We start from the raw sequence: 72,089 nt of genomic DNA, 5'->3' as shown, positions 1-72,089 counted from the left end.
AGTTCAATATAAGGCATGATTTTAGCCAAAGGATTGTTTTGATAATATGATGAAATAGCATATAGCTTACAATTATAGATTACCTTGAATATTTAGTAGTAGTAGTAGTAGTTTATTCGGTCAGTTCATTCCTTTAAACGCAAATGGATTTCCAATTCTTTGTGTACAACACGACCGAAAGGGTTTAGGCTGAAGTGAAAACTTATAACGCCTAAACCAGTTTACAGACTTCCACGAGAGAGAAACAAAAACAAAACACAAACATTAATGATGAACGATATCAAGTGTTAAACAGAAGAGAAATAAGCATGTATCTGAAGTTAGCAACATACATTTCAATATTCCAACAAATATGTTTACATACATTAGTGACATTTGTTTTAAGTTAATTTAGTTGTAACTAAATCATGTCATCATTGTTATTTTTTATTTATTTTTCTTACTTTATTCATCCCAGTCCAGTAGCAGTCATATAGTCCATGTCCTTTTTGTCCATGTAGTTTTTAAGTACTCTCCATATTTTCTCGGTTCCAATAGCTGTCTTTAGGTCCATGTCCTTTTTGTCCATATGATTATAGGTCCTCTCCACAGAATTTCCAATCCAGTAGCTGCCATTTGGTCCGTAAGTGTCCATGTATCTTTGTCAAACATTCTGTGTTTAAATGGTGTATTCAAATATTAAAATCACATCCTTATTGATTGGCTAATGCAAATGTTTAAGGTCAAGGTTAAGTTGCTTTATTTGTCATTATAACATCTGTACAACTAAATTTGTCCTCTGCATTTGACCCATCCTTCGACACCGCTAGGACAACCCGTGGGCGATCCCAGTGCAGCGCCCGGGGACCCATCTCCAGATGTGGAGCCAGGCTGAGGGTCAGAATCACCTGGCTGGAGGATTCACCTATTGTACATGTTTTAATAGGAAGGGGAAACTGGAGTGCCCAGAGGAAACCTCCGCAGACACGGGGAGAGCAAACTCCACACAGAACTCCAGGTGGGGATCGACCCGGGACCTTCTAGCTGTGAAGCATGAGCTATTCGCTGTGTTACTGTGCTACCGTTTCTCATGTTGTGCAGAGCAATCAACAAGACAGTGACTCATAATATTATTCTGAAAATGTTCTCTTTGAATTTGAAGTAATATGCACACAGCTCGGCTTAATTGATTTATCTTCAAAGGTAAAGACATTAATGGACTTCTTCTGTTTGATCAGGGTATGATCTATTTGCCAGGACAATTTAAGATAAGGGAACACTTTAGAACAGGGGTAGGCAAGTTTTCTGGGCGGAGGGCCGATTTTCTTTATTGTAAATAGACCGAGGGCCGAAGCCGCTGATTATTAGCCCAAAGTAAAGCACAGCACTGGAAAAATGGCCATCTTAAATGAGATAAATGACTTAAAATTCCTTGAATTAAAGTTATTCCATGTTGAATTTGAGTCGGTTTGAAGTAATCAAAGATACAAATGCTAGCGCTAATGGAACAAGAATAAAACCCACTTGAAATCAGGCAAATAATTGTTTTTCACGTGAAATGACACAAAATTATCTGAGAATAACTACTACTAAAGGTTTTATCTTGTCTAAGACCAGACCAAATCTACTCAAACCTTAGATTTAATCTCTTAATTCAAGAAGATTTATGTCATTTCTTCCTTAAAACGATTATTGTTTTTCCAGTGCACTTCTTTGAAATGTCAGCGTTGTACATAATATATGACCTCATTGGGTGTATTGACAGTATTTCTACCTTTTTTTTCTCCCATTTAACTCTAATAATGTTAAACGTACTCTCTGATTTGTGCAATAATGTTTCTCAAAATCATTTTAAGGGCCAGAGATTCTGTGCTGAAGGGCCGGATTTGGCCCCCGGGCCTGACGTTGCTTTAGGAGAACAAGGTAATATGCAAAAGAAAAAAGTCAAATGAAGGGATAGTTTAAAACGTTTAAAAGGCCCAATCAAATGGAATTATCATGTTAGAATACAAAACTTAAGAATATAAAAAATGTCAAAGTTTACAGTGCAGGCGATTGTAATTGACACTGATCGCAGGTAATTGCAAATATAGAGGTTGTTGCACGTGGTTTTGCATAGAGCTTAACATGAATTATACAGTAGTGTTGTACAGTCTGACAGCAGTGGGAGTGAAGGACCTACAGCGGCGCTCCTTCCTGCACTGAGGGTGCCTCAGTCTGCCCCTGAAGGAGCTGCTCCTCTGCAGCCCCGAGAGTGTTGTTGTCCATGATGGATGTGAGCTTGGTTAACGTCCTCCTGTCAGCCACCTCCTCCACAGAGTCCAGCGGGCCCCAGGGCAGAGCTGGCCCTGTCCTGACCAGCCTGTTCTGTCTCCTCCTGTCCCGCTCTGTGCTGCCCAGGGACGACAGCGCAGTGCATGGGTATAGGCAATGGCCCCAAGATGATTATTGCACGAATCAGAGATGAAACACCTTTTGATGTGCTGAAAAACACCGTCAATATTTTTAGCATTTTTCTGGCAAAACAGCCCATTACACAACACTGGCAATTGAAGAAAACATGTCTTTCCTTTGGGCTCCGCTCTGTGCTTTCGGGGTGAAGAAAATTGGCCCTCAATGACACAAACTTGCCTACCTAAAAAGTCCCGAGTAGAGGCCTGCACACACACTGCTGCTGGAACCACAAACCAAGAATGGAAAAACTCTGAAGATGCTCAGAAAGAGGCAACTTTGGCCCCTTATTTCTACAGGGCGTTCTGGCATCCACCATATAGTCAGTTTATAGAATTATTCATGCTGTGCTCCAAATCAATAATATAAATCATATAAATAAACCAGCTGCAAAAAGTGCCTTTGAAACACCCTGACAGCACTTCCTGGTGTCGCCCCCCAGAGGGCAGTAAAGAACCACGTAGGATGCTGCGTTGTTGGCACGATGAATGATGCAGGATCCTCACTTCACTCTGTGCCGCCTTCAGGGACCCACTCTCCTCCGCTGAGTCACCACTTCCACGGGACATTGGCTTTAACCAAAATACCACTTTATATCGAGTTAGCCTTATACCTGGGTTTAATAAGGAGCGGGGCATAAAGATTGCACGGATTCTCAGCGAATGTGGTTTGAAGAAGAGGAGGCTGTCTGCATATTGAGATGAAACCGTCCAGACGTCAACATCTGTTCCCCCGCTCTCTGCCCGTAACACAGTGCTGCAGCTGACAACAGTTCGGATGAAATATGGAGCCGCGTTGCGAGAGGAAACCGACGGAGATACCACTTTCTTTAAAGGTTATTGCGCTTCTTTGAATTCACTCGTGGCATTTGAGAGAAAGACAATTGTTATGGACTGGCTATTCCGCAGAAATATAAGGCACACTTGAGTCGTAGAGTAGAATAGGAGCTGCATGTATAGAGTACTTGTGCTGGGTTTCCACTTGGACCATACTATATATCAGGAAATGATTGTTTTAGCACTGTCGGGTGAAGCAATGTCATATTGTACAAAGCTGCAAAATATCCTCTCAAATATCGTACGTTTTAGCCTCATTTTGGTCTTGATTTAGTATATTTTCAAGTCTTGTTTGGACAAAATTTGCTGAAAAACAAATCATGTCCGTCCTCACTTATGTTTTGCTTTGTTGGAATGATACTAATTAGCAATAACTCTTTTGGAAAGACGGAGGAGCAGTTTGAACGGGCGGGCCTAACGCACACAGATTGTCCATCCATCCATTTTCTTCCGCTTTATCCGGGGCCGGGTCGCGGGGGCAGCAGTCTCAGCAGAGATGCCCAAACTTCCCGATCCACACACACCTCCTCCAGCTGTTCTGGGGGGACCCCGAGGCGACACCGGGCCAGCTCGGAGACATAGTCCCACCAGCGTGTCCTGGGTCTTCCACGAGGCCTTGTCCCACACAGATTGTCAATGAAATAAACCAATTAGCAATTAGCGAACGTGACGACAGCTGTAGTCCATCCATCCATTTTTCTTCCACCTTTCCGTTTCCGGGTTGTGGGGGCAGATGTTGGAGTTGCCCAAATCACACTGCACCAGCCCTTCATGGCTCCTCCTGCAGGTGGTGGGTCCACAGAAGGACGGCCTCATGGTTCTAACCGGGCCTGTTGGTCTCTTATAAGGGGCTTCTGAACCGCTCTTTGTCTGACCCGTCACCTAGGACCTGGTTGCCATGGGAGACCCTACCAGGGGCACGAAGCCCCTGACCACAGAGCTACCAGGATCATTCAGGTGCTCAAACCCCTCCACCACGTTAAGGTGGTGGTTCCAGGAGGGGCAGCTGTAGTCCAATTCACAAAATATGAACTGAATATAAACTCGGAGAACGATTAAGCAAAATTAGGCTGAGGTTTCCACTTTTGATGTGGGGAGGGCATCATCTTCAATAACATTTTCAAACAATTGAATACTATGGTGAAGGAACAGGCCACAGTTTTTCCATACTGAGATATGTTCTTACCTGAGCTTAGACGAGTTGATGTATACCTGTCTGGTCTTTGTGCGTGCCCTCAGTGGAAGTTACCACCAACTGATGATAGGCTCTTCCACGGGCACAAAGAGCAGACAGGTACGCATCAACTCATCTAAGCTCAGGTAAGAACATATCTCAGTATGGAAAAATGGTGGCCTGTTCCTTTAAGCCAGGGGTGTCCAAACTTTTTTCATGGGGGCCCGCATATTGAAGTGTACACGGGGTGAAGGGCCGTAGATCACTAGTTATTGCAGCAAAACCTTCGACTAGCAGAGGTTTAAATTGTGCCCCACACCTCTATTCAAGCTTAAAACCTTCATGCCAGCTCTGTCTCACAATAAAATGTTAGTTGTTTGGTTAGAATCGTATAGAATTATTACATTTCAAATAAAAAGGTCCATCTCTGGTGATGTGTACCGATACAGCAAGAGGCCTGAGGGCCACCATAAATTGGTCTGAGGGCCGCATTTGGACACCCCTGCTTTAAGCCATGTATTAATGTGCTGTTTGAAGTTCTATATAAAATATGCCAACATTTCAATCCAAAATGTTCTCAATAAAAAGTTGTATATACTTCCCATAAAATGTGGACTCACCTTATATACTTTTATCAGGCTCAAAGCGCTTTACAGTAAGGAATTCACTCATTCATACACCAACGTACGCAGACACTGGAGGCAAGGAGGGTGAAGTGTCTTGCCCAAGGACACAACTACAGTGTGCATTTGTGTGAGCTGGTATTCGAACCCACAACCTTCCGAGCATGAGATGACTCGCTCTGCCAACTGAGCCACCGTTGCCTTCATTGACGGCCACCAGTTTCCTTGATGAAAAAAAGGAAGTTACCGAAGCCCCGCCCCCTTCACATTTGGTATCACTGAAAAGATCTAAATGTCCTCAGATGTCAAAAGAAGTTAATTCAGTATTATGTAGGTAATCAGGTTTAGAAATGTAGTTTCATTGGCTCCTGAGTTATAAATCCGTTGCACTTTTACTTTTATATGCTTACCTCATATCTGGGGAAGTGGATGGGTCATGTTTGTGAAGTATTTACAAAAGAAGTCCGAAATATGCTAGCTTTGTATTCCAAAAATAGGAAATTCTGCCGTATTTGTTCACGGCAACAGCAATTTCACATTGTTACTCTGTCTGCATCATAACCTTTTGTATTTCGGCTCTTCTGAAACACTATTATCTCTCCCATTGTTGTGTTGCCATGTTGATTGTCAAAATGCTCCTTCATCAATGTCAATGTCACACACCCATTTGTCCCCCTCTGACAGACGTAGCAGCCTCTCTGTAAAGTGTGTGAACTCCCCCGGCCTCAGGTGACGGTGCCGAAGATGCCGCCGATGCCAGGTTGACGGCGTGTTCCCATAGCGACGGGAGGCGCCACGCCCCTCGGCAGCCGCAGCGTCGGTGAGGGTATGATAAGGATGCACAGTTATTGTGGTCACGTCTGGACCTCTTCACAGGAGCGTGTTATCTCCAACTAATGATAGGGTTTTGAAAAATGTGCCGCAGAAATGAGCGTGTTTACTCTGCGCGGCAACTTTTTAAAGCGTGATATCCAAGGGGAAAAAAATCGAGGACCAAGAGATTAATCACACTAAATCATCGCAGCGGCTTAATGTTTCTACATAGCATTTGCGGAGCACCTTTTCTCCCTTTTTAAAAACTAATAGAGGAAGCAAATTAAAGGGGGCATATTCACCAAATTTAATTTTTTGAGTTCTTGACTGAGATATTATGTTGCTCCCTTATCAAAAACATACCTGAAGTAGTGTTTTGTGTTCATTTACACAGTTTTGAGTATTCTTTTTGGTCGTCTCTTCTACTGCTGAAGCGCTGATCTGTGTTTTCTGGATTTTGTTGTGTCCTTCTTTTTAACCCTAACACTATCGCTCAAATTCATAACACCATCGCTAACGCCGGGTGATTTTTGCCCAAGATAATACAACTGATAAAAAGTACTTGTCATCAAAATCTATCAAAGTGTTTGGTCCACCCCTTCCTGGGATATATGAGACTTCTCTGGTGAAGGCTCGGTATCCAGTATCCCCCAGTAGCCGCAGGAGAGAGAAACAAAATTTGCCATATTTTGATACTTGCTGTGAGGCCAGAGACACCGAACTCTGCGACTGGAGCAAAGCTGTAGTTGAAGGAGGCAAAATGTGGCACCCCTGAATGTCAGCCTTGAAAGGGGGCAAGATTGCCTGATTACCTACCTTCTATCGCTGGGTGAAAATCACCCGAACATGTGCCTGTAGGTAAAAGTGTGTTTGGATTAGGAAAACACCCAGGCCATCAAAGATGTCAAAGACAAAGCTGAAGCCCCTCAGAGACCCAGGACACTCAGATAAACTCAGCACAATGAAAATCACATAAAACTTAAAGTTCAATGCATCGTACTCCAAAGCTTCAACTATGCACGATATGTCCACCTCAAGTTGTTAGTTGTGGTCCTTAGCCTTTGCTGGGTTAGGTTTCAGGGAGAAGAGCGGCACCACAGAGTTACATAATGCTCACAATAACAAAAGCAACAGCAGCGCATCGGTGCAGCCTTTGGGTTTGCGATAGCTACCAACAGCTGTCTATTATTTTCCAAATATGTTTTCGTGAACTATTTCAAGGGAGCGAGATCTATAAGAAATCTAATTGCAATTTTTCTTATCACATAACCTGAGAACTGCTTTGCCAAAGATTGCGTCACCTCTGACTGTTACCATAGTAACCCTTAAAAGCTCTTGTCCTTTTGACGCTATTAGCCCCGCACTGGGCTTTGCCTGACCCCAGCCTCTTAGCTGTACCTTTAAGTGCCTCATTATGGCCTTATATGAGCTCTATAACACAGTTATGCTTTAATTAGAGCTCACCTGCAGGGCAAATGAACAGCTCTATACCCAAGTCAAGAGATTAAGATTCGTATTACTGTGGGAAATATTAAGATTGTGGTTCATGACTGCACATAGGAGGACACAAGTATGTTTATTATTTTATTATCATCCTTCTAGACTTCAGAATGTATTTTTCAGGGTAGTCCTGGCCTCTATTATGGAGGAAACTGAAGCACCCAGAGTTACTCCACACAGATATGGGGTGGTATACGCAACCCAAGTCATCCTGCTCAAACACTGAACCTGGAACCTTCTTGTTGCCAGGTGAGAGTGCTAACCACTGCACCACACTGCTGCTCAAACAATGTGTTCAAACAGAATTCAGAAACTATATATAGAAAAAAATATTGTGTGAAAAAAGTAACATTTGACTCTTATTCTTCTCTTGGCCCTGTAACCGTATCGCAGACATTTCATCTGAGTGGTATTAAGAGAAAATACTCAGCATGTGTGAACATCTCTGTCTAATTAAAGGGTAATTAAAATCAAAGATGGCTGCTGTAAGTCTCTCCAGGAGCTCGGAGGCCATGGAAGAGTGGGGACCAAGGAGGCATGAAATGTTTTGGGAAAGGAATTTAATAGAGAAATGAAGCCAAGTCTTCGCAGCAGTCACATGTAATTACGCTGAGACTTAAAAGCTAATGTTATGGGGAAATCTGCATTTGACCCATTCTGTAACCCAGTGTTTCCTTACCAGGGGTACAGGGACCCTTGGGGGTACGCAAGGGAGACTTGGAATACATTATAGCCTTTGAATGAAAACAAAAAGTTGGTTTGATTAATATATTTTTGGCACGTTACTTAGAATTTTGGCTTTATTTTGAATACGTAGCTAAAGGTTTAGGCCAATAATAACGGCTTTATCAATAGGAGCAGCTCCTGTTGTAAAATCACATTCATTTTGCCTTTGCCTTTTGTAAAGAATGGTCAGCTTGGAAAGGATGATGCGCTAATCAGATACACGGACTTACTCGTGACTGCTGCGACTCCAACGCCAACCTGACCTGACGTCCCATTTAATAAAGGACTTTTAGTTAATCGGAGTGCCTCGGACCTTCGCTTTTTCTCAAGTTTCTGGATTCACTCCACTCGATCCTGAAGAGCACCCGATTTGGATTTTAACTGTCACTCACTGACGCACTCACCTTATCGCCTCCCGACAATATGTTTTTGGAGGTAGAGGAACCTGGAGGAAACCTAGGCAGACATGGGGAGGACATGCAATCTGGAAGTTTCAGAGGTCTCACAGCTTCATAAGAAATTGACTCCCGATGCAGCAATAAGACTGGAGTCCTTCCCTGAGCTTGTGTGGCATAGCAGTGAGTGTTGCCCGGATAGCACCTCGTTCGCCTCTTTTGTTCCCCTGTTGTGTCTCCTTCGACGCCTCCACTGTGCTGCAAATGTGGTCTTGGTAGCTCTTTAGTGCAGGGGTAGGCAGGGCCAAATTCAGCCCTCCAGCATAAAAACTTTCGCCCCCAAGAGAATTTTGTAGGAACATTTATTCATAAATCAGACATCAAATACGTAAAAAGGACTCTAAAATATGGAAAACACTGTCAATATTTTCACATTTCCCAGCAAAACACCGGATGAGGTCATATATTATGTGCAAAACTTATATTTGTAGAATAAAAGGTGCTTTACTTTGGGCTACAATTGTGAGTTTCGGCCCTTGGCGTTTTGGAAATGAAGAAAATCGTCCCTCCATGACACAAACTTATTTTATTTATTTATTTATCAGGGACGATACAATCAACATAGTTACAATTAATATTTGCAGCTGATGCGATGCATGAAGAGCTTGTAGCTAGTGCTAGTTTGCAGCTCATGTCCCTGGTTGGGCCTTTCTACACAGTTTACAATAATAAAATACATAAATACAACATTTGTATAAAACTTTGTCAGTCACACTCATACACACTGTGTACGCTCACACCTACATTCACACAGACTCAGTGCTATTTACAAATGGGTACAGCTTTGGTTTGTTTTTAGCCAGGACTTAACCCTAGAAGTAAACATTTTAAACTCAGATATTTTATTTTTTATTTTTATTTTTTTAATTGTATTTATTTATTTCATTCAAAAGTGATGTTCACAATCACAATAAAACCGCCAAGCCAACACAGTATGAATGAAACGGAGCAGAGGAGAAGAACAAGTCTTATGGTTTTAAGTTCTGTGGGTAGTGAGTTCCACAGCTTCGGACCAGAGAACAAAATGGCAGACTGACCAAATGCAGTTTTACGGAATGGAATGGTACAGTTGTCATTGATGGAGCCTCTGGTGACTTGCCTACCCCTGCTTTAGTGTTTCAGAAGAAGAAATCCAGATTTGTAGGTCTCAAATGTCGCTCAAAGACCTTAAGTTCATCATCCATGAAATCAGAAGTCACATGTTCTAATATTTGGTTGGACCGCCTTTAGGTTTGACTACGAGACGCATTCTCTGGGGCATTGTTTCAATGAGCTTCTGCAATGTCAAAAGTGTTGCATTCATTTTTCACATCAATCTGTATGGATATGTATGGATGATGGGAGAGGGCAGTCTTCCCCGGAACATCCCAAAGATTCTAAATAGGGTTAAGATCAAAACTCTATGGCCAATCTATGTGAGAAAGTGACAACTCTTTTGCAATGTGAGCCGGATGAATCGTGGCCTTGACATCTTTAAATATGTCTGCGCCATCAGGGAAGAAGAAATCCACTGACCTGACCACCTGTAGCCACCCCATGTCACAACTGTTAGTTCTAGAAACTCAGATTTTGCTGTATTTTCAATATTTCGCATTTTCTTTTCTATATAAAACTGTTGCATTTCTCGCAAAGACACAAACCGACAGCTACATTCATGAGAAGTCTACATTTCCTTATTTCATGTAACACTTCTGTGGCAACTCTCCAGTCGTTCAAAACACAAGAGTTGAAATGCGTTAAATATTTATGAAACATCTCTGCAGCTGTAAGTGCCGTTTCTGTCCGTCTCCCGCGCCTCTCGCTCAGCTCTGTGATAATTACATGAATACAAATGCCCCGTGTGCTCCCGCATGATAGCACCGGCAGCAGCAGTCAATGGCCGCTGCTGCCCACAATGCCTTTCACTCGAGACTGGATATATACATGTAATCATCGCTCCGGCGTCCGTATATTGTGCCTATATGACCGTCCCGCCCTGTTCTCCTCCCTCATCATAAGCACCCTTTCAACAAGCGCTGACAGACTTTCTATTTCCTCCGAGGAGATAAGTAAGTACTGAAGAGCAGAGGGAGAGAGAGAGCGAAAGGGGAGAGCTCCCATTTTGAGGTGGTCATTTGTTCAGACAGAAACAGATTAATAAGGCATTTGTATTCACTGGCGCTGCCGTAAGGCGTTGGTAGAATGGGGTCAAAAAGTGCTCTGCTGCGTGGGGACTGTGGGAGTGTTTATAGATGTTTAACAAAGGGATGGTCAGGTGTGGAGGCGGGGCATGCAGGACCTGTTCATATTATTTATTAGGGGTGTGACAATATATCGATTTTGTGATGTATCGCGATATTTGGGACGATGCGATGCCTTTTTATTCTGATGTTGAAACTTTTGATGACATCATGCATATTAATGAGGTAGCAGTGCTCTACTTCCATCCATCCATCCATTTTCTTCCGCTTTATCCGGGGCCGGGTCGCGGGGGCAGCAGTCTCAGCAGAGATGCCCAGACTTCCTGATCCACGCACACCTCCTCCAGCTGTTCTGGGGGACCCGAGGCGACACCAGGCCCGCTCGGAGACATAGTCTACTTCTGTCAGTAATAGAGGCCAATAATGATCAAGAATTCAGTCAGAACAATAGAGGCCAGCACTACAGTTTTAAGCACTTGGGCCAAACACTGGAACACAAACATATGACTTTTGATGAGAACCATTTTCAGTAAGTCAGGGATTGTTTATTCACTTATTCATTTTAAGAAAAAGGGTCACAAAATGGTTCTCCGCCGGAAAAACGTGGCTTCCCCTCTTCAGGTCGGTTGGGGGTCCTCGCCTCAACAGGTGAGCAGGAAGAGCGAAGGAGTTCAAGTATCTCGGGGTCTTGTTCATTAGTGAGGGACGGATGGAGCGTGAGATCGACAGACGGATCGGTATCGCTGTATCAGACTGTTGTGGTGAAGAGGGAGCTGAGTCGGGGGGCAAAGCTCTCAATTTACCGATCGATCTACGTTCCCACCCTCACCTATGGTCATGAGATTTGGGTAATGACCGAAAGGACAAGATCGTGGATACAGTGTTAATTTCGTCGACTAAAATATTTAGTCTTAATTTTAGTCAAAGTGTTATTTTTGACGACCAAAATTGGACTAAAACTAAATTAAAAGTTTTTCATGAGACTAAAACTATGACTAAAATGTCCAGATATTTTAGTCGACTAAAATGAGACTAAATAAAAATCAAAGGGAGAGACTAAAATCATACAAACTTCTATTGAGCGTCTGAAAGAGCCTCAGATCATTTACAATCACTGCCAAAGGATCAGCTCTGAGCTTTGTTCATGTGGAGCAGCTCCATGAAGCAGAGGAACAAGATTAAATATGATTATAATGAATATTATCAATGCAAAGACTAAATTTACTTGCAATTTTAGTCGACTAAAACTAGACTAAAATTGAAGATATTTTTTGGACTAAAACTAGACTAAAATCGAATTACATTTTCGTCAAAAGTATAAGACTAAAACTAAATTAAAATATGTTGTCAAAATTAACACTGCGCGGATACAAGCGGCCGAAATGAGTTTCCTTCGCAGGGTGGCTGGGCGCGCCCTTCGAGATCGGGTGAGGAGCTCAGTTACCTCGGAGTAGAGTCGCTGCTCCTTCACGTCGAAAGGAGCCAGCTGAGGTGGCTAGGGCATCTGTTCTGGATGCCTCCTGGTCGCCTCCCTCGGGAGGTTTTCCAGGCATGTCCTAGTGGGACAAGACCTTGTGGAAGGCCCAGAACACGCTGGTGGGACTATTTCTCCAAGCTGGCCTGGTGTCGCCTTGGGGTCCCCCCAGAACAGCTGGAGGAGGTGTGCGTGGATCGGGAAGTCTGGGCATCTCTGCTGAGATTGCTGCCTCCGCGACCCGGCCTCGGATAAAGCGGATGAAACTGGATGGATGGATGGATGGGTCACAAAGCACCTGAAAACAAATGTAAATGATGAATAATATGCGGTGTGTTATTCTTGTGCAATATATCGATTATCGCAGTATCGACGTATCGTGAGGTTATCGTTATGAGCTATGTATCGTGTATCGTATAGAGAAAAATAGGTTTTGTGTGTAATTGCAGAGAAAATGTTCATGCTAAGGTATTTGGTGATAATTCCACATGCATCTTCATCTCTATCCTAGATTTTGTTGCTCTGTAAATACTGATCTAAAATGGCATACATAGTTTGACATTCTTGGTCTCTGGTTCCAGCAACAGTTTAGTTTTCACCTTTGGTTGTTTCTGGGCGCAGGGGATCCAGGTATAACACGCTTGAGCAGAAGCGATGTCCGGACTGAGGCGGACAGGTTTGAGGGGCAGTATTCTGAATGGAGATGAATATGACAACACAAGGCCCAGGATGACAGCTTATGGGAGCAAGAGCACTAGATGGCACCAAAACTATTATTGATATGGTGGAGGCTGGCTTTTGCCACCTAAACCGTACAAATTATAGACCAAATGTAAACAAAAGTGGCGCCATTTTGTTTTGGTCCCAGCACTTCATCTCCCATTTTGGGTAGATAAAGCATAAATGCAGTGACAGTAACTACGCTTGGAACCCACGGCTCTATTTACATACGAAATGGGAGCCTTAATAATGGCTCCTTTAAGACCCTGTCCCATGGAATTGGCAACTGTCGGACCCGCACAGCTGCTGCCCAAAGGAGGGATAGTGACACTCCAGCTCTCATTCAGCGCAAGGTAAATTCTGTTGTTAACTGGGATGTTGTTATGATGTTCCCTTGTACCTCAGGTTTCCAATCATCAGTTTATCGACTATATCAAATGAGCCCAACCAAACAATGACGATAAAGCGATTGATTGACTATACGAAGCTTCGCACAGTTGAACAGCAGGGGTCCACTGGTGAGAAAATCCTCCACTGGCCTGTCTTTTATTACTACCTCCTCCGCTCAAGTGTTTTCTGTGGGAGATTCTCTTCAATACTCTACGCAAACCTCCTCCTCCTCCTCCTCGCAGGGAACACGCCTGGGTGACTTTAACCTTTAAATCACGCTGTTTGATTCGTGCCTATAGACAGCAAAGATTTCTATTCCGCTGGTCCATATTGAAGATGGGAATCAATTTGGCTCGCGGCATGGGATAAACAGTGATCAAAGAATCCAAGGGAGGTGTTCAGACGGTGTTGTACAGGCGGCAATGGCTTGTTTAGGAGATATAAAGGGTTTTCTTTATAAAGGAAGCAGCTTTTTCAGACCGACAGGAAAAAAAAGCCATAAAGTCATCCATAACTGATATATTTGTCAACGTCACAAGTCTGTTTGAAGTTCTGTGATTAATTTCCGATTGAAGCCAGAGATGGTTTGAACTCCGCGATAACCGTTTTGAACATAAAGTAAACTGCAGGACTTAAGCGCCATGGTCAGGTCCGTTCCCAACTTCTGCGGCGAGATGTTTTGTACCTGTATTTCAGGTATAGCGGTTTAATATATTCATTGGACACTAAATGCAGCTCTACTGAAAGCATCGGTCGGAGCTTAGTATTCCGTTTGCTTTTCACATGCATTGTCCGCTGCGTCTCCACTTCCCACTGAACGCCCACCTTCAAAACAACAACAAAAGCAGGCTCGGTTTGGGTTTTTCAGCGCAGTCACAGCGGGGTGTCCTCGGGCGACCTCCTTCACACCCGGCTGAAACGCAAGACCCGCGGGTGATGACCCTGCCGTCAAAACTAACTGGTCTCAAGTGACCCGCTGCGCTCCGGTCAAAATCCCACGTCGCACAATCCTGTCGCATTGGGGTTTGGGGCAAAGGTTTCGAAATGGCAGGGCTTCCAATCATTTCAAGCCTTTTGGTTGTACAGTGTTGCTCCCAGAAGGCCGTGTTATAGTCCTCTTGTGGGTTGGTAATTGTTTTTCAACTACTTTGACAATGATTTAGACCTATTTCAATCCCGACTTAGCTGTAGTTTAGACCTGAATCAGTCCAAGATTTACCTGCTAGATCAGGTTTAGATTTTTTAAATTTGATTGGGACAGTGCATGTTAGTGAACAAACATGGTAAACATGGGTGTAAACATGCCGGATTGTCGCCAAGGGCTATATTTTCCATCTGTCGTCCCATGGGCTATAGGGTCAGGGGGCACAGAAAATTACAACATTCAATGTCCTTCTCCAAGCACATGCACACACTAATAGGCACGTTTTTGACGCCCAAAACACGCTTGGTGTGGACGCGGCATTAAAGCTGTGATAATCAATTATTTACTTGAAGAGTGAACTTCAAGCAAATATGGCACCATAGACTTCGGGATGTGCGTGAGGGTCTGTTAGAGAAACGTATTTAAGCTGAGAGATTTGATGAATTCCAACTTTCACGGTTGTAATCCAGGTTGTGCAGCTTTAATGTACACATCACGACAGAATTAACACAATATACACTTTCTTACAATAACTCCAATAAGATTTTCACTATCACGGACAAACAGCTACATAGCTACACTCCATACCCACGTAATATTCATTCAACCAGAGCCGTTTTTCCTATATGCAAACTACGTAAGTTGTGTATGGCCCCCGCAGCCTCAAGGGCCCTGCATCTCCGTCAAACTACGGTGTTGTTTCACTGATTAATCAACACATTGTTACAGGGACAGGCTTTCTGACAGCGCTCACGCACTCTACACCTGCTTTGCCACATTTAACACCAAACGGAGCAGTCTGATGAGCAGGAGAGACCTTCCACCTTCCCCTTGTCACTTCCAAGGCGCGAGAGCTTCTCCGCTCATGTTCCTGTTTTGCTGTCTGTCTCCCAGTGCTCACTTCGCCTCATCCACGTCACCCGTGTTTCCTCTGCGCGGACTCGGGGCATTTAAACTTTCTTCTTATTGTCTCTAGCAGAGAATCAGGACAGTAGTTTGGCGAATAGACGAGAGTAAAGCTGTTGTACGTGGCCACAAGTTTCTCATGGGCACAGTTACTTACAGTAACTCTGGTTCTCTGAATGTGCACCGTCTAAAACAAATTGAGCTACTCGCAGGCTAATTCTCCTTGGTCAGACTGTGGGTCAGGGACCAGAGGTGAGAGAATGGGACCATTTGGCATTTACCATTCTAAAAAGTAGGGGAAACAGACTAGTTGTAGTCCTAAATCCCTGTCTCACAGTGGCTTAGTGGTTAGTGCTTCTCATACAGTGGGGCAGGGCCAGAATTGAGGTCATTATTATTTTTTCCCCTTCTGCCTTGCACTACTTCACAGTGGAACTGTTTTTAACCATAAATGGATTCACTTTGTGTCAAAGAGCCATGGGATACGTACTGTAGGGCCCCCGTGTGGGTTTCTGCTTAGGGCCCCAGAAGTGCCAGCACCGGCTCTGCATTCTACATACACGTTCCAAAAAAAAAAAATCCTCCCCAATCTGGTGGTTCTCAAAGAGCGCAATCATTTCTTACAGTGATACTTGGGATGAAAAGTTTGAGAAACACTCGTCTTTCACATTCCGATGCACTCTCAGGAGGATGGAGAGAAGTGGCCCAAAAATCTCCATGAAACACACGGCTGGGAATAAAACTCTACCAAACTTTAGCAAAAAAGTAACAAGTATAATTAGCATCATTTAGTTGCTTTTCCCCTAAATGATAATATCCCACTACTGATGCTCATATATAGATGTCTAACATACAAATCTACGTATAAAATGTGTTCGATTTAGAGCATATTGCTGCAAAAACACTCGCAGCGCTGATACTCGTGAATACACAGGCTGTAGGTTGTGGGTTTCTGTGTGGGAGGCATTAAAACATCTGACCCATTCTCCAGCGCGTTCAGGGCTCTTCACATGGAGCGCTGACTGGAGGGTGAATTAATACAGTCCAGTTTGACCTGTGTTTCAAATGCACAACAAGCTTTTAACCCTGGACACTTATGCAGCACTACCACACCATAACACTTACATTACATAGCTATAGAGATAAACTGAAGTCTTTACACTGAGGACTGTAGGAAATGGTGTGATAAAGCAGAGATAACTGAATGTGTTGTTTTCTCCATCGTGATCAAAGATGTACGACTATAAAATGTGATGTGAACTGAAGTCTACAATGGCACAGCATCATTTAAACTAATACATTGTGAATGAAATACATGTAGTGATGGCCAAAAAACCCGGTGCTCCAGAGCTTCTTGTATCGCTCTTCCTGAAGCAGATGCTTCGAAACACTGCGTCGGAGCCTCTTTCAGTAACATCTGGTCACGTGACTGCCTCGAAAACGGCTTCATTCTCTTAGTTGCGGGTCGTCGGCTCAGAGCGTCTCACTGAGCTGCCTTTAGCGGCGAGGCGCTAAACAACGGAGGTTTCCTCGTCCATACAGTGATGTAAATCATTAGTCATAGATAAATAAATTCGGACATTATATTTGCCTGGATTCACCTGAACTTTTAGTTGTCATATTTATTGCTCTGTTTTATTGCCTTAAAGGGGCTGGAAGCAAGTTCGCCATTTTATACTCACTACTGCCACCTCAGGCCATATGTGTAACTGCACCTTCTATATTAAGCTCGTGCATGACGGCAATTCGGGCCGAAGTGACACATTTTTGAGTGACCGTACAGGATTTTAGAGGCAGTTGTGGTGAACAGGTCTGAGCTCATTCTACACATTAGGACATGTGGAAAATACTTAATTTTAACATTTTTAAACTCTTTATAGTCCCTTTAATGTTTGGTGCAGCCCTGTGAGGCGACTTCTGTTGTGATATTGGGCTATACAACACCATTAAACTTAAACTTAAACTTAAATGTGCTGTATTTCACCCATTTCCCATTTCACAAATAAAAAAGCAGGCGTGGAGCTGATCAGGCGAGGGAAACGTAAGGAGCGCCATCGACAGCAAAAAATTATCCAATTGCCAAAATTAGCTCTGACTGAATGAAGTAAAAAGATCACGCATTGATGTCCTGCCTTTAGCCGCAGGGGACTGAGGCCCCGCCCACTGGAGCTCCGTGAAGCACAGACCCACGTTATAAAGAAAATGACTCTTATTTATCGGCCTATGATTGATTTGATCATTCAAACCTCAATGTCAGGCTGTAAATAATAAAACTGCCACACGTCTGTTTGAAACTTCTCTTCCACATGATTATGTCGGGACTTCAGCCGTGTTTATAAGAAGTCACGATAATAAAGTTTGTCCACAAGAGGTCAGTGTTCAAAAAGAATAAAACAGCTCAGAGACTTCGAAGCGTACAACCCTTTTTTGCGATAGGAAAGCCTCAAACTGTTACAAGGCTTCACTAATTTTTTTTGTAAATTAGTAAAGTTCTTGCATAATTACATTTATGGCCTGTGGAGTTCCCCAGGGGTCGATTTTGGGGCCCCTTTTGTTCAATCTGTAAATGTTTCCATTAGGTCAGCTATAGAGCAATGTGTCCTGCCACAACAATGCAGATGATGATGAACAAGGGCCTGTGGATTCACTCTGTCAGTGCATCGAACAGATTAGTGTGTGGATGCAAAACTTTTAACACTTAAACACAGACGAGGCAGAAATCATCGTTTTTGGTCCACAGGAAAGTGTTATCAGTCATCTTCAGTGTCTCTTTCTAAAACCTAGAAACTAGGCTAAATGTAGGGGTAATAGTAAACTTAGACATTACATCAATAACACTAACATTGTTTAACCAACTGAAAAAAATTGCCAGAATCAAAATTACTCAGTCAAGACCACACCAAGGTCTAAACCAAGTCTTTGTAAAACACGTTTAAACTATAGTGTAAGCCATTGTTCATAGATACAGACGGCATCTCGTCATAGAAGGGGGCGTGGCCTCGCCGAGGGGAAAATGGAATCTTTTGGGAAACACAATTTTCCACTCATTTTTAGTGATTTTCTGGTGGAATATGAACTTATTTGTCACATACAAATAAAGTCAAGTGTAAATCGGGTCCATGTGAATATTTTCTCACAGCAGATTGTTCAGTGGAAGTGAAAAAAAAACGGCAGTTGTAGCTCGCGCTAGCTAGCCGTTAGCATTAGCCCGATGCTAGCATGTAGCATCATGTTAGCATCCTCTGTTATTTATGTATTTATGACCTGTTGAACCACTTTGCTCCTCTCCATGTCTTTGCATCTTTATTTAGTAGAAAACCATATTCATAATTCAGCGTTTGTCAAAGTAGTTTTTGAATAATAAAAGAAAGTTTAGATTTTTATCCAAATTGTTTTCCCGCCTTAACTGTTTTTAAACATGACCATATATGGGCAATTCCAGAGATGCCGTCTGTATCTATTCCCTCTGTACTCACACTTGGTTTTAAGTTATACCCCTTTACCCAATGCAGCCATGGGGCAGACGGACACAGTGTGGCTGCCATTTCTCCGACCATGGGCCAGCAATCACACAGTGCGTTAAAAAGAAAACCAACCAGGTAGGAGACGTGTCTTTCCCTGAGGAACAATGGCAAAAAGTACTGTCTCTCTACAGCCCATTTTATCCTTCCTTTGGGCACAATGTGGTCAACATCCTTCTCATTAAAACCAGTGGATATTACAGTATATTAACCATTTCTTCCTTCAAGTTGAAACATGCTCACACTTTCACGACCCCACTCACCTCAGAGAGACTCGCACGCAAATTTTAACACTTATTTTCACCTTCATATTCCAGAAGGAGCCCCACCAATTCCTCCAGAGACGATTCCTGGCGCAGAGAATGAGACTGAAGGTTCCTGAGGTAATTTGAAGCCGACAAAATGGAAAATAAAAGCTATACTTCCCCTTTAATACCACAAGTTTCAGCAAAGACAGTAGGACATGTATGCTTAGTCCTCATTGTGCTTCATCGCATCCTTAAAATGCATGAAACATTTACTTAGCCTGTAGGATTTTAAGCGTGGATGAACTGAAATGTAAAGTTATACATCTTATTAGATAACAACATGTCTCTCTATACAGTCAGGTTGTTATTTTAGATGAATTGGAAAAGTAAAACTCAATTCATAAGGAGCTTCCACTTGACATAAAGCAGGAAACTGAAAAAGTAAATATGGCAAAACACCTCTAATCTCTCAAGGAGGTTCTAGGATTTGCCACTACTACAACTACTACTACAACTTATTTTACAACCGGAAGCACAAGTAATACAAAAAGTACATTTTGTAAAGTAACGTCGCTGTCTCTTCCCTGTCCACATCCTTAGACGTCATTTGCATAAAGTAAAGACAGTGACTTGTATTGAGTGAATGCCTCCGCGGAATCCATTACGCAAATACTCCTAATTAAAAGTGACGTGTGGTGGACGTGTTTAAATAAAGACGTATGCGAGAACGTACATGTAAACAGAGCTGTCAGACATCTCAGACGAACTCTAATGACCTGCCACAGAACACTGTAAACAACAAACCGTCTCTGCAGAAGAAGCATTGTCTGTGATGTTCACGCTGCTTTATATATGATCGTTCTCAGACAGTATTTATAGACCGGAGTTACACAGTTCAGAGATAATATCCAGTTCAAATGGGACCTTTCTGTGTGGAGTTTGCATGTTCTCCATATATCTGCGTAGGTTTCTTCCGGTTACTCTGTTTTCCCCCCCACTAAAAACATGTAGGAATGATGAGTGTGAATACTAAATGGAGGTGGCCTGAGGGACTGTTGGCACATCAGTTTACCCCAGGAGAAACTGAAGCTACTTCTTATCGTCGTGTGTGGAGTGAATGAAGAACAAATCTCAGACCAGACCAGTGTTCATTTCGTCGACTAAAATATTTAGCCTTAATTTTAGTCAAAGTGATATTTTTGACGACTAAAATTGGACTAAAACTAAAATGAAAAGTTTTTCATGAGACTAAAACTATGACTAAAATGTCCAGATATTTTAGTCGACTAAAATAAGACTAAATAAAAATGAAAGGGAGAGACTAAAATCATCCAAACGTCTATTGAGCGTCTGAAAGAGCCTCAGATCATGTAAATCCTCTGCCAAAGGATCAGCTCTGAGCTTTATTCATGTGGGAGAAGCTCCATGAAGCAGAGGACCTGATTAAATATGATTATCATGAATATTATAAATGCAAAGTCGAAATTATGTGCATATGTGTGCAAAATGCAAAGTTAAATTAGTCTTAAATTTAGTCGACTAAATTGACATGCAATTTTAGTCGACTAAAACTAGACTAAAATTGAAACGATTTTTTCGACTAAATCTCGACTGAAATTAAATTACATTTTAGTCAAAAGACTAAAACTGAAACTAAATTAAAATATGTTGTCAAAATTAACACTGGACCAGACCTGACAAGTTTTGGACTTGAAAATACGGGACATTTTCTGACCGTTCCCACCAGCCCAGCCAAGCTCCAAGGCAGGTCAAAATACGGCAGTTTCCCGACCAAAAACAGGAGGCTTGACAACCATGCGACGCCTGCCACTCAGGCTTCTGCGGATGGTAGTTCTCGTAAGGCTATAGTGACAGAGTTCAGTTTGGAGAGGCAGAGAAGTGCTTGTGTAACCCACCTAAAATTAGCAGAGTATTGAGTGGTTATATGCCTTTAATTTTAGTGTACACGAGTGTTACTGCATGTGCCCAGTAGGGGGTGCTGCAAGTTTTGCTGTAAGCACATCACCATCTAGTGGAAAAGCCAAGACAGCACATGTAAGCCACTCTGTGAAAAATGTGATTAAATCATTGCTAAATGGTGTTCATAACCATGTACTTTGGGTTTATAGAGTAAAGCTAAAGGCAGAGGTACTGGAGGAGAAGATTTGTCCTGTTTTGGTTTGATCTTCTCTCCAGTGAGTGACATGTTCTGCTAAGCTAGGCTATTTTTCTGCTAGCCATGTGCATTTTGAATTATTTTTCGAGTGTCATGATAAAATTGTTGAATTCATGTATTTTCGAGACAATAGTGAACAACAACATAAAAACAATCGGAGAGAGTATAACTATGTACAAATCAGAAACTGTTTACAGAGATTGGATTATATAAGGGTTATTACACTGTCATGTGCATTTTTAGTGCCACATATAAATATTGTGCATGTGTGAGTTACTATACTGTTAACCTTGAATGTGAATGATTTACACCAGAGTTGAATGTTTTGGCACATACTGAATAGTGATTAATATTACTCTGCCGTGCAGGTTGGTTTTTGATTGAAATGATTCGAGTCAGACCGTTCGATGCGAGCCTGGACTGGACGACTGGACGCTCTAACATCCTTGGTGGACCCGGGCCTCATCGTACACCGTTAAGCTGAGATTTTGTGCACAAAAAGGGTCAGACCCAGGTAGTGGTAAATCAGAGCTCTGATCAATTTCTTTTTTTTTTTTTTTCAAAATTGACATTTGAGCCCTCTTGGGTATTTTTGAGTTTTTTGGATCGAACAGAAGAACCACATAAGGATCGAAGGACTGTAGGGAATCATGGGACTGAACTGGTTAGGGGTAAACAAAAGAAACTTTGTGGAAATGGAAAATAAATGCCAGCTTTGTTCATCTTTATTATAAACAGTGGTCTGTTATTATTTCACCTTCATTCCTCCTTCAGAACCTAGAGTCCTGGGTACGTGTATTGATTGAAGTAGTTCACTTGCCTACACTTGTTTTAATATTTTGTTATAATAGGTGACATTTATGACATAAAACTAATACGGGAGGACAGCGGGAAAGAGGGGCAAAGTAAAAGAACACTTGACAGCTATGTTTCGGACACTATGTGAAGTGCTTTGAGTGACATGTGTGTCATGTGAAAAAAGCTTTACAAATAAGCCTCCATTCCATCCTGGTCTAAAACGCTCCAGGATCAATTGTTTTTTTTACGTTTGTAAGTGGTCATAATCATGGAGATAGTTCCATCAGCTGAGAAAACCAACCAGAAACCCTAAAAAAAACACTTGACCAACAACCATGCCAACCACCCATACAGCTGCTGGATCACTGAAAGGTCAAATACTCTTGAGCTTCACGGTTGCATTTCTGAAGTTTTTCCTGAATGCTTTCCCTTGGCTTTTAGAATCTCAAGGGAGTCCTGGCTCATACATTTTTTCAGTGTGAGCAGAAACTAGAGCAGACATGGGGAAAACATGCAAACCCGGGACATTCTTGCCCCCCTTCCACCGCGCCGTCAATTTAATAAGTGTAAAATTGATCGTATCCCGGTATTTATTCAATCTCGAGACCTTTACATTTTCCCTATTTCGCGAAACCCACACAAACGTCCACCTGCATCTCCATTGCCGTGTATTTTAAAGCACGATCTAAATGAGAAATCCAATGTAAGAATAATGCCGCATCTTCAATGAGGAAAGTATTGACCCGCCTCGTGTTCCCATTCAAAGTGAACAGCGGAGAGGGAAGAGCGCCGAGAGAAAGCAATTTATGGACCGAAATAAGCAGCGTATGGTTTCTTTTCAAACCATTAGCCCGCGGCGGAGGGGTAATTGTGCTTTAGGTAAAATAATGCCGACGAAAAGAGCTGAACAATGGCCGATGATATCTGATCTGCTGAGGTTTTACAACAGGGGGAGTCGGGCGGCACTTAGACTAAATGGTTCAGGCGGCGAACGCAAACAACATGGAGAAAAGTTCGGAGCGAGTTCCAATAATGAGAAGAGTGACAATGGCGCAATTCAATGAGGGTAATTTCATCAAACCATCAAAACACATAAACAAATGTCTGAACGAAATAAAGCATATGGCAGAGGCTCTAAGGGAATAGGAATAGCTCTCTAGCCCTTTCGAATTTAGGAAGCTCGTCAAACACTTTCTACATTTCAACATACGCTTGAAGACCGACATTTTAGATGCTTTTTCCTTTTGTTCTGAACATGCTGAACACAATGCTGAACATTTGGCTAATATAGTGACGTATAAGCATCTAAACTCAAGTGATTTTCTTTGAAATTTCATCTTGGCTTCTAATTCTCCTTATTGAACTCCCCTAGAGTCGCATTTTACACAAGTGTCTTTGAAGCATAAGGCATATATACCACACATTTCTTACGCAAGACAACTCAATGCACCTTAATATAGAAGACATGCAAAAAAAATCAACAATCGGGTTAAATTTAAAGGGGCTAGCCTTCATCCCCACTTCTGTCAGACTGTACAATAAGACTGTGAAGTAACGCCGACTGTAACAAGTGAATTTCTCCTTTGTGAGATCAATAAAGGTTTATCTTATCTTATCTTATCTTAGATGCAAGTTTGTCATTTTATGCTCACTACTGCCACCTCAGATGTGTAACTGCAGCTTCTATATTAAGCTCGTGCATGACGGCACGTCAGACCCGAATGAACACGTTTTTGAGTGACAGTGCAGGATTTTAGAGGCAGTTGTGGTGAACAGGTCTGAGCTCATTCTACACATTAGGACATGGCTGGAACATGTGGGGGGAGGAAAATACTTAATTTTATCATTTTTATACTCTATATCATACTATATCAGTGGCTCTCAACCTGGGGGTCGGGACTCCCAAGGGGGTCGCAAGACAAATTTGGGGGGTCGCCAGATCATGTAGACAAAATATACATACTTTTTTTAGTGTATATTATAATATTGCATTGTGGCATGTGTTACCAGAGTGCTATTTTACCAGAGTACCATTATATTTTCATAATTTGATGAATTTTATTTTAGCCATTTGTTTTTTTCTTTGTTCTTTAAGAATTATGTAGGCTAATGTTTCGATTTCTCACAGTGTGACCCGGACGGGGGGTCATGAACCCCTTTAATTGTTATAATGGGGGTCGCGGCTCCAAAAGGTTGAGAACCACTGCTCTATATAGTCCCTTTAAGGCAAAGCACAAGTACATAAAACGTCAAGACATGGGAAATATACAGTACAACAAGTCACATGTTGGAATTTTTTCTTGGTTAAGGGCGAGGGCGGGGGAGTGGAGAAAAGGTCATGAACGCAGATGCAGAAGGATTAGGGCGCGGTTAGGGAGGTCCGTATCTGGTTAAACTCCGTGACTTGGCCTCGAATGGAGAATGTTGACTGCGTAGGAGAGATAAGAGGTCCAGCGGCTTCAACCTACTCCCAGGAGGAAAATAATTATTCCGGTAGTTCATAAATGTATAACTAATTAGCTTTTACTTGGTCTCAGCATTAGTCTAGTTCTCCGGAGCAGGTAGTTTCCTTCACAGTTCATCCCTTTTCCTGCCAAAACATAGTCCAACTCCAACTCCATAAGTAGCTCTCCACAAAGGCTGATGCTGCTCCGAAGTAAGTTGATGTCCTGTGCGAACCGATTTCACTCACGAACATTCCCAGGTCAGACGGGAAATCTGGCAAAACCTCTCAAGATCAGACGTGACTTCAGAGTAGACAAACATGGCGGACGGAGACGAGGCAGTGGCGATGGTTTGTAGTTTGTTTGTAACTGAAAAAAACACAACACCGGACTTTCTGGATTTTGGGCCGATTTTAAGCTAAAATCGGCCTAATCATCCTGCTGTGTGAACCAGGCTTTACAAGTCATGGAGCTCACTCATATTTTTCACCAATTAACCTCTTACCCCCCGCCTTAACCAAGCTCATTTTCCCAGTTCAGATCGACCCAAATCTAACCTTTATCCCAAATACTTGAATCAAGGAAACAAATCTTTAAACAGTGACATTGTTCCTTCTCTCTCTCAGGCTACAATTCCACATCACTTGTATAGAGCTCGAGATTCTGTCCTTAAAACTAGACTTTTGGGATTCCTGAAGCTTTTCTTAAGATAACAAAAAGTACGAGAAAACGTATTTGTTCGTAGGGCACATGTGGATGTCTGTTCCAGTAGCATCTACAGCCTGTGGAGGCGATTTGAGCCCTGAAATGGTTACTACAATTACTATTTGATTATGTACAAAACACAATCACGTTTCAATGAAGGAATACAATTATAACATCGTTTAAATGAGCTCAAACAGTCGGCTAAGGGTCCTTTAACCCAAATGATTATCTTTTTATGTTGCTTTCTTTCGCTACAAAAATAGTACAGACGTCCACAGTTTTGCTCTCTAAAAATACAGCTCGAGTCCACTGACTTTCTTGTGTTGATCCTCCCTCTGAAGTCAGCCTCAAGTGGATTCTTAAAGCTTATGTCTCGGGTCTTGAGCACTAAATGATGTCTTCACAAACTCCCGGATAAAAAAAAAAAACTATATCCCGTTCTTTCTGCTGAGAGCGGCCCATTGAAAAGGAGCAGACGCTCGTCCACACTGTCTGCTATGGAGAAAAATCCTATCACAAGCAATTTCTGTTTGGCCTTGTCCTCCGCTGTATAAAACCAAGTCCTATAGCAGAAGTATCGAGCCGGCAGGAGTGTGGGGGGGAAACACAAGCTCGAAATTCATTTTTAAGATGTGGGAAAATCAGATTCAGCCCGGAGCGATGCAGAAAAAAAAAAAAAGCAGATCTATAGTTAGGAGCAGGGAAGGTGAGGTGAGGTGTTTGACATTGGCTCTATATGGGCTGAAGCAGGTTAGAGGAGGAGAGATACAAGTTTAAGTCTTATAGTGTATATACAGTACTCAAATAAGGTCAAACATTTGGGAACACGAGGGAGCATCTCGGAAACAAAAAGGGTGAAATAACTTTTTTGTTATGTTTTAAATTTTAAATCCGGCCTTTATTCTTGGCATTTTCTCAGTGAGTTTCATAAGGTCTTTCTTTATACCTGAATAAACCTGAATAAACAGTCCAGTCTGTGAAGAGACCGTCAGAAGTGTGCAAAGCAGTAATCAGAACAAAGGGCGGCTCTTTAGCAGTTCTCAGGCAACTTCTGCCCTTCCAACTTCCTCCACAGTGGATGAAGCTGTTGGGCATGTGTGACGAGTGTGGGGGATTACCCGTGATTGTTGTCGGCTAAACAGATTTGAAGGGGGGGTATTATGCAAAACGGACTTTTTCCAAGCTTTTTACAATGTAACAATGTTGTCCTCTCGTCAAAAACATAACTGGAGCTGTGTTCCCACCCACTGGCACATCTTTGAGCAATCTTTGAATCTTCTTCAATGGATATTCTCGACAGCGCCCAAAAAGCTCCTCCTATTTTGTTTTTATTTTATTAGTTTATTTGGACCGGGACAATGCACATTAATGAACATTTCTCTAAATGTGCCAGTTTTAGCTATAAAGCGAGTTTTCAGTCGTAGTCCCTGGGCAAGATGTAAGTAAGTAAGTAAGTACTTTATTTGTCATTGTATAACCGTACAATGAAACAGTGTCCAGGTGTTAGTCCTGAGCCGCTGCGACAGAGCCGTGCCGCTGCTGTGGGCCAACCTGACCCACATAACATGTTTTTGGAGGTCGGGGAAACCGTAGCACCCGGAGGAAACCTGGCTGCCTTCAGTCTCCTCTGATCTGAAACGGTGCAGCGCTTCCTGGGTTTGTCCCTGTTTCAGAGCGTGGTGTCCTGCACTGGTCAGCTCCACCTCCTCCTTCTTCCTCCTCTCCACAACAGTCTTTCACCATCTTCTGGGAAGAGCTTAGCAGTTAATCTGTTTTATTCTCCAGTGAACATCCATTAGCCAGAACAATAGTAGAGACGTGTGGCTTAGATGTGAGTCTTGCCTGTATACCTCCTCGTTTGTCCCTTCCTTGTTTCCTGTAGCGCATCTTGTGACGCCTTCACTGTGCTGCAGGTGTGTGGGGCTCTTGGTGCCTCATCAGTGCTTCAGAAGAAGAAATTTGATACGTACCTGTCTGGTCTTTGTTTGTGCCCATGGAATAGTGTGCTAGCTTCCAACTTCACCCCCGTTTGGAGCTATAGGAATACACTGGGAGAGGCCAAATGCTAACAACAGCATCAACTCATCTAAGCTAAGGTAAGAGCATATCTCAGTATGTAAAAAACGGTGGCCTGTTCCTTTAAAAAGCTGCTTCTTCAGGACCATTACGGGCTCTCTGCAGTGAAAAAAATCCGCTGAACCTCCACAAAAACAGGGCAAGAAGATGTACAAAAGCATCCAGCAAAACAGTGCGGATCACAGAAACCACAAATGTAGTTCTCAGAAAAAAGGCAAAAGATGCAGCTGTACCAACAGAGAGGAAGGTTGCTGCTTGTTTATGTAGATTGCCATGATCAAACAATACACAAACAGCAGCAACAGCAATCTTTTACTAAAAAAAACACTTTCCTCACATCTCGATCTCTTGCTCAGCTTGTTCCTTTCATCGCGAAGTGAAAACAGTCATCATAGCTTCACTGCAGTGACACGAGCAGCAGCATGAGGCACAGACTTTCTTGCTTCTTCGCATTTTCCTCCTCTCTCTTCAATGAAACAGCCGCACAGCAAAGGAAAGCCAGAGGAGCGAGGGTGGGAGGGGCTTGCCGTGACATCGCGACAAAAATCAGGACGTGAAACTACTAAACAGAAGGATTGTCGAAGCCTCTGCCCTCCGTCTGAAACGACATGAAAACATCATGAAAGCGTCCCGCTGTCTGGCTGAAAGGCCTTGCGTCATTTACCCGCTCCATTCCAGTCTGGGTTGTACTTTTATTGTCTCGTTGCACCAGCCCGTTGCAATCCCGCGTCGTCACAGCTTACACAACACCGCCCGCCCCCCCCCCCCCCCAGACACCGCCATCCCCATTGTCTTTGTACAAAACCGCCATCAAAATCACTTATGCACCAAACTAAAAAGAACACAGGGGATTAAGAGCAGCAATCTCCAAAGGCTAAACATGAATGGACTTTTTTTTTTTCCTTTTTTTTGTACGATCACTGCCCACTCCAAAATCCGCAGACAATGGCATTAGTGGAAACAGAAATTAGGCGCACGTCACCCTGGAAGAGACAGTTCCCCTTTTAAAAGATAACGGCGCACGGAATAAATTAGGGGAGAAAAATGAAAATGTTTTATTATTTCGGCTTGATTTGTTTTAATTCAATTGCCTCGGCGCGGCGTTATCGGTGCAAGCGCGCCTTTGTTTTGCAGACGGCGCCGGGAATAAAAATGCAATGTTGTTTTTTTTTCCCCCCTCGCGTTTGATAAGGCGAGGTGCGCTGTCACTGGCAGCAAAAACAACAGTGGAGAATGTTAATGTTGTGTCCCTGGGCAAGACACTACAAGCACCTCTTATGGAGCGTGGAAGTGTGTCAGATGGAAAGAGACAGAGCGAGGCGCCGTGCTGTCTTTGGAAAGCGTCATTTTCATCATTTATTTTAAGTCTTTTTGCCGTGTGAGGAGTTTCCATGTTCTCCCGTCTTTCCCGTTTTTGTTGCTCATTTGATTGTTTATTTTGGGTTGTTTTCACCCTTATTAACATCTCGTTTTTGTTGCCATTTAGTAGCGTTTTTGTCAGGGATTTTTGTCGCTCAATTTTATCAAATTAATGTTTTTTTGTTTTGTTTTTTGTCGCTTTTGGGATGCTTTTTTGTCGCTCTTTTGATCCTCATTTCTATCTTGTTTTTGTCGTAGTTGTGACGCTTTTTCTGCAGATTTGTTTTTTTTTAAACACATTTTTGTTGATCTTTTGATGCTTGTTTTGCTGTTTTCATCTCGTTTTTGTTGTTCTGATCTGATGCCTTTTCCAAGAAGTTTTAAATTTGGGTAAGGGCAAACTGGAGGAAAAGTGCTCAGTTAATGCACGGTTAAGGTTTAAGTTACACTATTAAAGTTTAGGGATGTATCGGGTATCGGCCCAATACCACATGCTTGTACTCATACTTGTACTCATCCATGAGGTCTGCACACCTTCGAGACGCAGCTCTCAGCTGAGGAGAGAAAATAGCAACAAACTGGAGAATTCTTTAGTGGAAATACAGTATTCCACATAGAGCTGACTTTATTACAGACGACACTCCCTAAATCAGAGTCTGTGCTGGATTTAACCAGAGCTTAATGTTGTCAGTGCTGCAGCGTGGAGTCTGCCGTGTTTACAAGACACAGGCTAATGTTGCTAACTAGCCGCTAACGCGCGGCTAACAGTTTTGGTGATTCTTACACCGTTTTCTGCCCAGGGGCTTATTCATCTGAAAAAACTATCCCAGCGACTAAAAAGTCCTGAGAAAATCCAAATGAAAGAAATACAGCATGTCCATATTGAGCGAAAATGAGCTGCAGCAAAACAATTAAAAAGAATAAAGCACAGACTTTGAGGAGCTTTTCTGTCTATGATGGACAGTGTAATACAAATTTAAAATAATATTGAGTGAAAAATGGCATCTGTACATTTTAAAAATGTAGCCTACTTTACTTGAGGAAATGTAAATGAGTAAATGAACTAATTAGTACAAACTAATCTGCTGAAAAAGTCAATCTATAAACCGTCTATTCACTTGAAAAAGTATGTTGAAGAAAATGCCTTACTGATACGTTTTAGAAAACGTGGCATGGGTGCATCCCTATTAAAGTCACTTTGTAATAATATTGACAAGATCCTCGGAGTATAAATGAACAAACCAAGGGGAGATTAAAAAAAAAAGGTTGGGAACCACTATATTAGGGAACGAGAAGTGGATGTTCCAATTTCCAAGATCCTGGGTCAAGATCTGGAACTGGTCTCTGGAAGTCACAGTTTCATTTGTTCGGTCAGTCCACTGCTCCTGCAGGTTCTCCAGGCGGTGGCTTTGAATGATGGGCCAATGGCAGGGGACAAAACTCTCTCCGACAGTGACAGGACGTCTTGTGACTGGAAAGTTGGCGGTTTGAATCCCGGCTCCCTCTCCACCCACCTTTCCTAAATAATAATAACAGTAAGAAACCGTCAATCCCAATACACTGTGAGTGTATTTCCCTCCACCGCAACACTGCATAAAATCATCCAGGAATAACTCATTTTGCCCTTTGAGTAACTCATTTCAACACTTTAATGAAGAAATAAAAAACATCATTAATAATGTTATTTCAAGCAGATAATGAGTTTATGTAATTTTGAGTGTGGTGGCATCTTCTTTCCTGTAAGTGTAAAAAGACTTGCCTCAAGGACAGAGATCTTACAGTTAATTACGAAAATCAGAGGCAAATTGATTCATTTCCAGAAAATTTTACTTAATTTTAGATTATGTTTTGCAGAGAATAATTTACATTATATCATAACGTGCTTTATGGTGTATTTCCTCTTGGGTTTTCAGAGTAACGAGTAAAGTTAGTTTTGCATTTGCAGGTAATCTTAGCCTGGCATTATCCGTAAACTCCGGTCAAGTATAATTTCCCTACATGTTAGAGAATTACCAATGGTGTTCGAGAGGATTGATGAAGAACAGGCAGCAGTCGGGTTGTCTTATACAGGAGATGTTTATTTACCATCGGTACAGGACCCGGAAACATGAACTGGAGACATTGTGCTAGTCCTAACCAATCAAGTCTGTCTATGCTTCCACAGAAAAGGGATTAATCCCCTCTCAGAGCGTCAGACTGATACACAAGCAAACATTCAGTCGCTGAGTGTGGGCGCCTGAGCACCACAGTCAAGGCTATTTCAACCTGCAAAGACTCACAAAAACAGAATGACAATGTGAGTGTTTTATTAACGAACATGAATCATTATTGGGGCTCAGACCCCGGCGGAAGACTGAACGAACGAATGCATGGCTTTGATGAATGATAGCCATGATCTTCCCCGGAGCCTGGACCCTGATGGTGGTGGAAGAGACCTGGGTTGGCTACTTGACGATGAGCGGAGCCGAGGAGGAGCCAGGCGGAGAAAGGGGTGGAGGAGGGTCGTAGCACGGCTGGCAAGCGGCTGAGTGATTGACCAGGGAGCTTAAAAAGGGGATCCTGAGCGATGGGCGGCTGGTGAGGGGATGAGCAGCTGCGGTGATTGGCTGTTGTGAAGGTGCGGCTTGAGCGGGGTCCGCCATTGGACGATTGGTGTGAGCTGCCGGTGATGAATGAATGCAGCTGGTAGGTCTTCCAGGTTGAATTTGCACAAAAGCTTCATGACAGAGATAGTTCGACTGCACAGCTTGGCCCAGTATGATAAATAGCAATTTAATGTTCTCCTCCAACATTCACATCGTGGAGGTACTCGCATTATTTTGAACTTCCTGGCGAAAAGGACAATACAGCGCTGGTGGTGAAGCTGAAGAGGAAAACCCACGATGAAGCTCGCCCTCGCCTCCCAAACAACAACGCTTGAAGGACAAACTTAATGCACGAAACGCCACTCGTGATGCAGTGAAATAATAAAATAAGCTGTGTGTGTCTTTTGTTTTATTTTCCACTGGTTTGCCTTGAAAAATATCCCAATTCGATTAACTGCTTCACGTATGCTTCAAGTATCCAAACCTACACTAATGAGCAAGACACCGTGGCACAAACATGACTAGATCTGTATTTTTTTCTTCTTCTTGGTGTCATTTGGTGATATTTCATAATGGGAATCGCACTCTCTCATCTACAAACAGGTTGGGCTTCGCTTTAGCACTGGTTTAGTCTTGACTTCTTCCCGGTTTAACCCGGATTCCGTCCTGTCCGTGATCGGCACACGAGCGCTCCGGTCGCGTGGCTTCCCTTTCGTTTACGGCAGAAAAAAATGAGATTTCTTCCGCTAGGTGGGCAGCATAATTTCTATATTTAAGGCTAAAAAGACCAGAGCCATTATGCATGAATTTACCCGCTGCTTTCACATCCTTCTTGCTGTAATTGCCTCCACTTTTCCAGTTATAAAATTGGCTCTGGCTCGGTTCACATGCTGATATAATATAATATGTTTCCCTATAGCGACGGGTATCAGAGGCTGCAGACCTGCCGGAGGTGGACAGTTTCCTTCATTGCGCTCTCTATAAATGGAAGCCTATTCAACGAGCCGCACACGGTTGAATCTAAGGTCAAAGTTTCTCGACGTAATGAGGAACTTTGGCAGTATAATGCGGAATAATGATTTTATAATAATCAATACTGGTTTAGTCTCTGAGCTCTGTTCAATTCATCAAGTCGGATATCGATTGCGTAGTTACACCTGCATGCGGCGAGGTGATAGGAGAATGTATGATAAATATTAAAGGCAGACATCTACAGAAGACAAATTATTTCACGCGGCCAAGGGAACAAATGATGCCAAAGCGCAAGAATCTTTCAACTGATACAATGCAGTATTATCATTATCATTATTATAGTATTGTATTTGTATCTGCGGTAGTGAGGGCAGGGCAGCTCTGACTATGCACTCTGTAGTCATGAGTTTCAAACATTCTTTAAGGGTAAACTTGTCTTGCTATATGACACAGTAACAATGTTCAAAATTCTGTTCACGATTTCATTCACATAGGACTTTTTATGCTTATTGTTTCATGTTTTGAGAGAAGACTGAACTGCCAAAGCGATGCAAGATTCACCGGGATTTCAGAATATGTTTATAGAAGTCCAAAGCATAGGACTATCAAGTTTTGTACCCGAAAAATCTTAAAAGTGCATTATGCAACTTTTTAGAGTAGGGGAAAGCTGCAGACCCGGAGCTGAGACAGATCTACCTTGAAGCAAATCCACCGTGATAGTGCGCCCACTGATGGATAAGGCGGCTTTTAGGAAGGTTGATATTGATGTGAGGAGTTAGTAGGCTAGTTATAAACATTTTTCATGAAAACAAAATACAATTTTTACGAACAAAAAAAGTGTAAAGTGTAATTAGATGCTTCTGTTGCTTGAGACAGATAACATAACTTCGAACAGCATACAAATTGCTTGTTATTTTTGTTCCTAAACGATCCTAATCTTAACCTAACCCTAATCCTAACAACCCTAACCTACCCTAATCTTAACCTAACCCTAATGCTAACGATTTTAAACTAAACCTAGCAATAATTGTAAAACATAAATTATAAACAAATAATACCATCGTGGATCTGCTCCTACCAGCAGAGGGCGCAATGGGCTTGCACCACTTAAACAGTATTTACAGCAGAGTTTGAGTGAAAAAAACAAACATTGTCCATTGTGTAATTGGATGTACAATATCCCTCTCTCGCTTTGTCTTTTCTGTCAGCGTAGTATTTACTCTCACGGACAATTAATGAGTATAAAACCGTAACATGCTACGACACCTGCAGTGGCGCTCATAGCCTCTAGGCGTAAGAGTTATTTAGTACTGCTGTAATCTCTTTGTAGGTCACATACATGTTATAAAATGTGATGTTATAATGTCAGGTGTAGGGCAGGGGCCAATACAACCCTATGGGAGAAATACAGTTTTTGTGATGATTCCCCTCATCCGAATTTGATAGTGATTATTATTTTTATGGCTGAAAGTCCTTTCTATTGGACAACATCACGCTCATCATGTTTTTTAATATTGTCACCACTTTTGGACGCCTTTCAGAGAAAATAATGTGACATTTGTTTATATGCGCTGCCAGAGAAGACAATGAACTTTGATGCAGTTTTTGTTCCATGTGGATTCGCCCAGTGATGACTGAGACATTAGCCAATAGATACAGACGGCATCTCTGGTATCGCCCATATTTGGTCATGTTTGAAAACAGTTAAGGGGGAAACAATTTGAAGAAAAATCTAAACTTTCTCTAATTATTCAAAAACGACTGTAACAAACGCTGAATTATGAATATAGTTTTCAACTAAATAAAAGTACAAAGACATGGAGAGGAGCAAAGTGGTTCAACAGCCCATAAATACATAAATAACGGAGAATGCTAACTTGATGCTTCATGTTAGCATCGGGCTAATGCTAACGGTTAGCTAGCGCTTGCTACGACTGCCGTTTTTTCACTTCTACCGAACAATCTGCTGTGAGAAAACATCCATATGGGCCCGATTTACCCTTGACTTTATATATGTGTAAGAAATTAGTTCATATTCAACCAGAAAATGGTTAAAAAGAGTGGAAAATTGTGTTTCTCTAAAGATTCTATTTTCCCCCTCAGCGAAGCCACGCCCCCCTTCTATGACGAGATGCCGTCTGTATCTATAGAGCAAAAACAGTGCCCATTTCTCAGACAAAGAGAAAGTAGGTTTGGGGAACCATGTGCAAAAAAATAAATCGTGTTCAAGGTTTTGACAAAAGAGTCACGTTTTTGAGAAAGAGATACTGTGAGATTCGCCAGTTTATTCTATATATATATTCACCAAACATCTTACGGTCCTGTTATCCACCACCTCCCTTTACTTTGCTCTCGGGCGCCTCCTCTCCCGCTTGTCTTTGGCGCTGCCCGGGTCACTGCTGTTGCTGCTGGGACATCTCGATCCGCCCCTGGACGCTCTCTGCCGGAGGTTCTGGGAGATGGGCCGGTGCAGGTTCTTGCAGGAGGAAGTGGGTGCCTCTGAGGCCACCCACGGGTGCAGCAGGGCCTGGTCCGCAGTGAGCCGGGCGCAGGGGTCCACGCGGAGCAAGCGACTGATGAAGTCTTTGGCCAAGTTAGAGACGCAGGGCCAGGGCTGTGGGCAGAAGGGGGCGGGTGAGTTTGGTCCACTTTGCCACACGAGAACATGAATAAATGGAGAAATGGTGCATGGTTTACACTCATTTTAGACATTATTTAGTTCTATTCTAATCGATTCCAGACCATTTTAGACCTGGTTTAGTCCTGATTTAATCTTGACCAAGGCCTGGTGGTGCTTGGAAGGTCAAATATTTCAGAAGATAATACTTCAGTGGGTCAAACATTTTTATGAGTTTTGAACAAAATAATTGAGGTTTAAAAAATGGCTTTATTAAGTTGTGTTTTGTGATGAGTTCAGGAGATAAATCAAAATCTCCATTAACTTGTAGAATGTTCGAATATCAAGAGTTAAAGGCAGAAGGCGAGCAGCTATAGATACAGACGGCCTCTTTGGGATTGCTCATACAGTATATGTCATGTTCGAAGCAGCTTGAGGGGGAAAACAATGAAGGGAACAAACTTTCTCCCATTTCTCCACCATTACTTCAACAAATTCTGAATTGCATATATATTTTTAGACTGAATAAAGATACTGAGACATAGAGAGGAGAAAAGTGGTTTAACAGCCCATAAATACTTAAAAAACAGACAATGCTAACCAGGAAGCTGCATTAGCTTCATGCTACATATGCTAACGTTGGCAACAAGAGGCATTTGCTTCTACTGAACAATTTACTAAGATAAAACATCCATATGGACACAATTTTGGCTTGACTTTATGTTTGTGTGATTGATATGTTTATAGTCCAACAGAAAACGGCGAAAAATTGTGAAAACTTGTGATTAACATGAGAGGTTTTCTTCACTCGCCTTGGTTGTATGATGCGTTTCCGTGTTTGTCCATGTCCTACTGAATATTAGCATTATTTGCATTGGCATATTATTTAACAGGAAAGAAAATATTTAACACTTAAAAATATGTCAAAATGCTTTTTAGGCTATAGCTTATTGGTTTCTAAGGTTAGTGGACAGATTTTTGTTATAAAATTGTTGTGTTACGTATGTTGTTTTATGTGCATGTCCCTATAATAAATAAATTGGTAAATGGTAAATGGTCTCAACTTATATAGCGCTTTTCCACCTACATTAGGCACTCAAAGCGCTTTACAGCAAGGATCCACTCACCCATTCATACTCTCATTCATACACCAATGCACGCAGACACTGGGGGCAATGTGGGTGAAGTGTCTTGCCCAAGGACACAACGACAGTGTACACCTTCTGGAGGTGGGATTCGAACCCCCGACCTTCCAATCATGAGACGACCCACTCTACCATCTGCGCCACTGTCGCCCAAAAAAATAAATTAATGACTTACCACGTTGCGGATTTGCTGCCTTTTAAACCCTTCATTTGCTTGCTGTTCCTTTACTCGATATGAGCATGGTATTGAAAATAAACGTACACTTATGGTTTTGAAAAAAATAGATGTATAGGTAGCAGGTACGGAAAAAAAAATATATTTAGAGACCACGTTTTGATGTCTGTTGGGTCCAGGAACAGCATTAAAGGAAGTTACTTCAGCTCAAATAAATGATTCAAATATAAAATAAGTATCAACTAAAGTATCTTTCATTATCGGTATTGAAAACCTCTTTAACCTCTTTGACGTAACAGTATTGTAAAAAAAGGTAACATACCCACCCCTAATTGAGTCGACATCTATTATTTTCCCATTGCACACAGCATGAGTCAAGGTTGAAAGCGGAGCACACACTCCAGACACACAAAAAAAACTATTACCAAACAGAAACTTAAAAGACTCAGACAAGTGACTCCAAACCTTGACAATGTGAAACTGTGACACTAATTTGAGACAGAACATCTTCAAAACTAGCCGCCTCCACACTCACTCCTAAAATGGGTGCATCCCTCCCCTCCTCGCCGCTGCCCTCAAAGCCGGCTGCGAGATGTTATTCTATCAAAAAGCAGCGAGAGTGTGATCCCTGCTCTGTGCGGAGCTAACAAGCACAACTCCCCGACTCAAAGAGAAGCTAAATGTCACTGGGCACCGGCGCCGGGCCAGCGCTATAGTCCGCCTGTCTGCAGCGTGTGCGGGACACGGCCTGCTCTATTCAGCCCGGCGCAACAATGCCTCCCCAATAGATTCATTTTTGTCTTTTGTTCATTCAAACAGGCTGTAATTTGACCCTAAACTGGCAGTCAGCGTGGTTTTTGGATCGGTCTTTTTTGCGATAAGTAGCACGGGTCGTTATGAATGTCCTCAATGCTGTCTTTGGTGATGGGCGGCACAAACGGGCGCGAGTGTGGTCCGCCTCAGGAAAACCGCGACCTTTGGGTGAAAAACCTTATTTCAAACGCGCTGACCTTTAATTAGATGAGAGAGATGGACATGAGACGAGAGCGAGATGAGCGAGACGGTGTTACAATCGCAGAGGTGAGAAGGTCATGGGTCTGGTTTGGTTGTGTACTATTAAAAGCTCCACTGTGGCGAATTATAATACTAGAATACTATTCACTATAATGGGATGTTGCTGATTTTACCCTGAGATAAGCCGACGACAAGGCTCTTTTTAAACATCTGATCGCACAGGAATATTACATTTACTCTTTTCTGACATTAATTATCAAATCTTTTTTTCCATATACACAATGAAAGCTTATTTTAAAGGGATTAGATGGAAATGTCATTCCCTCATTAAAAACATGCCTGAAGTGTTGCCTTGGCACAATCACGTATTTTTGAGTAATCTGTAAAAACTCTGATGGCGGCCATTTTAGGGATAGGTTTGCCTGAGTCCTCCTAGGAACGCCCCCACCTCCTGGAGACGCCTCCGAGCTTTCGTCACCAGCCGAGTAACCAACCACTGCTCCTCAGCAGAACCCCCTCCCCACTGATGCCACAGACAGTGTGTGGAGGGGGCGTGTCTGAAAGGGTCAGAGGTTCTTAAAGAGACAGAGGCCTATTTCAAGACATTCACTACAGCCATTTTGAGAGAGCAATTTTATACAAGGCAGTTATTCTCATTTACTGCATTTCATTGTAGTGCGCTATAGACTGGTGCTATGTGATTGAAAAAAGCATAATACCCCCTCTTTCAGCTTGTTTCTGATGAAGGAGATGAAACTTTATGAGCGACAGTGCAGGATTTTAGTGGTTTAAACAATATAAATAAAAGGTCTGGGCTCATTGTACACATTAGGACATCAGTGGAGCAAGTAGGGGGTGGAAAATACATAATTTTAACATTTTTAATTCCGTCTGGCCCTTGTAAAAATATCTTCATTTTGCCGGGAGAAATGGTGAGATATATTATTTGATAAGGAGTAAAACAGTTTTTGTTTTTAATATCCGTTGTTTTATTCACCAGGAGATTCAGATAAAGTTTGTTTTTTGCTGTGTTTGTCTCGACTTATTATAGGGCCCAGTAGGATTAACTTATTATAGTGTGTGACGTATTATAGCAGGAATATTGTGCTAGAAGCTCTATCTTTGATACCTATAACTCTATCCAGCTGTAATATGTGGGTACATGTTCACTAGGGCAGAAGGGGCTGGTTTGGAGGCATTTACTCCATCCAAAACAAGCTGTAATGTGTTGAAGATTGTTCTTTTAGTAAGACAGAGGGTTTGTTTACCTGCTTTACTAGCCTGGCCTTAGCCATCCGTAAACTCTGGTCAATTATAATTTCCCTACATGTACGTCTGGGTCTGATCTCAGTGGCCGTGTTGCATCGGTTGACTTTCTACCTACCATTCAGCGAGCAGGGGAGGCGGGGCTTGTAGGCGACGTCAAGCAAGTTTGGCAATGGCGGCGGATACGAAAGAAATGGAAGCTCTTCAATCTGTTCTGGCTCAGCTCCCAAATACAGGAATTAAAATTGAAGCCTTGGAATGTGCAAGGAATGCTCCCAAGAGTTATGATAGAGTTATGATTGAGTTATGATAGAGTCATGATAGAATTATGATAGCTGCTTCATTCACTCGGGCGCATTACATACTGTCCCACTCCCTAGTGCCTGTCTAGTTCGAACGGAGGAACCCTGCATTCTGGAATCTGAGGACTGGACGGTCTGTGATCTTGGCCCGTCTTCTGAGGGATCCTTCGGCCCTGGGTCTCTATAGCCTGTCCGTCCATGGGAGTGGATCTCTCCTTCTGTGGTTCTCCCCAAGGTTTCTCTTTTCTCCTGCCGGGTTTTTTAGTTTTTCCTCACCGTGCTGGAGAGTCTAAGGACGGGGGGACACACATGCCGCTTGTCGCTACCTGCTGCCGACGCTTATTGGACATTATATTACCTGGATACTTCATTCACCAGAAGTTTAAAGGAATCGGCTACCGTTTTTACATACTGAGATATGTTCTTACCTAACCTTAGCCGAGTTAATATATCCCCGTCTGGTCTTTGTCCGTGCGCTCTGTCACGCAAACGGAGCACATACGCAGCCTCTCCCACATGTCATATAGCTCCAAAAAAGCTCACGATAGAAGCTACCAAGCTCTTCCACGTGTTCCCTATTTAAATAAAGTTACGTGAAGTGTTTTCATGCAAAGTATATTTACACAGAAATGTAACGTGTCGATTTTATGAGCAGATAAAAAGGGGGACTATATTGAGAGGCGTAATGATACGAGGAGCACAACGTCCGCGCAGTAACTCCTAAAGGTTATTGATGGAAGTGAGCGGGGAAAAGTCTTTAGGAGCTATATGACATGGGGAGAGGCTGCGTATGTGCTCCGTTTGCTTGACAGAGCGCACGGACAAAGACCAGACGGGTATATATTAACTCGTCTAAGGTTAGGTAAGAACATAACTCAGTATGTAAAAACGGTGGCCTATTCCTTTAAATTGCCATATTTATTGCTCTGTTTTATTGCCTTGATGTTCGGTGCAGCCGTGTGAGACAACTTCTGTTGTGATATTGGGCTATACAAAACCATTAAACTTAAACTTACATCACGATCAAATGTTAGTAGTGTGGGATAATGTGTAAGCTCCATCGTCCCGGTTCATAGATGTTGATGCACATTGGAACAAGATTATAAATTACGAAACTCACCTCCTGTTGATGTGTTTTTGGTCATTTACCGCCATTTGGACAAAAAAAAAAAAACCTCGACCCTTCATTCGCCATTCGTGGATTGTTATTCGGGGACTTCCGTTTCCAAATATAATGCAAATACAAAGCAAAAGGTCTACACAATGCTACATAGGAATCACGATATCATATAATAAGCATCCCGGAGACTGACTTTGATTCAGCGGCATCTTTCATTCCTGTCCCGGCTCCTGGGATTGTGGCGCTCTACAGTCAGAGCAGAATGAACCAGACTCCACTCCTCTGAATTCCTCTCGCCGGCTGCAGTCCCGCGGTTGTCAATTTCATGCTTGATTAATCGTCATTACTCGCCGTGAGACAAAAAAAAAGACGAGAAGTGCGTTTCAGGATTAAAATGGGGAGCGCGACCTCCCTAAAGAGTAGATTTAGTCTGAGTGTGGAGCAGAGAGGGAGAGCTACAGTATTTAACTTTTACGGCGACGAGAGAAGGAAAAGATGGTGACGCCGCAAATGTTTAAGTTGAAGTCATCTGAATACGCGATAAATTATTTGTACAAGGCATTACGGGATTATGGCCTTGACAAATGTAAAGATAGAGGAATAAATGGAGAAACTTTTTAACAATAACTTTACTGAATGAATGGCAAACTATGGAAGGAAAACTATTAGATTAGAAGAACACTGCCTCCTGTTGTACCTTATAATAAGAACGTTGTACAAACAATGTCCACAGTCCCGGTCACCAAATCTCCAAAGAGTTTCTGAAAACCTCAAATGTCAAGAGTTTAAAGGCAGGAGGCCATTAGATATGCCTAAGGAAGGAAGGAAGCAAAGAAAGAAGGACAGAAAGAAAGAGAAAGAAAGAAAGGAGGGAAGGAAAGGAAGAAAGAAAGAAAGAAGGAAAGGAAGAAAGAAAGAAAGAAGGAAAGGAAGAAAGAAAGAAGGAAAGAAAGAAAGAAAGAAAGGAGGGAAGGAAAGCAGGAAGAAAGAAAGAAGGAAAAAAGGAAGGAAGGAAAGCAGGAAGAAAGGAAGAAAGAAAGAAGGAAAGAAAGAAAGAAAGAAAGAAAGAAAGAAAGGAGGGAAGGAAAGGAAGAAAGAAAGAAGGAAAGGAAGAAAGAAAGAAGGAAAGAAAGAAAGGAGGGAAGGAAAGCAGGAAGAAAGAAAGAAGGAAAAAAGGAAGGAAGGAAAGCAGGAAGAAAGGAAGAAAGAAAGAAGGAAAGAAAGAAAGAAAGAAAGAAAGAAGGAAAGAAAGAAAGGAGGGAAGGAAAGCAGGAAGAAAGAAAGAAGGAAAAAAGGAAAGCAGGAAGAAAGAAAGAAAGAAAGAAAGAAAGAAGGAAAGGAAAAAAGAAAGAAGGAAAGAGAGAAAGAAAGAAAGGAGGGAAGGAAAGCAGGAAGAAAGAAAGAAGGAAAAAAGGAAGGAAGGAAAGCAGAAAGAAAGAAAGAAGGAAAGAAAGAAAGAAAGAAAAAAAGAAAGAATGAAAGCAAGGAAGGAAGAAAGGAAGAAAAAAGAAAGAATGAAAGCAAGGAAGGAAGAAAGGAAAGCAGGAAGAAAGAAAGAAGGAAAAAAAGGAAGGAAGGAAATCAGAAAGAAAGAAAGAAAGAAAGAAAGAAAGGAGGGAGGGAAGGAAGAAAGAAAAAGAAAGAAAGGAGGAAAAAAGGAAGGAGAGAAAGCAGAAAGAAAGAAAGAAAGGAGGGAAGGAAGAAAGAAAGAAGGAAAGGAAGAAAGAAAGAAAGAAAGAAAGAAGGAAAGGAAAAAAAAGAAAGAAGGCAGAAAGAAAGAAAGAAAGGAGGGAAGGAAAGCAGGAAGAAAGAAAGAAGGAAAAAAGGAAGGAAGGAAAGCAGAAAGAAAGAAAGAAGGAAAGAAAGAAAGAAAGAAAAAAAGAAAGAATGAAAGCAAGGAAGGAAGAAAGGAAGAAAAAAGAAAGAATGAAAGCAAGGAAGGAAGAAAGGAAAGCAGGAAGAAAGAAAGAAGGAAAAAAAGGAAGGAAGGAAATCAGAAAGAAAGAAAGAAAGAAAGAAAGAAAGAAAGGAGGGAGGGAAGGAAGAAAGAAAAAGAAAGAAAGGAGGAAAAAAGGAAGGAGAGAAAGCAGAAAGAAAGAAAGAAAGGAGGGAAGGAAGAAAGAAAGAAAGAAAGAAGGAAAGGAAGAAAGAAAGAAAGAAAGGAGGGAAGGAAAGCAGGAAGAAAGAAAGAAGGAAAAAAGGAAGGAAGGAAAGCAGAAAGAAAGAAAGAGAAAGAAAGGAGGGAAGGAAGGAAAGCAGAAAGAAAGAAAGAAGGAAAGAAAGAAAGAAAAAAGAAAGAATGAAAGCAAGGAAGGAAGAAAGGAAGAAAAAAAGAAAGAAAGAAAGAAAGAAAGAAAGAAAGAAAGAAAGGAGGGAAGGAAAGCAGGAAGAAAGAAAGAAGGAAAAAAGGAAGGAAGGAAATCGGAAAGAAAGAAAGAAAGAAAGAAAGAAAGAAAGAAAGAAAGAAAGAAAGAAAGAAAGAAAGAAAGAAAGAAAGGAGGGAGGGACGGAAGGAAGGAAGAAAGAAAAAGAAAGAAAGGAAAGCAGGAAGAAAGAAAGAAGGAAAAAAGGAAGGAGAGAAAGCAGAAAGAAAGAAAGGAGGGAAGGAAGAAAGAAAGCAAGAAAGCAAGAAAGAAAGAAAGAAAGAAAGAAAGAAAGAAAGAAAGAAAGAAAGAAAGAAAGAAAGAAAGAAGGAAGGAAAGCACAATGTACAATGTAGAATAGGTTTACACAGACATCATAAAATTCATCAGTACCAGAAAGGAAGTGTCTCGTTGCTCGACATTTATCTGCACCATCCGATACCATGAACCAAGCAGCGCCATTACTTCCTACGTCCTACTCACTTCCTGTGGGGATTAGTCTAGACGTGTACAGACAAATACATGTATTTTTTCAAGACTTCTTGGTGCATTATGATGGCATTCATGAATCGGTTCTTCTGAACCAATTAGCTCAACAAATCAAATCAAAATAACTTCTCTGCCCAACATGTCTTCATTAAAATCGCTGCTTCACTGAAATAAAAAAGATCATTATGACTTACAACAGATGTTATCCACCTGCCATATGCACTTTAAAGATAGTTTTGTTAAATACAGATACGGTGCTGATTGGTTCAAACAAAAATACTTCTAAAATGTTTCTGCCATTTGCCCTTTTGAAAATGTTTAAATTAATCAGACTGATTCAAATTTGATTAATACATTTTGGAAACTCCACTCGCACTTTCTTATCTAATTCATTCGGGGGGAAATATTGCAGTTTGTTATAATGGAAAATGATCAATTATAGGCTACTTTGGAACATATTGTATAGCAGTCAGGCCCGGGGGCCAAATTCGGCCCTCCAGCACAGAACCTCTGGCCCTCAAGATGATTTTCAGACACATTATGGCACAAATCAGAAGGTACTTTAACATTTTTAAGGTTAAATGGGAGAAATACTGTCAATACACCCACGTAGGTCATATTATTATTAACTCCGGCATTTGTAGAAAGTGCACTGGAAAAATAATAATGATAATTAAGGAAGAAATGCCTGGTCTTAGATTAGATAAAACATCTTGGAACAAGTCATTATTCTCTTTATTTAGATTATATTGGATAATTTCGAGTGAAATATAAATCTTTTTAAAAGTAAAAGTTCATTTGTCTGATTGGACTTGGATTGAAGTGGGTTTTTATGCCTGTTCCATTGACATTAGCATTTGTAATCTCTCTTAGATTAGTTCAAACAGACTCAAATTCAACATAAAGAACCTTTATTCAAGCAATTTTAAGTCATTTATCTCATTTAAGATGGTAATTTTTCCAGTTTAGTGCCTTACTTTGGCCTAAAACTGGCGGCTTCGGCCCTCAGTCTTTTCACAATGAAAAAAATTGGCCCTCCGTTAAGAAAACTTGCCTACCCCTGTTGTACAGTAATATGTATTTGATGGAGACAAAAGTGCATCATCCAACCCCTAAAGTATACATAAGGATATTCGCCTTCATCACTTATTGTTCGCTGTAAACTCAGACATGTTCAAAGACAATAAAGTCGTATCTAAAGAAAGCCCGAACAACACATGAACCCGCGTGTGCTTCAGATTCCTGATAACATCTTCCCTCACGCGGGTTTAAAGTGAAACCCTCTAAGATTGAATACAGTAGATTTTCCGAGCGGCCTCCCCGCACACGCATGCTCGCGCGGAAAAATCCCCGGCAAATCCTATTGAGACATCATAAGCGCCACATCCGCTCATTGTTTCGCACCTGACCAAACCGAGCCGCGTTGACTCGCAGCCACCTCGGGGGGGGGGGGGGGGCTTTATCTGCTCTTTATTCACTACATTTTTCCACGTCAAAACACACAACGCCTTTATTACGTTTAGAGAGAGGCGCCAGGAGCCCCGATCATACATCAATGCTGGGCCGGGGCGAGCGCAGAATCCTACCGGGCCCGGTTTATTGAGCAACATCTAGTTACAGTGAATGAAAATCTGGACTTGCCCGCCTCTCTTTTGTCCGTAATTACGACAAATGAAAGCGGCAACGCGAGGTCGGATTAAACTAATTTCAAGCTAATGGGTTTTGGAGTCGTTTGCGTCGCCTTTGTTTTTTGTTTTTTGTTGGGAGGGGGTAGGGGCTTGGCAACCGCGCTATAGGAATGCAGTCCAGGTTTAAATGCGCTGCAAGCTAATGAGGCTAAATTGAGGAGAGGTAATCTGGATTTCAATACGCAAATGTGGCAGGACCTGGGTGTGCATGTGCTGGAGGAGAGGTTCATTCCCCCCGCTGGCCACAAGGGGGCAAGCTGTGAATGGGATTAGGCAGATGGGCTCGGCTGCTCTGAAATGCAAGACTGGAGAGAATCCATAAGAGGAGAGGCTTTCAGTGGAGTGCGGGGGGGAAATATATAGGAAATCCCACTTGTTTTTGCACCGTCTCGAGGTAATTTCCTTGTAAACCTTCCGTAAGCATGATGCATTACATACATTTTGAAATAATAGCTGTTTTGTTGCACATTTGTAGTTTCTATCGCCCTGGATCTTGGATGATGTTGACAAGCGACGTAGAACTACACTTAAACATACGTAGCTTTTCCAGTTTTTGATTTGTCCTTAAGTACTTAGTAACTTTAGTTGAAATAGACCTTTGTGCACTGTGCATCGAAATATAAAACGCTTTGATTGTTTTATCATCCCTGTGAGGAACTGCTCGAAATGGATTTAATTTACACTATCGCTCAAAAGTGTGGGGTCACTTAAGATGTCTTTGTTTTTGAAGGAAAAGCACTGTTTTTTCAATGAGGATAACATTGGATTAAGCAGAAAGACAGTCTAGACATTATTGATGTTGTGAATGCCTATTCTAGCTGGTGATTTTTAATGGAACACCTCCATAGGTGCAGAGGAGCATTTCTAGCAGCCATCGCTCTAGTGTCGATAAACTGTTGATTAAAAAAGCTAGAACAAACTTCTGAGCGAGAGTGTAGGTGTACATATATTTGAATACTTTGCAAAATGAAGATCAACAAACAAACTTGATATATCACAAATATTTCTAATGTTTCTAATGCAAATGATCTCAAACCGAAATCAATCTCAACAACCCTGCCTACCTCTCTTTTCTTTTACTGCCACATGCTGAAATGCTAACGAGCGATTAGCAACCGAGCCTAGCCTACAGGTCTAACATAACACAATAGAAAATTGATTTTCTGTTTGAAATTCTTGTGTGTGTGGAAGTGTTTTTCTCTCTATTTCAAATTTAAAAATAGACAGTGATGATTAGTTTCTGCCGACTTTAAAACAGTGGTAAGTAACTCGTGCCCCTGGAGGCCACAAGTGCTACTGCAGGTGTCGTAGAATGTTTTATTTTACTCATTAAATACTGCACTGACAGAAAAGACAAAGGCAGAGAGAGCGGTTAGCTTTGCCCGTTAGCCTGTTAGCTTCTTCTTTGTGATTCCAGTAGTCTCTATTGGGCCTCCGGGTTCGGAGCAGGGAAAGTTGCAAGTGTGGTTTTCTGGACAGAGACACCAGGGCGAGATGAAAGACGCCCCCAATCATCCCATCAACACTTGTATTACCCCCAGAGGGACTACGAAAAGGTAAAAAAGGTATATATATAAAAAAAAAAAGTAGCTCACGTCATACGGCTTTAAGACGACATAAAGTTGTCAGTTGTTCCCCATACGTTTATTGAGTGTGACGTCACGACTTCCGCTTCCGGGTCCTAGCATACCGGCTAATATGCAAGAAAAAAAATATTAAGCTTTTTCAATCACATAGCACCAGTCTATAGCACACTAAAATGATGACGAAACCTTCTGTTGGTCTGTAAATGCAGTAAATTAGAATAACTGCCTTGTATAAAATTGCTCTCTCAAAATGGCTGTTGTGAATGTCTTGAAATAGGCCTCTGTCTCTTTAAGAGCCTCTGACCCTTTCCGACACGCCCCCTCCACACGCTGTCTGTGGCATCAGTGGGGAGGGGGTTCTGCTGAGGAGCAGTGGTCGGTTACTCGGCTGGTGACGAAAGCTCGGAGGCGTCTCCAGGAGGTGGGGGCGTTCCTAGGAGGACTCAGGCAAACCTATCCCTAAAATGGCCGCCATCAGTTTTTATAGATTACTCAAAAATACGTGAATGTGCCAAGGCAACACTTCAGGCATGTTTTTAATGAGGGAATGACATAATGACATGATGTAAAGCTTGAAAAAGTCAATTTGCATAATACTCCCCCCTTTAAAAACTCTGTAATACAACAATCAATATTTGTGAAACTCAACAGGGAGTGAACCTACTTATTTCTCAGACTCATTAGCCAAAAATGCCGCACCTGCTGCTACAAAAATATTATTTCCTAAAGTCGGTGCTTCCGGGCTTAGCGTAGCTGCTCCGCTGTTAGCATTTATCTCCGCTAAACCGGAAGTACCGATTTTAGTAAATATTTCTTTTTTAGCAGTAGGTGCAGCATTTTTGGCTAATGAGTCTGAGAAATAAGTAGGTTCAGTCACGTTGAGGTTCAGAAATATTGATTGTTGTATTAAAGAGTTTATTTTTAATTTTTGTAGTTTTGTAGTTCTCACACATCTCAGACCTCGGAAGTAGAGCTGTGACGTCACCACTTAACAAACGTGTAGGCACAGACGGCATTTCATCATAGAAGGGGGTGTGGCTTCGCCGAGGGGGAAAATAGAATCTTTAGATAAACACAATTTCCCCCTTTTTTTAGCAATTTTCTGGTGGAATATGAAGTTATTTATCACACATAAGTAAAGTCAAGTGTAAATCAGGTCCATATGGATATTTTCTCACAGCAGGCAGTTGAGGCTAGCGCTAGCTAACATTAGCATTAGCCCGATGCTAACATGAAGCATCAAGTTAGCATTCTCCGTTATTTATGTATTTATGGGCTGTTAAACCACTTTGCTCCTCTCCATGTCTTTGTATCTTTATTTAGTAGAAAACTATATTCATAATTCAGCATTTGTTAAAGTAGTTTTTGAATAATTAAAGAAAGTTTCCCCCCCAACTGTTTTCAAGCATGACCATATATGGGCAATTTCAGAGATGCCGTCTGTATCTATTATGGTGCAGACTGTCATGCCATTTTAATAAGCCGATTGTTAAAACCTCGTAACCCCCCACCTGAACCGAGGACTTTTTCCCCAGTTTGGCATCAACCAAAAGCTACTTGGAAAAAAAGCATCCAAATAGTGAGGAAACCGAGGATGAAAACAGAACAATAAAGTGACAAACGAGCAACAGAAACGTGACGAAAACACTTTCAAATGAGGCGTTACTCCGGCCTCGAGGCTGTAAACACAGACCTAAACATCAGCACATTCTTAAGGACACAGCCCGGTCACACGGTTTCATTCAAAGAACACGTGTCGGGTCAGGTATTGCTTCGTCCGTCCGCCGTTATACTCGACAGGCGTGTGCCGCATGTTCACTGAATCACATGGTGCTGGCTGTAAGAAACGGCAGTGTCTGGATGTCACAGTGGACACGTGCGAGATGGAGCGATGAGGAGAGAATATCTACCTCAAGGCTAAACTCCCACTCTCATCCATCCCTCTGTGGGGTTGAGTAAACGCATCAGTGTCAGGTCTTGAGGCTCGGGGTAAAAGAGGCTTCATTGTGCCGGTTTGTTTTGAGGCTATGTGAAAATAAATTCTCATACATATGCACGTTCACAGTGGTCCCTTCTGTGTCTGTTTGTTTGGCACTCTTATTTGTTTTGTTTTTTATGAACCCTTTATAAGTATGAAATAAACATTGTCTTGTGAACCCCTTGAGTCCCTTTCCTCTGAGTTAACCCATACCTAGAGGGAGGTACCGATTGTTTATCAAACTCAATTTAGATTTAAAAACATAGAAACACTCTCTCTAAACTGATACTAAACTGATTTTAAAATATTGATAAGGCTATTTCGTTTCATTCTAATGTTAACATGATCAAATTAACATAGAAAACCCAATATAAAATAGAATCACAGATGCCTTGGGCTTACATTAAATGTACTATATAGGGCTATTGCATGTTTATTGATAATCTCTCCTTTTTACAGGAGCAGGACGGAGAATAAGTGCAGCCTGTAGCTAGAGCTTTGGGCTGAATCCGAAACCAGTAAACTGGTAAGAGGTCTAGGGGCAAACTGGATGTACGTCAGCGTCCACCATGATAAGAAGCATCCGAATTGGGCAGTCAGTTAGGAAGGAGTTAGGGACTATCCTTTAGCATCGGGACCTCTGATGCTAACTCACCGGTGACTAGGAGCTACTGTATGTGCCATCCCATAAGCCACTGCGCCACCAATCCCCCCACCCTCCTCGCCCCCCACTGTCAGGTGATTCATGCGCAACCACTGTTGATTGACAGCTATGCTTTGTGACGGCGACACTAGGGGCCGCCATTGCAGTAGTGCCTCCATATAGCCACTAGTCTCCCATTGGAATGCATTGCACTTTAGACACGTTAAAAACAAGGCAGTTTGTGCTTCCTTTAGGAGAAACTTACACTCACATGGCTAATTTACAGACATTGCAGAAGAGGAGCAGACCTCACCTCACCTCACTGTGTGTTAATACAGCACCTTTCTCTGAGGATGAACCAAAGGACAGGATTTTGGTGGAATAGGTGAAAAAGGTACATCTGAAACAGCTTTTTATCATGTTTATGTTTTCTGTATTGCTTCATATCATTATTGTGGTTCATGTTTGAGTCATTGAAGTCAGTGGCCAGTTCTAGGAATATTTTTGTAGTTCAATACTATTTGGGGGATGTTGTTTTTATTTCACAGCTGTTGGTGATGTCACTTCCCCTGTGTTTTCCGCTCTGGGTGAGGACGGTTGGATTGGGCAAATAACTCTAGTTCACTAACTGCGTAGAGATCTAACGGTTGACCCCATGAAAGGTTAAGGATCAGGAGCTATGGTCAGGACATAGAAGCTATAATTTGATGGCTTCAGACGCAGACTTAACACACTGTAGCTTTCTCCAGGGTCCAGACTGAGAATAAAGTGTTCGAGGTGAATAAACCAGCATCCAATGTGAAACCAACTTCACCGCGTCTAAAGCACTTGCCTCCCGTCCACGGCCCCCATCACTGCGCCTCTTTCTTGGACACTCAAAGACGCTTTACATTGCATTATTCATTCACTGACAAAAATGTGACAAAAATGTGACAAAAATTCACCAAAAATTCACCAAAAATTCACCAAAAATTCACCAAAAATATGACCAAAATTCAACAAAAATGTGACAAAAATTCAACAAAAATGTGACAAAAACTCAACAAAAAGTGACAAAAATTCAACAAAAATGTGACAAAAATTCAACAAAAATATGACAAAAATTCAACAAAAATGTGACAAAAACTCAACAAAAATGTGACACAACACAGCAACAACGCGAGGATAAAGATCAGTTTTGTGGGTCTTAGCTTTCAAATGAGGTGTTACACAGACCTATATAATAGCCAAAGAGGACAGAATGCATTTGGTTTAGGTGGGTGGTAAGAGGTTAAATGGGACTGTGTACAATTATAACATAAATGTAACATCTGCAGTCCCTGGCAGGGTAACGGACAACCCATAACAGAAAACAAAGCGAGATTCACAAGACTATGGGGTGGACCATGTCGACACACAGAACATTACAGAGTCAATAAAAAATCCTACTCCCTCCACCACATGCAACCAGACAAGGCACATCAACAACACAAATACAAACGCCAGGACAAAGTCTGTCCCATGAGTCTGCACAGTGGTGGTTAGTGTGCGCACTGGTTACTTTTTGAGATGGTTTTTAAGTTAACTTTTAAAGCCCTTGACTGTAGCACATTTTATGCCTTTAGTCAACATCTCCATGGAGACGAGCTGGAGACATCCCACTAAAGTCAAGTTACAGTCAGGTCTGAGGGGAGGTGAGTTATTCAAAGATAAAAAAAAATATCTGTAATAAAATAAATGCTTGTATCTTTTTCTATTTCTTGGCTGAATAGTGGCCTTGACTCCGTATTGGATCAAAATATAAATCACTGGTGTCCTCTCTGGTTCCCTTTTGAATACTGAACATAAAATATCACACTAGAGTTGTATTATTTTGGATCCAACAAGGGCCAGTTGCTCTGTATGAAACACAGCGTTGAGTGCAGTCGAATGGGTTTTTGGACAAACACGGAGGTGAAGGTGCACGGACAGGAGCCGGCGGCCATTTGCATTTGTGAGCGCGTCCTGTGTCACTCCGGAGAGGAGAGAGGACCACCCACTCTGCTGTCACCGCCACCGGGGACAGGCAGAGGCAGGCAGGTGAGGGGAGTCATGTTACGTCATGAGAGAAGCTCTTTCATAAGCTCTTCCTCGTTGCCGCTGTGATGTCCTGCTGTGAGTTCGCTAACCGTATAGGCGTGAAGTCTATAGAAGTCTCACACCTCCTTCACGGGGATGACAGTGGTGCGGCGCAGCAGAGAGAGAGCGAAGAAAGAAAAGTCATTCAGCACATCTCTGATATCCATATATACAGCGCCCAAGGTCAGATCTATCTTCGTAATAATGTTTGTGAAGACACTCATTCGCTTCTATTCACAAAAGCTTGTTCTTGTTCTTTCTATGACGCCTTATTGAGAACAGGTGAAAGAAAGTCCTTTGTTGATGCTAATGGGTCGTCTCAGCTGCAGAGCGGGACAACGTGCTAATTGAGTGATACTGTAAACAACATGAATAGGTGGGTGTTGGCAGTCTTGGCTCCTTCCTGGGTCTGAGTCTCATACATATAGAGCTTGGGTACAGTGTTACATTCTGAGCACATGAGCTATAGGAAAGAAGCTTCTGTGAATAGAAGCCAAACGTCCTCAACTAAACTCAGTCCAGTTGACAATTTAAGCTTCTCTTTATAAAAATCCACTTCACAGACACACTCTGGCCTTTGTTGTCTTTGAGGTTTAATACCTTCATCAGTGGTACATCTTGTTAACCAGCCTGCTTAGAGTTGGCTATAAGGCATATCCAAATCTCAAAGCGTATTGACAGGAGAGGTTACAGCCTATATGCCAGTGTGCTACCTCATTTGAAAGCCAAGACCTTCTAGTGTCTAAAACTATGTGCAAGATCTGTGCAAAAGAGATTGTTGCTGACTCTCGAAGAGCGCGGGTCCAGCATGCTCCTCTAACAATCAACGGTGCTGCAGTGGAGAGGGTGACCAGCACTAAGTTCCTGGGTGTGCACATCACAGAGAAGCTCTCCTGGACCATGCACACTACATCACTGGTCAAGAAAAGTACTCAGCGTCTCTACTTTCTCCGCAGAAGAAGAGCCAGAGTCCCAGTCTCCGTAATGGCCAACTTCTAATGGCAGGACCCCACAGAGAGCACTGTCTCCTGCCGAAGGAGCCTCCAGCGCATCGTGAGAGCAGCGGAGAAGATCTGTGAAGCCCCTCTCCCCTCCATCGAGGACATGTCCTCCACCCGTCTCACCCGCAAAGCCGTCAGAATCACCAGGGACCCTTCGCAACCATCACACAATCTCTTCAAGGTAATGCCTTCAGGGAGGAGACTGCGGAATCCATGGGCCAGTTCCAGTCGACTGAAGAACAGTTTCATACACCAGGCTATCAGGAAGCTGAACTCCCTCCCTTCCCTGCCCTACCTGTGTGCTACCACCCATGACTCCCCACCCCCAACTCCACAAGGTCGAGAGAATGAACTATTTTGATTCATTATGAAATGAATGGACAAAAACCTCCAACCCTCATTAAAACCCCAACCCCTGACCCTAAGTCCCGGATCAGAGGGGGCAGCAAGTAACAGCTAGCATTTTATGAGGACTGGCAGGTTTTTTCTTCTGCTGGAAATTTCAAGTTATGGCCAAGACATGAGCCAATAGTCATGAGAATAAAAAGCTGTTCAAGCCACAGAGGGTTTGAATATGTGCTGGGCATGACACCAACCAGTGAATGTGTTAACATGAAAACAAAAGCCGGCACCTGGATTTACCTGTTATGATCTGGGGTTGCTGCAGTTGTGCCCAAAGAATGAGATGAATGACCAGGTTGTTCCATCAATTTCTTCTTCGCTGATGGCACGGGCATATTCCAAGATGATCATGCCAGAATACATTAGGCTCATGTTGTCAAAGAGTGATTCAAGGAGACAGCATTTTCACACACAGAGTCCAGATCTCAACCCCATTGAGAGTTTTTGGGATGTGCTGGAGAAGACTGGATCGTTTGACATTGCAGAGGCTTAGTGAACAAAGCCACAGTGAATTCAAGCTGTAAACAAAGCTAAAGGCCAATGAAATATTACAGAGTTTGACTTCCTGGATGAGCTTTCAGATGCTTTCAGTAAATACATAAAAATAACCGCACAACTGACTAAACCATTGTTTCTACGGAAAACGCCCACACACACTATGCATGAATTTGTACAGTGATTTAAAGCGAGGAATGGACTGTACAAGACAAATAAAGCATGTAAAAAGTGCTAAAAATGACCCTGGCTGTACCTTTTTGAGAAAATGAAACGTTTTTGTCTGCGTTCACGCCTTTATTAATTTCGCGCCGGGTCCGGGGGGGATGCGTCAGACCGAACTATGTGTAAAATGTTTCACTTGAGGCAGATGAGTCAGTCTGAGTCACTTCCATTACGAGTCGGACTTACGAACAAACAGCCCCTGTGTATTCATTAGCAGTAAAGCAGGAACTCTTAAAGCCCTATTTATAATCCTCCGGTGAGAAATAATCACAACGATTTGTTAATCTGCGCTCTCAATTTATAAGACTGTTTTTCGTACATAAATTACTCATCGCCGACCAAAGACATATTGATGCTTCTGTGTTTGGCTGCAGGATCCAATATAGTAAGACGGACGATGGTCAGAGCAGGTGGGTGTGTTCATGTCACATTAATAACACAGTTTCTCCCGTAGACCAAACAGGCTGCTGGACTAAACCAGTTCCAAGCTAAACCCAGGATCACCACACGCTGCTTATTATACTTTTATCTGTTCACATGCTAATAGGCCATTAATAATACACATATTCATAGCCAACCCTAATGCTTATTAGTATGGCGGCACAGTAGCACAGCGGTTAGTGCTCATGCTTCACAGCTCGAAGATCCGGGTTTGATTCCCACCAGGGACGGTGCCAACGTTCTTTTTGTTGAAAAACAGGCACATTACATATAGCAAGCAAAACAAAGCTTTTAGAAGTAGACATGCTCATTATTGTTGCCTTTAGCTGTAATTTGTCCACATATAAAATGAAGCTCAGAAGCTAAATGATTGTGCTATGTGAGTTAGCTGCTTCCCTGGGCACTCAGTTTGTGGAATTCCTCATGATTGATAAATGAAGGCTGTATATAGATGTTTACTATTGGTAACGCATGAGTACTCTAATGCATTACCTTCATAATAAAGTAGCGCAGTAACGTAATGAGCTACTTTTCCGGAGGAGTAACAAGCTAACTAACGAGTTACTTATAAACGTAATATTACCCAACACTGCCTTGGACTAAAGCACCTTTGGCTGAGAAGACGACACGAGAGCTGCTCTAACCCAGGACTAAAAGGCCGAACCCAGGACTGAACCAGTTCCGAGGCACCACTGATGAACAGTAATGACCATTGCACAGCAGTGACCTCACGACATGGCACTCAGATCTCAAGTTCAAAGATTCCTCAATGCTCAAGTTAATTCCACGCACTGACATTTGGATACAAAGCTATTAAAATCCAATTATGTTTTTTTCCCCCTATTAGGTCAACAATAAATTAGCTTTTGAGCAGGTATTTTGCTTTTTGCAGGTATTTGGTAAAAACATCATATACAGCTAACACAAAACATGAAGTCGCCCCCCCCACCTCCTTCCTCTTGCTCCTCTTTGCTGCACAGCTGTTTGAGTAAAGAGAGAAAGAAACCGGAAGCTTGGCAAATGTTTTTTCACTCGAGATGAAAGGATTGAGCTTGGCAAGAGATGGAAAGGCGAGGAAAACATACATACGACCTCGGGAGGAGCATTTTGGGAGCTGCCACCACAATGCCAATGTGGCATGGCGCCTGTTGCACCTCCTCCCGCCAGCCGGTGGCGCCGCGGGTATATAAGCGCAATGCACTCACTCCTTCGTTCTCTGACGTCACTCACTTCCTGGTCCCGCCGGTGTCAGTGCGTTCCTCGCTCTTCCGAAGGACAGGTAGCGTTTGCTCTAGGTTTTCGAATTTAATGTAACTAATTATTGGCCCTAACTGGAGGTTTTGTGGTCTAGCTCCGCGTGGTAACGGTTCCGCGATGTAGCCCCAGATGCTCCATGGGCAGGGATGGTGTGCGTCTGCTGTCAGGGCCCCACACCCGTGTGTTGTGCCCTGCGTTAGATGGTACGTTTGGGGCAGAGTTCCACTATCCTACCAGTAAGGCTAGGTGTTAACAGTTTTAATTAATTTACAGGTGATCTGGCCCGCGCTGGTGCGATGACGGCGCTGTCCTATATGTTGTTGCCTTGTCTTTTTTAATCTGCTCCACTCACGGACTTTACTTTTGTTGTTTTTAATACTGCCAGGTTGTGGTAGTGTATGTAATGTCTGTGCAAATGTAAACCTGTGGATCAACCGAACGTTTTATCAACAAAAGAGAAACAAAGTAACTTATTCAAACAAAATGTATAGTAAATAAAACTTATTTTGCTAAGCATGGTCTCTGCCTGTGTCAATCATAAACGAACCTGAGGCCTGAAGGTCCGGAGCCTTCTCTCCGGTGGCGTTGTCAATATTTATGTTAACAGTTGTTTATTTTGGCTGAGATATTGTTTTTAACTCGCCATTACCGCTCGTCTTGCCACGCCAATCTCAGGGGAAGATTCAAAGACTCAAAATTATCCATATTTCAAGATTTGCTCAGATTCTACAAGCTTAAATTTGTTGCCACTAAGTTCTCACTAACCCTTAACTTCAGAGATCGAGACAAACTAACGATATCGCTGGATAAAGAAAGACTTCCTCACCTCTGGAGCTTTTCCCTTTTCCTCACGTGTGGGTGCTGCTCTATAGGGAACACATTATGGCAGGATTTGTCGCTTGTCAACTTCAGTAAAACCAAAGTAGTCCTGACCATTGTTTCCACACAATCCGACTTCATGTCATTTATCTCAGCGGACGGACACCCCCCGGTTCTAAACGACCCTCTCCGGTTCGCCCTGTCCGATCTTGTGCGGTGAGAAAGCACCCTCAACGCCCGCGTGAAGCATCCTCGTTACGGCGGAGGCTTTTTTTCCCCGCTCCTTTCTGAGTTTCTTTCAGGCCCTTGTGAAGCTCGATCACGCGGTTCGACATTATTCCGTCGGCGCGTTTGGCAGGGAGAGGACAGAGATGTCTATCAGGGAGGATGGATAGGAGCACTTGAGGGAGAGTAAGTGTCTTGTCAACATGGAAACGTGACGGGCCATCCATCAAATGCCACGCGCCCGCCGCTATTAAGACGAGTGTGATGCGTGTCGTTATTTGAAAAAGCACATTTGTTTTGCTGTTGTTGAATCTGAGAGAAAGCGGTTAAAAGATGCATGGGGATTCTATGGTATTGTCTGGAGAAAGGGTCATCTCGGTATGTGACTGTACAAGCGTTCAAAAGGACAGTTTGTTTTTCACATAAACCTTTACGCTTTGAATTTGCGATAACAAAACAAAAGCGATTTAAAAATCCAGTGCAGTAACCTTTTATCAAATCCACACTGTGTAACTCATTGAGCAAAAACTATAAAGTTTTCATCACAGAGGGATATTTCAGCATTTTTCATTTCCTAGTTATCCAGAGTGTTGATATCTGGAGATATTTTTTTGGTGTTGCTAGGCTACTGCATTTCTATGGTATCAGCTAGCCTGCATTAAAAACAGTCTGACCCGCTCCACAGTGCACCTGAGGCAAATCACTTATAACGCCAGACTAACCATATAAATGTCTGTGTCCATAGAGTAATTTTTGGAATATAACTGACCTTGCATCACATGAATGATCGCATTTTGAGGGACTCTTTTCTAGCAGATCACTCCGCCGCCGCATAGCTTATTATACAACCGCGAAACTGATGCTGCTCAAATATAAGTTCTTTTAAATGCAAAATGGTCAAAATTATTCTATCGACACAGACATTTATATGGTTAGTCTGGCGTTATAAGTGATTTGCCTCAGGTGGACTGTGGAGCGGGTCAGACTTTTTAATGCAGGCTAGCTGATACCATAGACATGCACTAGCCTAGCACTAGCCTAGCACCACTTAACTCTTCAAATACAAGAAATGCTTGAATTACAAAAAAATAAATATCTCCAGATATCTCCAGGCTGCGAAAATATTTTTCCTAGGATAGTTGGTAAACGGTGGACATTCATCATCCAATCAGAGACGTATTAAGATTAGGCACCAGCCCACTATTCTTAAAGTTAAAGACTAGGGCAGGGTCAGGGTTAAGCTGATTGGTTAATATATGTATGACATTTCACTCTCATGACTTGTGACTGGTTGATATACCAACTATCCAAGGAAAAATATTTTCGCAGCCAGGCTAGCCCATCTCTATGGAGATGCTATATATGGTTCCATATAACATTGCATTGCTGGTGTCTGACTCATCATTACAAGCATATGCATCACCTCAATATAGTAGCTCTTGTGACCTATAATATCTGGAAAGTCCTGCAGTGGTTTCAAAATACTATCCCATTTTCTGTTGATATTCATTTATTCATCCTTTCAAGAAAACGCACATTTAAGTACCACAAGATACACGGACACCATTCTGCTCCGACCTGATCCTTAAAAACAAAACAAACAAAATGGGAGCTCTGCAGCTGAGAATTGAGAGCACATTTTTAGGAACTGTCCCTTTAATCAGTGGCTGTGCTCCTTTCTCAGGGGACAACATAAGGTCCAGTAAATTGCTGTAGTGAGAGGGAGATTGGGCACAGATGAGCTGTGCGGGAAGCCAGCGCCGGCATAATCCTGTGCATGAACTCAGGGGGATTGGGAGGCAATTGTCCGGCCGGTGGTCACAGCTCTCAGATAATGGGCCCATGTCTTCAGTGTGAGGGCCGTGTGACGCCAGACCCAAAATGTCAGGGAGCGTTTTTGGGTAATACGAGTCGGGTTTTAAGCCGGTGAATAATCCTGCCTCATGTGTAATAAGCGTGAAAATAACAAGACGGATTCAAAGCATGCAGGAGTAACAAAAATAAACACGAGCAAATCTACAAAGGTCTGTATTATTTGAATGAATGAAAAATGGGCTGTGGAAGGGGTTGGAGAAGCTTGTCAGGCTTGAACAAATCCAGGCCATGATTAGGTCTTTATGAAGGGAAGAGACGGACAGGAACTGTGATGGTTTCCAAGAAAAGGTCTGTACATTGTCACCAAGGCCAATTTTCATCACCTAACAACACGTCTTTTCCAATGCACTCTCGGGTTCATAGTGTTAGAGAAAGAGCCTTGGAGGATGCATACAATGGAACACTCTGCACTCAACAGAGAATGGCTATTTCAAGGCTGACTAATTCATCATTTATGTAGGTTTGGGTCATACACTTATTCCTCCAACATGCTTCTGTGTGAATGGTGGACCGGCGCCCATGGGGTTGTTGAGGTGCAGTTCCATGTTTACAAAAGTGTCATGCATTTCTATGGCATTGTAATTAGTTTATTGACAAATTGTCAAAACCCGAGGTCACATGATGACGATGCAAGTAACTCACTATCTCTTTTTATCATTATCTCAGGGGTGGCCAAAGTTTTCCAAGGATTACTTCTGAAAGTTTTAGGCAGCACTTAATTTTAAATGTGCTATGCAACTTTTTAATGCTCAAAGCCAATTAAAATATCCTTAACAGCCCAGTCTTTCACTTTTCATTGTCTTTTCTTTACACACACATTACTTTAAATAACAAAGTGTCAGGCTGAGGTGCCCAGAAATATACTGTTCAGCCTCAATTCTGCATGATTCGTAATATGAACCAAATCTGCCTGACACTGCGTCCCCTCAGAATTACAAGGTTCTAACTGCGTTTAAACCAGCCAAATCCGTCCCACGAGATGATTTAAAATTCATGAGTATTTCCAAAAAAAGGAGGAGGAGGAGTTGTGAATGTTAAAGGAAATAACCAGCATGCTCATTCCAGCCACTTAAATTAAAAAAGGGGAATAATTCCACATGTGTCCAGCAGAGGGCACTGACATAATAAGAAATCAGGAAATGAACAACACATTATAGCCTTGTGGTGATAGAGTGTGGAGTAAATGAATAATAACTACAATATAATGACTACAGTGTACTCTGAGACACTTGTGACACAGGCTTGTAAAGCGCAATACAAGTGTATTATTATTATTATTATTCATTTATTGGAATCATGGCTTCTCAATAGTATTTTCATGCTAACATTATGCGTCCCACCGAGGAAGCTGAATTTCGGCCCACGACCCAAATGAGTTCGCTGAGGCGGAGCTTGCCATTAGGCAGGCAGCTGCCTGGGGCCCCCAAAATGCAAGGGCCCCCATGAACTGACCCATTTTTTTTTTTTAAATCTGCATCAAACGCTTGGTATACACAGTCTTCCTAAAGTTTTGGAGCTGCAATTACACCGTGTCTCCACTAATGCACCGTGGCGCTGTTTATCCCCATCTTACTATGTCAATAATATCTTTCGACAGTGAAGGGGAATGACCTGCCAGACCAAAGTTTTAAATCAGTCAGTGTTTTTTTTTGCCTTAGACCCATAATAAACTTATAATAAAGTAAAACAAAATCAAATCTGACTTACGTCTCCACTGAAGCTGTATTTTCCTTTCGTAACGGCCCTGCAGAGTCTGGGTCGGCTGTCGTCTTCAAACGGCACAGAGCCGCTCAGGACGATGAAGGTTATCACCCCCAGAGCCCACATATCCACCGCACTCGAACACGGCTTCCTCCGCATCACTTCGGGCGCCATGTACTCCAGGGTCCCGCACGAAGTTCTCCCAGACCAGGAAGTGTCCACGCTCGCGCAGTCGCTACTCTCCACGTTATCAAGCGCTTTATCGGCAAACGTAGCCGAGCCAAAGTCGGTGAGCAGTAATCTGGAGTCGGCGCCCGGATGGTAGTACAGCAAATTCTCTGGTTTCAAACCCCGATGTGTCACGCCGAGACTGTGCAGGTAGCTAACGGCGGCTAGCACCATTTTGACAGCTTTGGTGGCGTCCCGTTCGGTGAAATGGCCCCTGCTGACCACGCGATCCAGCAGCTCGCCTCCGGTGGCCAGCTCCAGCACCATGTACACCCTGTGAGGGAGCTGGAACACCTCCACAAGTCGGACCACGTTGGGGTGGCTGACTCGCTTCAGCGCGGTCAGCTCGGCGGCGCACACTTCGCGGCCCTCGGGAAACTCCACCTCCATCATTTTTATGGCGAACGGCTGGCGGGTCCCCCTGTGCTCCACTCGGACCACGCGGCTGAAGCGGCCCCGCCCGATCAGGGCCTTGATGTGGTACCTGAGAGAGAACGAGAGAGCGATTCACAAAAGTGGGGGAAACTACAGGAGACATTTTGGTTTGACCTTTTACTAAACCAGGTAAATCCCACTGAGATTTCATAATCTATTATACAAGCGAGTCCTGGATACAGAGATACTTTTGACATTGGTTTTAGTGGTATGGTGGCGACAAGAGAATCCAAAGAAAACAAAGTAAGCTGTTAAAAAGGCCAGGTTTCCGCCGTTTATGCAGTTTTGGCATCCCCTAGTGGTGACTTTTATCAGTATTATTTCGTTTTGATCTAGGCACTTTTGCGGCCACCTAAAGTTAAGGCTCAGACTATTTCTCAAAGAAAACGAGGCATGTTTGTTTGAGTTCTCCCTCAAATCAGAGAAAATAATGCTGTGTGCGTGAATTAGTGTCTCCATAAGACAATTTATTGATGTTTACGTGCATCGGATAACTTGCTGTAGTGTTTCCAATGTTGTGCTATTACAGCTAATTAGCAGAGCACAGACAAGACAAGACATGTGTAATACTAGTATTTTCTGTGTTTGCAGAAACCACAGTGAAAGTGAAATCATCAAAGAACAGATTGGCCTGGTCATTTCATACGGACAATATTAGGTCCTAACTGGCCAACTGCAGCGGTTATCGCCCCCATAACTATTCATCTACACCAGCAAATACTTTTCATAAACAGTAAAACAACACAAATGTGGGCTAAATAACGTGTCTCAAATGCTACAGGCAACACAAGCACATTTACTGTGATTTTTGTAAAATGTACCATTTATGCATCATGAGTTTCACAAGCTGATGGTTAAACAAAACAAGAAAAGATGATGCCCTAAAGGAGTAGGCAAAAGCTTGCTATTAGCATAGGAATCATAGAAATGCCTTGAGCTATGTGAGCTGTTCCTACGGCGACATCTTGTTAGCCATTAAATCCCGGACCCGGTTAAAGTGAACGTTTTATCTCCAAACAAATGCATGGGTAAGCCAAGAGCAATACTAAAGTATGGCAAGATATGTTTTGCCCTTTTCATGGCATTTATATATTTCTGTGGTTTATTATGATGCAAGAACCTTAAAGGAACAGGCCACCGTTTTTCCATACTGCGATATGTTCTTACCTGAGCGTAGACAAGTTGATATGTACCTGTCTGGTCTTTGTGCGAGCGCTCAGTCACGCAAAAAAGACCAAAGATGATGTTAGCATTTGGCCTCTCCCAATGTATTCCTATAGCTCCAAACGGTTTGAAGTTAGAAGGCAGGCACACACAAGAATCTATCACAGTATGGAAAAACGGTGGCCTGCTCTTTGAAGTAAAATGTCAAAAGGTCTGTGCATTCATTCATAATGACTGAGAACATTTAAATCATTCATAAACTGGCTAATGCTAACCGCTATAGGGAAAATACATTGAATAGGCTAATGGACTCTGAAATTTTCCACGGACTAGCTGACTTGCTAACTGTCAGCATGCATTAGGATTGAACGCCACTTCTCCTTTTTATTTCTACTCTTATTAGGAGCTTCCCCCTTTTGTTTTGACATTCAGTTACTGAATACAGTAATGCTTGTATGTCATAGGTGCATTCATGAACACAATACAACATTCAGTCATCAAAGTATGAGGAGAACATTTACTCACTACCCAAGGGAAAACTTACACAGAGTTTATGCTGTGTCTTTTGTCTTTTGTTGTTTTTCTCATTCTCTACATAAATAAAGAAAAAGAAATGGTCAGCATACCTTGCGGTGACTCTTGGGTCAAACTTGTCCCTATAGGTCTTTACTTTCGCTCTCTGCCCCGTGTCTCTTGTCTGTGGTTGACTTTGCGTGGGCCTCCTCTGCTGCTGCTGCTCTTTCTCTGTGCGTCTCCCAAACCAAAAACTTTTCCCCAGTTTCTCCTTGGGTTCATCCTTATCCTCAGACGCTCGAGTGAAAGCCACCAGAGACTGCAGCACGCTCACATATCCATTTTTAGATCCCTCGGGCACAACTTTACTGTACCCACACCCCATTACTTTTCGTCTTAGAAGATATTCAATTTCTAGGTTTTCTTGTCCTCCTTCCACAGAGGAATGCAGCAGCTGGGGAAGCGTTTGGCTGGTGTTTTCGCAGCTCCACCCCCTCACAGGTAGCAGCAGGTGTAGGATCGCACCTCTTATTCACGCAGGCGGCAAAAGTGTCACGTAAATACGAGTTTATTTGAAGGCACTGTCACAACAGAGGGATGAGGGGAAATGGGGCGCACCTGCCGCAGAGACAGAAGTCAACTGAGCGTAACGTGGAGAGGGAAAATGTGTTTCATAAAAGGTGAAATAATGTGTAGGTAAACATGTTTGAGCCCGTGAAGTACAGGATGATACCTGAATGTAGTCTATAGGAGTTTATAAAGCCTTTCCCTCGGATTATAGGGGTGTTCCTGTAGAGAGAATTGTCATCCAGGGCCACTATGGGCAACCCAGAAGTTCCCCATTCTCTTGATCAGTGGCTCTCATACTGTGGGATTTAAGTTTACTTTTAATATATGATCACATTTTTGGCTTTGGCTTCAATGGTTTAGAAATGGTTTACGCTCAGTTCAGACAGAATTTGGTCAAATTTAGGGTTTTATTTTGTATAAATATTTCATGATGTGGGACTTGGTGTGAAAAGACTGAAAACCACTGTTCCAGATCTTGGATTACCTGTATTGGAGTACCAAGCTTGTATTGAGCATAAGTTAGATAGCCCCATGGGGCATCTTAAAGGGACTATGCAGAGTTTAAAAATGTTAAAATTAACATTAACAATTACATGTTCCAGCCATGTCCTGTTCACCACAACTGCCTCTAAAATCCTGCACTGTCACTCAAAAAGCTGTCATGCACGAGCTTAATATAGAAGGTGCACTTACATGTATGACCTGAGGTGGCAGTAGTGAGTATAAAATGGCCAACGTTTATCTAGCCCCTTTAAGGAACGCCTACAAATGGCCACAGTCGAGAGGGAAAACTAAGAGGAAAAAGACCAACTCTTCATGACTCCACCACTACTTTAATAAATGCTGAATTATGGATGTATTTTTGACCAAAAAACAAGACAGAGACATGGAGAGGAAAGAAGGTGGTTCAACTGCCCATAAATTCATAAATTGAATTTAGTCATTTTGAGAGGATAACCCCTTGAGATGGGCCATCTTGTTTTCAAAATCTCCAAAGAAAGTAAAGCACAAAACCAGATACAGCAGCACAGGCATGGAACCAAAAAATGCAAAACAAACATAAATCCCTACCATACAACAAATAAGTAACGAAGCTAACTGTAATGCTAATATTAGCTTCATGCTTTTTAACTTAATCTGTCTTTAAAAACATTCATAAGTACCTGATTTTGACTTGCAGTACTTATATTTGAAGAGTTTAGTGGTGCTAGGCTAGTGGTAACTAGTAGCCTCCATTACAAACCTCTTCAAAATCATGGGCTCGTCCTCCAAACGTTGCCATATCTGATTTGTAGAAAGCTCCTTTGTGAATTTCACGTGTAGTAATGCCGGCCGCAGGTAAACAAACTACTGTAGATCCGGTAACCCACTATTATCACTCCGCCACTGCGGAGTGATAATAGTGCATCAGAAAATGCCTAAAAAGAGTGCCAAAATAATTGTATAACGTGTTTCCATCTGGATCTATTTTTGGCGGGAACTGGAGCACCCGGAGGACATATGCAAACTCCAGGTCGAAAGGCCCCATTCGTCTGCTATGGAAGAACACTATCCACTATGCCACTGCAGTTCTTTATTACGCCCGATTTATGGAGAAAATCCCTGCATTGTCATTATTCTTTTGATCAAGGGAGGCCGAGCATTTAAAGAATCTGGCCCAGAATTTAGTCCTTTGAAGATCCCTCAAAATGTCTTTAGTTATCTGGTATTTTGGTACAAATAAACATTCCCACCCTGAACTGCCGGCGAACGCAACACAAAGGCGATTAAAGCTGCACTCGTTCTGTGAAATATTTTTCTATTTGCTGTCTTGTGCGCTCCTTTGAGGCTGTAATCCCCTCCGCTTCATATACCGACGCTTATTTCCGACGCCACACACTTTTAATAATACCAGAAAACAAGAAACGGAGAATAAAGAGCCTCATATGACCCGCCTTTGAAATCGACACCTCAAGGGAAAACCTGCAGTTGAAGTGTATAGCTTTTGATTGACAGGAGGAATATGTATATAGAAGCTTTTGTAAGCCCCATAGCATTTTCACAGAAGCATTTCTGTTTTATGTTAAAGCAGTACTAAGTCCTGCCCCTAGAGGCCATAAGTGCAACTGCAGGTGTCGTAGCAAGTTGCGATTTTTTAACTTATTAATTTTCTTGGAGAGTAAATACTACGCTGACAGAAAAAGCTAAGGGAGAGAGGGCTATTGTACATCCAATTATACAATGTAAACAATTTTTTTCACTCAAACTTGGCTGTAAATACTGTTCAAAGTGACGCTAGCCCGCAGCTAGCTTTGCCCGTTAGCATGCTAGCTTCTTCTTCGTGATTCTATTAGTGTGTATTGGTTGCTCCGGTCCGGTGGCAGTCAAGTTGCAAATATGGTTTTCTGGCCAGAGACACCAGGGGGAGATGAAAGACCCTCCAATCATCCCATAAACTACCATATACTACCCCCCACAGGGACTACGAAAAGGATTTATTAAAGGAATAGGCCACTGTTTTTACATACTGAGATATGTTCTTACCTTAGCTTTGACGAGTTCTTTAGGACCTGTCTGATCTTCACCCGTGCCTTCAGTCACGTAAACACAGCACAGACGGGGTTAGCATTTAGCCTCTCCCACTCTCCTCTATAGCTCCAAAACAGGTCAAGATAGAAGCTACCAAGCTCTTCTTTAAGTGCTAGAACCACAAACCAGTACACGGGCGCTCAGCAGAGGGCATTTGGAAATAATTTAAAGCTAAAAAGCGCAGGTGAAATTAATTAGTGTTTTTTTTAATTAATATTTGTCATTTGATCTTTTGATTTAAAGATGCACATGTCTTTTTTAATTTGTTTTGTCAGTACGTGTAGGTGTCAGTAGTGAACCCCCCCGGCTTTCCACTCATTGAACTCATTGCATTCAATGAGATACGGGAATCTCATTAATCTTGAGTGCAACACACATTTATCAGCATAAAAAAAGATATGTAGCAAAGTAAACACTTTGAGACTTACGTTGCTTAACTGCAACTTTCAGGCAAGTCTCTTTTTTTGTTTGTTTTTTTGCATTTAGATCATAATACTTCCATTTAATACTAAGTTTACAGTGCAGAGTTTTTCCCCCCGCAACCCTTGAACGCCGCTCTCCCGGTGCTGCTGTGATCATGAGGAGGGAGAAAAGACCTGAGAACCCCTGTCGATGGATTATGGATTATTAAAGGGGCTGGATGCAAGTTCGCCATTTAATACTCTTACCTGAGCTTAGACGAGTTGATACGTACCTGTCTGGTCTTTGTGCCCGTAGAAGAGCGTGGTAGCTTCCAACTTCACCCAAGGTTGGAGCTATAGGAATACATTGGGAGAGGCCAGATGCTAACAATGTCTTTGGTCGTTTTGCGTGACTGAGCACACGCCCAAAGACCAGAAAGGTACACATCAACTCGTCTAAACTCAGGCAAGAACTTATCTCAGTATGGAAAAAAGGTGGCCTGTTCCTTTAAGAGTAGCTTTATTTTGCACAAAGCACATAATACTCTCCTCACGAATCGATCATTTGATGCAGGAGGAATGAATAGCCTAAATGAAAGGCTCAACCTTGAACAGCCAACCGCATCAAAAGTGAAGATACTGAATGATGTTTCTGAGGGACAATAGATAAACACTTTTGAACCTGTATGAATCCTTGCCTCTGGTTGAAAGTCAAGTACAAAATTCCATGCAAAGTTGAATCATTTATGTGTTTTTTGAACAACATTGTCAAGATTTAAAAAGGTCTGACAGTTTGGTTTAAAGTTAACTGTATTGACCCCGAAAAGGTACATTTACTGAGCTGGAGCAGTGCAGTATCAGTGCAGCACTGGAGAAACCATAGATTGTGAGCTTTGTCTGTGATCACCGAGCTGGATTAACCTTTTTTGTATATTTGGGTTGTTGGGGGGGAAACAAAAATAAGAGAAGACTTTATTGATCTCACAATGGAGAAATTCATGTGTTACAGGAAAAATGTGCAATCGAAGAACATAATAATGTGCAAAAAGTTTCAATGTAAATGTGAAAAATGTCTTCATAAAACAACACGGTAGCAAAAAGATTGTATACGTTTGATTGTCATCGGTCAAATGTACAGCCCCATTACTTACACTCGGAGACATATCTTTATCTATCACCTTTTCTCCTGACCCTAATGTGCTGCGTCTGGTTCACACCGCGATCATTTTCAATCAGCCGTGTGTTGATGGCATGCACCATGAGGGTCAACAACATAATGTATTTTTATTGACCCCCCCGGCCAAATTGAGTTGTCATCGGGGGAGAAGAATAGGCCTTTGATTGCTGCGTGTGATTTTTTCCCCCATAATGCATCAGCTATCAGTCCGGCGGAGCTGTCATGGGGCCTCTTTATGAATGCACGTTATGCCCTACATATATTCAGTATGTTTTATGTTTTGTGCCCTCATTGTTCTGTAGCTCTACCAGTACCATTCACTGATAAAGAAATGAAAGAGACCAATTGAAACAGACTCTACAAGTAACCTACGTAAGTTATTAGAGGGAAATGTACAAAATACTAGCTAATTAAAAACCACACCAATATTGAAATAGTGTATAGTATATTTAGTGTATATTTTACTTAGTTTGGGGTTGCTGCAGTAGGTCAGGTCTAGGTTCAGCAACACTACCTGAATGAATGGTTATTCCATCCAAAACTGCCATAATCTGTGGAGTCCCCCAGGGGTCAATCTTGGGACCCCTCTTATTCAACATGTACATGCTTCCATTGGGTCAGCAACATCCTTGCCTTTTACTGTAATTGACTCATTTTTATGTTGATGTTTTATTGATTTTATCTGTTTTCTTGTAATTTTATGCAACTGTGAAGCACTTTGAATTGTGTATTGTGTATGAATTGTGGTCTACAGATAAACTTGCCTTGCCTTCCATCATTGGATTTGTTCTTCTGAGATGGCACGGGCATATTCCAAGATGACAATGCCTGGATTCATCAGGTCACATTGTGAAAGAGTGGTTCAGGGAGCATGAGACATAAGGGGACCCACATGGATTGGGCACATAGCCTTGTTGATAATCTTTGGGATGTGCTGGAGAAGGCTTGCGCACTGGTCACACTCTCCCATTATCAATACAAGATTTTGGTGATAAATTAAGGCGACACTTTTGACCGAAGCTTATCGAAACATTGAATGTGCGCTGTAATCAAAGCTAAAGGCGGAAAATTTGTTCCCCCCTCCGCTTCGTGGGTTTGAGTCCAGGCTCTGACAATTTGCTGAATGTCTCTCCCTGCTCTCCCCCCCTTTTGTCCTGAGCTGTCGTGTTTATAAAGCCCATGACTCAAAAACTCCTTCAAAGAAAAACTAATTTCAACTTGTCCTTTTTGCAATATTTCCCACAGAATCTGTAACATCAGTTCTGCCAGGAGTCCGCATCCCCCTGATTGAGAAGCACTGCAGTACACAGGAGTACACACAGTGACCGTGTACAGTACATGTGGGGCGCGTGATGGTAAATGGCCCTTCACTGAGCTTCCTCTGGGGAGTCAGCAGCTCAGCATTTATCGAGCCACTATCTGATTACTAAAAGGCTGTCCCTCCCGTGTTATAAATGGACCTGCTACATGTGTGTGTGAGCGGGACGGCCCGGGCCAGGCCTGGGGAGCAGAAACCATTACGGGGCAAAGTCAATGGGTTTAGGCCAGCGCTGCCAGTCCACTGTCAGTTCATTATTGTTGGATAGTGGGGGACGCCGGAGAGAGAGAGAGAAAGATTTAGTCCAAAGCGCCGCAGTGGCTACACACAAAGAGGACAGACTCCAATAGAGAGCGATTCAATAAATATTTTCTTCTTTCAGCTTGCAGAAGGCCGCTGCTGCTGAAGTGATATCGGACATATTCGGAAACGGCAACTGTTAATCCAAGAAATGAAGCTGTAAAGCACATCTCCAGTGTGCTTTTTCTCCTGCCTCTTGTCACGATTCTGTCCCTGTCAGCCAGTTACGACACACTCACTACATTTTCCCTCTCAACCAGGAGGAAAAACTCTCTACGATTTAAGATTAAAGGATCTGCATCATGCTATTTTAGCCACTCCAAAGTAAAGTATAGGCACTTATATGATATATTGAACCTCTACCACTATGGAGTACTCATTTTTGTGATAAATGTGAGCAATTTCTGGAGGTATTTTTCAATCCCGGAAGACAAGGCGCTTGGATTAAGTTAACTCCGCCCCCTCTCTCCGCCCATGCAACAGTAGAAGTATACAGCAAAAAGTAAAGTTACTTCACAATGCAGTTATAAGGACTTGACATCTGCAACACAGCTGCATAAATGGCTAACACACACAAGCTAACACACGTTTTGATTGACTCACCGGCCGCTCCATCAGGTGTTTACATTATGAGACTCACGTTGGTTATAAAAGTTAATCCACTTTGATTCTGGAAGGTTCACCAAACACCAACAAGAGACAGTCACAGACACTATTCTGGCTGATAGTCACTGAATCCCGGAGAGAAATTCCAACTTCTGCTGAGTGGCCTCTTCTTTGGCAGGCTGAATAAACTCCTGTTCTCTCGTAGCCAAACACACCTTTCTCAGTGACATTATCGTTAGGTAAGAAAAAGGAACAGAAGTGTCCAGAGTAGGTTAGAAAGAGCTCCTTCTTCACAGGTTTGGTGCAATCATGACATCTGTTCAGATGCTCAGGGGGTGCGTTTGTTTTGTCCGCAGGGGCAGTCGGGCACTTCCTTTTTATTATTATTTTTCTTCAGAAATAATGAAAAAGCTGTTTTACAAATTAAAATCAGGCCATAAGGCATTACATTACACACGTCAAACACTTCCTGGTGTTACAATCTGACGTCACAGTGGAACAAGTCAGTGGTTTAACAGGAGAAGGCGGAGCAGCTGCTCAGAGGATTCAGAAGGATGAATGAAGTAAAAAAACACTCTGAGGGTGTTTTTGATAAGGAAACAGCATTACAACATAGTTTGCATGAACTAGGACCTTTAAAGGTAATTAAATGAATGAATTGTGCCACAATCAAAAGGCCTTAAATATCAATGTTAAAAAGCATTAAATCTAAATTAGTTGGAAAAGTATGGTTTAAAATAGTGGTTTCCAACAATTGAATGCACTGTGCACTGTTTCACACGAGACTGAAGGCAGTTCTCCAGTTTCCCCGACCTCCAAAGACTTACTGGTCAGTATGGCCCACAATTTTAGTCAAGTTTTCGGCTAAATCTAAAATTTGTATAATATTCATATTATAATCATATTTAATAAAGGTCCTCTGCTTCATGTTTGTGCAACACATGAACCAAGCACAGAGCTGTTTGGCAGTGAAGTTAAATGATAAGAGGCTCTTTCAAACTGTCACACGAAGTTTTTATGATTTTAGTCATTTTTAATTTTTAATTTAGTCATACTTTCATCAATGAAAATATCTGGACAATTTAGTCATACTTTCAGTCTCATAAACAACTTTCAATTTAGTTTTAGTTGAATTTTAGTAAGCAAAAAAAAAAAAAACTTCAAATTTTGACGGAATATTTTAGTCTAGGAAATTAACACAGGATCGGATCATGCTGGGCCCATTCCATAAAGCCCCGGTGAGGTTTTCGTTTCGCCCACTCAAACGTCTTCATCCTTGCTTTATATTTTTCATCCTTGGCGTTCCTCGCTGCAGTCGCCCTCACAGTTAGACGGCGACCCCCAGCGCCCTCCCTTTAGACGGTGCAGAGTCGGATGTTTGGTCCGACTCTCTCCTCCCCACGCTCTCCTGACCCGCTCAGCCTCTGCACTGCCACGTTATCAGTCCCAGTAATTAAAACCTCGTCAGTGGAACACCGGGCTGTGATCACCGCCGCTGTGTTTGGATCAGGCCGAACACGGGGGCTACACGGACCATCACCGCCTCTGTGTTTGCGCGGGGGCTTATTGTTACAAGCTGCTGAAAGAGGAGAATCAATGGGGAATGAGACTTATTCATGTCAGGGGGCTCACAGAGGAGGTTTAGGCAGGACGGCAGCCACAGTGGGTCTTAAAAACAAGCTCCTTGTTTAATTGCAGTACTTGTCGATGCTGCAGGTGCCTTCAGGGATGTTTGGTCCAACAGCGTCTTTCAAGGCAGTGCAGTCGTCGATTTTGGGCTTTAGTTTTCGCCCTTAAAATCTTAGTTTTTATGTCAAAAAGGATAAAATAGACCACAGTCACCCTTTACAATGTTTATTTTGTGGACATAAAAAATCAAATGTCTTATTAGCCCTTTGACACATACAACTTTCAACTAAACCATCGAACAGGCCAACTGTGCAAACCTTTTCTAGTAAAAGGAATAAGTACAGTGCATTCACTCCAGTTTGCACACTATCTGCCTGGCAATGTAGGAGGGAGCATTACAATAACAAAAGGGAAGATCACTCCTCACAGTGTCTGTCTGACACCCTGGATTAGTAATGTTACAATAACAATAGTACTGCTTTGTACTAAAAGAGTTTATAAGTTAGCCTTTGACGTATTTTGCGACAAAAAAATGACATGATAGCGGTTATATATGTACACATACCTCCTCAATTGCCATCCTCTGTTTATGAAGTTCTTCAACCCTTTTGAAGTCCTCCCGTGACAGGTCAGCTAGCAGCTAGAGCCCGTGGCAGACTCCTGGCTCCCCCTCTCTCTCCTTGCTTGGTTGGTGCTGGCTCTTGGACCCGCGGGCGTTTCCCTCGGCCTTTAGACCAATGGGCGCTGGCTGCTCTGCTTTATGACCACGACACTGGGGGCCGCCATTGCTGTAGTACCTCCATATCGCCACTAGGCCTCCATTGAAAAGCATTGGAGTTTAGACACCTTAAAAACAACTTTAACGCCTAGTTTAAATTTTTTCAACACTAGACTAGGCTAGATATTCCTCCTGAGATAACGCTGGGTTAATCACTATATATGAAACCAGGCTGGTTTTCGTAAAAAGAATTTTTTAAATCTCGTACTTAATGAGGCTCGGACTGTTAGCATTGGAGCAGCGCGAGCTACATGTCACGCAAGGGCCGAGTCTACGGTGAAAATCCCGCCCGTATGTCCTTTTTAGGAACATGCTTCGTCAGAGCTGGGGAGGGGGAGTCTGTAAATCCGCCATGAATTCCCCCACGACCGTGGTCATTCTGGTAAACGGGGAGGAGTGAGCAGAAGACGTCCATTTTTTTTACAGTCTATGCTTTAGACGCACCCGCGCCCCTGGATCTTGGTCGGGATGCACTGGGAGCGGGCTCGGAGTCCCCATATCTGATCCCACAAGACTGTCCAAGACTGTGAAAGCTCTAAACGCACAAGCAATTTAAAAAAAATAGATGCTAGATGACAGCTTGTTTATTAGCCTGTAGCATGATAAAGTTAGCTGTAATGCTTGTAACGCTACAGAGACACAAACATTTTTTTATTCACAATCCCTGATTACGATTGGCTTTACACATATTCTCTAAAAAAAAATGTTTGCTTGTCGTAAATAGATTTTCACTTACCGGTGGAGAATCTGACATGGTGGAAAAACTGCAAATCTTCTTGGAAAGTGAGCTTGTGAGAGCGATGCCGACAGTGATTTGTAAACAGAGCGTGCACGCGGGGAACTGGGCTTGTGCATGTCTCTCGCACACGTTTTAAGAGGCGTTCCCCTTCGGAGTTAGGTAGAGCGTTGTGCATGCGCATTTTTTTTTTAAAAAGTGGAGAGGGCGGTTCTTTCCTAAAATTCGGAAAATCCTCCTGTATACCTTTAACAAAAAAACATGGTTTCTAGCCCCCAACATTCCATTGCATTTCATGCAAAATCGACTTTTTTGAGCTTTTAGCCATGTTGTTATGCTATTTCCTTATCAAAACCCCCAGAGTGGTTTGTGGCTTCATTCACGCAGCTCTCAGTAATCCTCCTGAATCGTGCTCTCTGAGCAGCTGCTCCGCCCTCTCCTGGTGAACGACTGAGTGTTCAGTTGTGTCGTCACAGCGGAACGGAAG

At 42.4% G+C, this 72,089-nt stretch overlaps 1 protein-coding gene across 1 annotated transcript; it reads right to left on the bottom strand.

The window, feature by feature from the left end:
- Positions 1-34,596: 34,596 nt before the first annotated feature.
- LOC306977804 (serine/threonine-protein kinase H1-like) lies at positions 34,597-61,904 on the bottom strand (the record flags this gene model as incomplete). The annotated part of the gene is made up of 3 exons (XM_079576246.1): positions 34,597-34,869; positions 59,186-59,891; positions 61,633-61,904. The coding sequence occupies 3 exons, from the start codon at positions 61,902-61,904 to the stop codon at positions 34,597-34,599; spliced, it is 1,251 nt and encodes a 416-aa protein (XP_079432372.1).
- Positions 61,905-72,089: the final 10,185 nt, after the last annotated feature.

Source organism: Gobius niger (genome assembly GCF_951799975.1).
Source record: "Gobius niger genome assembly, chromosome: 18".
In the NCBI taxonomy this organism is placed as follows: Eukaryota; Metazoa; Chordata; class Actinopteri; order Gobiiformes; family Gobiidae; genus Gobius; species Gobius niger.
This window is presented reverse-complemented; position numbering and strand designations above follow the sequence as displayed.